Genomic DNA, 72,089 nt, shown 5'->3' on the forward strand with positions numbered 1-72,089 from the left:
TATAATTAACAGTATTTTCGGCTTCTTTTAATTTTTTTAAGGTAAAAATTTTCAGCCTTCAAAATGTTATTTTCAGATTTAAATTCATAACATTGATTAAAAAATTTTCTAATTTTTTTAGTGAGATCATCAATTATTTGGTGGAGTTCATCATTAGTGGGTTCAAAATAGATTACCTCATCATCTTGATTATGATCAGTCATTAGACAAGCTTGAGAGTTGTGATCAGATTCTTCATCTTCTTCAAAGTCATTTTTCAGATAATCCCATGAGGTGATGAGCATCTTTTTCTTGCCCTTCCTAGTCTTGTCTTCCCTCTTGATCTTGGGACAATCATATTTGAAATATCCAGCTTCCTTGCATTTATGGCAGATAACTTTGTTGATGTCTTTCTTTGGTTCCTTTGAGCTGCCTGTTCTGCTCCTTTCTCTTTGTCTTATTAGCCTTCTAAATTTTCTAGCAAAAAATACAATATCGTCATCTGATAAACAGTTGCTGGAATCATCTTCAAATGATTCATCACAATACTTAAGAGCTACTCCTTTCTTTTTTGTATCATTTTTCATATAAGTGATTTCGTTAGCAAGTAACTTTTCTCTAAACTCATCATAGATCATTTTGTTCAGGTTACTGCTTTTGGGGATAAAAGTAGCCTTAGTGTTTCACTCCTTTATTAGGCTTTTCAGAACTTTTCTCACCAGCACTTGTTCGAAGTAAGCAATTCCCAAAGCATCTAAGCTATTTATGATGATAGAGAATCTCTCGAACATTTCATCTATGAATTCTCCTTCTTCCATAGCAAATATTTCATATTTCTTGCTCAGCATGTCAATCATTGTTTCTTTTACTTGCTCAGTGACTTCATGAGTAACTTGGAGCTTATTCCATATTTTCTTTGCTGTTTTGCATCTAGATACCTTTAGGTATTTCTCAAAGCTGATGGCACAGTTTAACATGTTGACAGCTTTGGCATTAAGTTCCAACTTTTTTATGTCGTCATTATTCCATTCTACTTCTTCTGTAGGAGTTACAACTCCATCAGCGCTTGTTTTAGTTGGAATTTAAGGATCATTCATGATTATCTTCCAGATGTTGTAATTTACAGACTGCACAAAGATATTCATTCTTTCTTTCTAGTAGTTGTAATTTTTTCCATTGAAGAATAGATGTCTGTTGTTGAATTGCCCTTTTGTCAGAGTGTAAGCCACTGTATTAAATCCCATGTTGTTGGCCATATGGATCTTTCCTCCAAGTTGTGAAGTTTGATCTCTTTGAGACCAAGATATGATACTAATTGATGAATATCAGTGGCTTAGAGAAAAAGGGTTGAAGCTATGCTTCTTTTAACTTTACTTGCTTTTTTCTTCAAACTGGATGAATCTTGTAGTATCTATTGAGTCACCTCGAGTTGAAAAGAAGGAGATACTTTTAATTTGTCTCTTGTCGATGGAGGAGACAAAATAGAATTGTGTGAAGGAATAGATGTTGTGAAGTTTTTCTGATTATGAAAAGCAAAAGACAATTTCGTTTCTTAGAGAAGAAAATCAGAATTAGAACAAAGTGAAAGAAGTAACAGCGATATGTCCTGATTCAGTTACCTTGTGTAATGTAGCTTATATCTAGTCTCCATCACAACTATGATGAAATTTTACTATTTTTAACCAAAATTACATTCACCAATTTTTCTAACATTCAACCCAATCCTATCTCGAACAAACCCAACTTCTACCTAATCCATATTTGACTAAGAACTCATCCTAGATTTACAACCACTAAGTGCTCATCCAACTTAGTAAGGAAATCCCCTCAAGATCATGATAACAAAACAGAAGTACATACAAAAGATTTTCTAAAATAAATATTTGGCTTTTCTCCAAGTCTAACTCTCTGTGCCTTTTTTCACTCAATGTATTTTTCTTATATTCCTCACTGTAATGCCTTTTTTCATTGAAACAAAGAAAGATTAAACTGAGAAATAGAATATTCAATTGAGAACTATGAAGGAGAAGAAGGTATAGCTCTATAAGTTATGGGAACCCAAACTTTGTGCTCTCACTCCTTGCCCAATACTTGGTCATTTACCCCATTAAGAGAGCAGTAAAGCTTCCAAAGCTTGAAACTTATCGTAAGCAACTTGTTTGACTTCTTCTTTCCCATTATCACCAGCAGCAGCGGCGCAAAAGAGAGATGGAGTAGTAGCGATGATTTAATAGTACATGTATCCATACCTTCCATCTTCTCTTTCATCCTTTTTTATATTGCTTCTTGAATCCGAGCCCTTCATTTATGCTTTGGCTCCAAATTTCTTTTTTGACCATTGATTTCTTGCAAAGCTCCATAACCTCCATTTAAATCAAATTTTTCATTCAGTGTATGCAAAAAGGAGGATTTCTATAAGTTTCTTCGATGAAGCACAAATGAGAACCTTTATCTACTGTAGCCTTAAGATGTGATCTTTTCTTGAAATCCTAGCTTCTTTGACTTTCTTCTTCTTTGTCTGAAAATGGTAACCCAATTTTTTACTCCTAATCGGATTTCTTCTTTCTTGCTTTCTTTCCAAACTTCACGTGGGTGAGAGAAAAAGGAGAAGAGAGAGTTTGGTTCGGTGGTATGGTAATTTGATTCAAATAAAAGTGGGGTTCCTTTCTTTAGTTAGCAACCAACTAGAGTGTATGGATTTGGATCACCAGTTGGGCCATCTACTTGTCCTTGGGCCAAATTTGATTCTTTCCTTTTTCTTTATTTTGGCCTTATGCTTGCTTTTGTTTCTGATGGAAAATTGTTAGTGTAAGTAACAAATATTCCCTTGAGCCATGAGTATATGTGGACTTGAAGTTTGTTGTTGGACCAGTTGGATTTATACTAATTTTCTGCACAATTTGAACAAACTAACCATACAATAACAATAATATTTAGTCATCATCAATTAATTTTTTGTTAGTTCTTTAAACTTAAAAAGATTGTTAGAAAATCTAATTGTTCCTGCTACTGATGCTATGGTGTTTGTGCCATTAGGCATGTTGATTAGTACTGATTTTATGTGGTAAAGTTTGTAAAATGATTTGTGAGAAAATGCAACATGATTAGTTGCACCTGAGTCGATAACCCAAGACTTTGGACTAAATGTTGACAATGACATTATGTAAGATATACCTGAGTTTGATAGGAGAGTGATGGTGCTGAATTGGTTGATGCTATGCCTTGGCTGTGTGTCTTGTTGGCTAAGGAGTGCAAACAATGATTTCTTATGGTTTACAGTGAGATTAAACTCAGACTTACCATCCACTTCCTTCTGGATGTTGTTGTTGTTTTCATATTCATTCTCTTCAGCAACCAGATTGAAAGTTGAGGCTGGTTGGTCTTGAGATGAGGAGGAAATCCATATTTTTTGTAGCAGACATCAACCAAGTGGCCACTCTTGTCACAGTATGTACACTACTTCTGGCTTCTGTTACCCCTTCTAGTGTTGCTATGATTGCCTCTTCCCCTTTTTCCTCTGCATCTGCCTGTTGCATTTCCAGCCTAAATTCTTAGACCTCCATTGTTAGTTCTTCAACTCATCATCATGAGAGCACTATTATCAACTAGCTCATTCACATTTAGCTACCTCTCTTGTTGTAGCAAGGAAGAAAAAACATACTTTATTCTTGGTAAAGGCTTTATCAGCATGATTTGTGATCGCAATGTGCAATATTGATCACTCAATTCTCTCAAGAATATAACCACTCTTGATTCTTTACTATAGTTTCTCATGATGCTCACTTCACACCAACACTCATCAACACATCTTAAACATGTTGGTATTGAATGATAGTTATCCAATTCTTCCCAAATTGTCTTCAATTTGGTGTAGTAGGTTGTCACTATTAAGTCACCTTGTCTGCTTGCAAATGCATTTTCTTCCAATTTAGCTATTCTGTATACATCTCTTTGGCAGTATCTATCTTTTAACTCTTTCCATAGCTTTTCGGCTGAGTTAATCCACATGACACTTTGTGCAATTTCAAACTTAAGGAGTGATTGATCTAAGACACGATATACGTGTTGCACCTTGCCTAAGCTTCCGACATCAAGTCTTCCCTTGGCAGCTTTGGAATTGAACCATCGATGAATCCAATCTTATTCTTGGACTTTAATGCTCTCCATATAGCTCTTTTCCAGCTTTGATAGTTGTTTGGTCCTAACACAATTGAAGTTAACGTCGCTTTTGGATTTTTTCCTAGATGCAAAAAGTATGGATCGTTTTCTAGATCCCAATTCGGATTGGAGTGATTTTGATTTGCTTGCATGAGGTTGAGCTAGTTGATCAAACTCGCCAATTGTTGAATGTCGATTGTAGATGACACTGGTGGAATCTCTGACGCCATTTCTGTCTCTGATTCGAAAAATTATTCTTCAAATTTTTTTGAAACTCTCTTATCAGAACATTGTTACCTGATTCTGATCTTACAAACTAGATAATGCAACTCTCATCGAATTCTATCATGTGAGTCTTGAAGGAAGAGAATAAAAGAATGAAAGAGAGAAGAATGATGAGGATAACGATGATGATTCGGAGAATTTGCGGTCAATAATCCTAGAGAAATCGATCAAGAAAATTGTAAGAAAATGAAAGAAAGATCCAGATCCAGATTATTTTGAAGTTCTTTGATCCTTTACCATTTCTCTTTTTCATGCTCACCGCACCATGTAGAAAGAGGGGACAAAATGCACAATTAAACTAAATGGAGACCCAAATTACACAATTCTACCAAATTGAAAAACATTACGTGAATCTCCCAAAAGCACATTCTTATGTAATTCGAATGAGCCTCATTCAAATTAGACAAACCAACACTAATTCGAATTAGGCCAATTCGAATTATGCATGCATGTAGTCTTAGGGTAGTTCGAATCAGGGTGATTCGAATTATGCATGCAAGGGACGTCCCTAGTAATCCGAATGAGTCTATTTTGATTCACTAACAAATTGAGTTCTATCTATAAATCGAGTTTAGACTATTAAATTTAATGTGAAATCAACCTATATAAATATTAATAAAAAATTTTATTATAAAAAAGAGTACTTAACTTATCAATTTTTATATGTTATTTTTAAGTTAATAAATAAATAAATATTAATTTTTATTATAATAGTAAATAATTATAACATACTAAAATAGGATACTATAAAAAATACCATATAATATAAAAAAATATACTAAAAAGTTATAAAAAGATATTATAACAAATATAAAAAAATAATATTATAATTTAATATCATATTTTTTTAGTAATTATCTATCTAAAAGTGATTTTAACTAATATTATCCAAACAATATTTATTTTATTAAAATTAATTTTAGTCTAAAATTGTCAAATATAAATTAATTTTAACTCTTATTAGTAAATTGAATTAAAAATAACATATAAAAAATACTCATATTTGTTAAATTTTAATAACATATAAAAATTTTCTACCACCGGTCTGGAGAAACTATTAGCCACCACTTCCATGCTATTTTACGGACAATTATTTTACTAGGAGAAGAATTTCTTTGACAACTATCTGCAACCGTTATTTCTCCAATGATCTTTCACAATCATAGATTTTATCCTTGTTTTAAGGTATGGATATGTATAATTATAGGAATAAATAATTTTGTTTGATATAGCAAAAAAGGGTCTTGTGATTCTTGAGCAAAGCAGGCATTGAATTTACTCTTAAAATGATGTGTAGACTGAGTTAGAGAATTTAGGTGTGATGCCAGAATTGCGCATGAGGTGTTACCGTTTTTTATGCAGAAAAGATATAGCTAAGAGAGAATTTTTTGGTGTTCCAGCTAACGTACGTCTTACCACATTATATGGATTGATGAAAGAAGTTGGTACAGTCTAGGAACAATAGTCCTAGTAATGTAGCTAATATTTTGAGATTGGCATAAATATAATTTTAGAATCAAGGAAGGTACTAGTACCTTTATATTTTGTGGGTAACATACATATCTATAACTTAATAAGACTTATAATGATAATACCTCATGTCTTTGTATTTTGTGACTTTCATAACTATAACTATTGCTAACTATGCTAGTAGTAATGACTTAGTCAAAGAAGTCTATGCTATTAGTAATGACTTGATAAAGGAGGTTCCAGTGTTAACTTTGTTAGTTTCATGTGTAAATTTTATTTTTAACTGACCTTAGCTTGTTATTATGTAAGAAATCTTTGATATGTATTTATTAATGCAATATAAGATATAATATATTAATCAGATGATATAATGTTATTTGTTAGTATATTTGGAGCTATAAACATATAACTATTAATTTATGTATGTCTGCTTCTTGAAATTGTCTCCAATTTATGTGTTGGGATGAGTAGTATACAAAAATAAAATTTATATCTAAATAGGTTACCCTAATTTTATGATTTTTATTATTATTGTTATTATATACTTTATTTAAAAATTTTATATTCCTAACTTGTTGTATTAAAAATATAATTAAATTTTGTTATTATTATTTAATAAAATTGTTAAATATATTACATAATCATAAACATAATAACATGCCTATATCATATAAAGGATAAAATTGTTATTATATAATTTTATTCATTTTTTTTCTTCTACTTTTTCTTTCAAACAAACAACATAAATTAATCATCTTTCAATATCTTTTCATCTTATTTTCTTTCCATCCAAAGACACTAAAAGAAATTAAATTTCACCTCAATTTCTTTTCTTCTTATTTCTTTTTACTCAATTTCTTTTCTTTCTATTTCTTTTCTTCTTATTTCTTTTCTTCTTATTTCTTTTTATTCAATTTCTTTTCTTTCTATTTCTTTTCTCCACCAAACAAAGCCTAAGAGGAGTGGGCACAGGACAAGCGATATATTTTGAGCCTCAAGATAAGCCTTAATAAGTGCGTTATTTTCTGAATAGGGTCACAACTGAATATTTTCAACCCAAACACATAGTTTTTTTTTTTTTTAGAAATGTTATATGTGTGTACTTTTTTATACTTTATATATTCTATTTTTGATACTAAAAATAACTGATAAAAAATGAGAGAGAATCTTTTATATCAACGCGCAACAAAGTTTATCAAAATAGTCTTCTGAAGACTGGACAAAAGTCAATACAGATGGAGCAGCAGACTATGAAATAACAAAAGCAGGGTGTGGGGCTTAATTCGTGACCATCTTGGGAGATGGGTGGCAGGATTCAAAGTCAGCGCTGGAGCCAGTAATCCATTTCAAGCAGAATTATGGGACATAACTCATGAATTATAGATGGCATGGGAATTGGGATTAAGAAGAGTTATGGTAGAATCAGATTTTGAAGCAGCAATACAGATTTTACAGGATGCAAAAAAAGTAAAACATCACTCGGAGGCACTGATTAGAAACATTTACAATCTTACAAAGAAAGAATGAAGCTTGAAATTTTCTTACACTTATAGAGAAGGAAATCGAGCCGCAGACTCTTTGGCTAAGGAAGGAAGGGATTGGAAAGCAGGGTTTATATTTTTGGACCAGCCTCCAAGTAGGCTTAAACTTATTTTAGATGAAGATGGTCGTGGGGCATGCTTACCCAGAACAGTGAATGTTAGATAACTTGAGCCGTTAGTGTAAACCCCAGTTAAATCAGTAGATAATTAGTCAATAAATTAGTTTTTAATAAGGAAGATTAGAAATGTGAATATTATATTAAATTAGGATAGAGCTCATCGAAACGAGAATTTTGACACTAATTTCGAAAAAACAGTCCAAAATTGGATTGAACCAAGTCCGAACCGGGCCCGTGGGCCCAAACCACCCCAAAAGAGAATTAAGTGAACCAAACTTTCCCCTTTCTCCCATTAGTTACGTAGCAGCAAGCAGAGGAAGGGGGAAGAACGAAGAAACGCTTCCAACCCTTACGGCAAACTTCAACCCGCCGTAACTTCTCCGTCCGAGCTCCGATTGTCGCACCGTTTGCGGCTACGTGTCCACCGCATTGAGCTCTATGTTTCTACCGAAACAATTTTATAGGTAAGCACCCAGCCACTCCTTTCCCCCAATTTTCGAATTTTGAGTGAGAATGTTGAATTTCTTTGATTTCTAATGTTTTAGGATCCAATTAGCTTGAGGAAAACATTCACTCTTGCTTATGTGAAGCTTGGGTAAGGTGAGGATATGATAATTTTATTTTAATTTCATTGAATTTGAGCTTTGAGTACTAAATTGGATATATATGTGTTATGAATGCGTATTAGGTTGAAAATAAATAATTGGAGCCTGAAATTGTGAATACGGGAACTTGGAGGAAGCGGATTAGTTGAGGTTTTGAGGGTTGTGTTCTTTTAGGAAAATTGTCTTGGAATAATACTTGGGAATCGGATAAGGTATGGTTTAGATTTTTTGCATTTAATATATAATGTTCTGTGAAAACTTAGGCTAGATGACCATAGGATAAGTTGGATTGCATGTGTATATTTAATACTTAGTATCCTGTTGATGAACATGGTTGGTTTTGCGCTTGTTGAGTAACTGGTGCTTTGGTGAATTATTGATTTGAGGTATTTTGTTTTAAAAGCCTAGGATTTGTGAACTATGATTCTTAGTTGAATTTTGGTGGTTGGATTTGAATATTGTATGAGTATAATTGTTGATCTGAGATAGATTTATTGTGGTGATTGTTATTATGATGAGGAAGGGTATGTTGAATTGAAAAGAATGCAGGTTTGGACCCGAAAAGAGTGGCAAAGTCCAAATTTTAGAGGAGATGCTGCCGAAATTTTATAAAAATTAGAGATTTTGTTTAGACGATTATTTGAAAAGATTTATATTCAAAGGTTATAGAGTTTGATTTTGAGTTATTAAGAAAATGAGTATGTTTTAAGTTTGATTTATTTAGAAAGGAATGAATTATGTTTTGAATTGGAACTATTGATGGACGGAATAGGAGGTGTGATAATGAAGGATAAGGATTGAATATGATTGATGTATGATGCTGAATGAGATGCGATTGAGAATGATGTGGATGTTGATGAATTATAATTGAATTATTTATATGGCTTATGAATTTGAATGATCTGAGATACGAGATTCCCTTGATAAAGTGCCGTGGCTTGCCCCCACGTGTACCAGGTTGAAAACTCGATACTCTGTTGACCCTACGACGTAAGTGTGACCGGACACTATATAAATTCCCGGGAATGTTACCCCCATTGAGAAATATTGATTATTTGAGATAAAGCTATGCATAGACTCTTGGAGATGCACGTCGGGGGACAGTCTAAGTTCAATTCAGACTTGTCGGGTTGGCTGGATAACCGACAAATGAGCCTCATCAGTGATAAGACAGGCATGCATCATATGCATATTACTTGAATTACTTGCTTGTGCTTTAATTGGGTGTGCCTACATGTACTTGCCATGTTAAATGTGTATTTGTTACCTGCAGTATTTGTAACCTTCTTGTACTTGCCTTTATTTGTCTATTTGTCTGTGAAAATGCATGATGGAGTTGGAGGTATGGAGGAATGGAAGTATGGGACTTAGATTTAAGGTTAAGTTAAGTTAGGTTTAGATACTCTTAGAAAACCACCTTTTATGGCTTCTGTTTAATACTTTAAACTCTATAATCCGAGTGTCGGCGTTCTAGAATTGCCTCTGGCATTCCCAGGACCTTATATATTATGTGTGTGGCACTTTTACCTTACTGAGAACCTCCGGTTCTCATTCCATACTATGTTGTTGCTTTTTAGATGCAGGTCGAAAGGCGTCTCGTTAGGCGTCTGGGCTCCTGAAGCGAAGTGGTTACTGGGTTATGTTGTTGTACAGTGGTATATATATATGTACTTAGCTTTCTCTCCGCATAACTTATTCTTTTGATCCTCTTAGAGGTTTATGGAGAGGCATGATTTTGTTTATGTGTATTTGGGTTTTGGATATGTATATATATATATATATATATATATATATATATATATATATATATATATATATATATATATATATATATATATATATATTTTCCGGCCAGCCTTGACTTCTGATGAATGGATTTTTGATGGTTTAGAATTTCACAAATGAATTCTCGTTGCAAGTATAGTTTCTAAACCAATCACTAATCCTTTCATACAAAAAGTTGTTTGTCACTAGTACAAACCCTTAAAATTTATAAACCGAAGTATTGGACCTCGGGTCGTTCTCCCTAGGACGTACAATGAAGTGTCTTGTTATCGGTTATGGGTTATTTTGGGGTTTTGGATAAGAAGCATGAAAAGTAAATGGCAATAAAAATAAACTAACAACTATAAAAGGCTCTTGGCAAGGTATGAAAATTAGAAGTCCTATCCTAGTTATCATTTTCAATTGTGATGAGATTTGTTCATTGCTACCACTTAGTTAACCCTTACTAATTAAAGGAAAGTCAAGTGGATGAATCAATTTGATTTCTCAAGTCCTAATCAACTCCTAAAGGAATGACTAGCTTTGGAGGCTTTCAAATCAATTAGCAATCTCTCCAATTATCAATCAACAAAGGAATTAGATAACTCAAGTGTCACTAATTACTCTACCTAGGCCAAGAGGAACAAAATCTACACTAAAATCCAACCAAGCATTTCATCAAACACTTGGAAGGCACAAAAGAAAAGTATAGTCAATCACAACAAGAATGAATTCTAACTACAATTGAATGTAAAGAATTAACAACAACAATCAAGGAAATCACAATTATCATGAATTACCTCAAATTGCATTATTGAAAGAAAACCAAGGAACAACAATATATCCAAAACAAAATGAAGAATTACAATTATTAAAGCACACAACTAGAAAGAGGAAGAGGAGAAGATTAAGAATTGGTAAATGAAAAGTGAATCAAAGCATGAGTTAAACCTAGATCTAAGAAGAGAGATTAACCTAAACCTAATCCTAATCCTAGAGAGAAGGGAGAGCTTCTCTCTCTAGAAACTAACTAAAAAGCTAAACTAAACTAATGGTAACTAACTTCTAAAGTGATCAATGATCCTAAGTCATCCATCTCTCTCCTCCCTTAATCCTTCATCCTTTTATTCCTTTCCTTTAGCAATTTGGCGCCAAAATGGGTTCAGAAAACCTCTCAAAATCGCCAGGCACGTGTTGCATTAATGAGGTCATGTGCCTTCATCGGCGCGTGCGCGCATGGTACGCGTGCGCGTCCCTGGTCGGTTCTGCAATGTGCGCGCGAGCGCCTTCTGCGCGTGCGCGTGCATGACTGACTTTGCTTCTTTGACTTTTTTATGCTTCTCTCCACTTGTATGCTTCCTTCCTTGCTTCCTTTGATCCATGCCTAGTTTCAACCTGAGGTTACTAGCAAACACATCAAGGCATCGTATGGAATCAAGCAGAAACTAGAATTCACCAAGACAAGGCTTAAAAAGCATGTTTTTACACTTAAGCACAATCATGGAAGAGATAACAAAACCATGCTAATTCTTAGGCTAAATGTGACAAAGGTTATCAAAATGTTCTAAATTCAAGGCAAAACAAACCGTCAAATTGGGGTTTGTCAACCTCCCCACACTTAAGCCTTGGCATGTCCTCATGCTAAAGTAAGAAGGAACTAAGGGGTATGGCATTTATTGAATGCAACTAAACTATATGAGTCCTATCTAAATGCAACTATCTAAGGCAATTGGAAATGCTTAGTTCAAACAAATCAATTCCCAAGAGAGCATGTGTAAGTACAAGAGCTAAGTAATAAGGACCAAGTCCAAACCACAATTGTATTGAATTATTAAAAGGAGTTCGAACTTGCAAGAATATAGATAATATAGGTGAAATGCATGTAATTGAACTTTTGAACCCTCACCGGATGTGTATCCGCTCTATTCACTCAAGTGTTTAAGGGTTAATCCACTCAATTCTCTTCTAATCATGTTTTCCAAGATTTGATTTTCTTCTAACAATCAACATTTATTCAATGCGCGCATACATTCATCATGAGGTCTTTCATTTAGGTTGTAATGGGGTTAGGGTCAAGGTAGGATCATTTATGGTCAAGTGGGCTAGGATTTGAGTCTCTGATTAGCATAGACTTTCCCACCTAACCTAATTAATGACCTATACAAATGCGAGCTATTCTAACTACCCATTCTTCACTTTTTCTTACATACTTCATGCATTCTCTTTTCATTTCACACACTTATGCATTGATTCCTTTTTATTGACTTCACTTTGGGGCATTTTGTCCCCTTTATTGCTTTTTTCTTTTTTCTTTTTCTTTTTTTTACATACATTTTTTTCTTTTCTTTTCATCATTCATTTTTTTTTGTTTTTTGTTTTTTTTTTCTTCTTATATATATTTTTTTCTTTTTCTTCTTTCAAACTAAATACAAGAACATCAATGCATAAGGTCTCTATATTTGATTAATACATGAGTATGTGCCCAATTCCTAAACATACAAGTGTATTGCCCCTTTTTATCCCGTCCAATGTTTCCAAGCCTCACCAACTTGAATAATACACACTCTCACTAGCCTAAGCTAATCAAAGATCCAAATAAGGACTTTCATTGGTTTTCCGCCTTGGGCTTGTAATGAGCTAAAATAAGGATGAGTTGGTTAAGCATAGGCTCAAAATTGGCTAACAATGGAGAGTAAAAGGTTGGCTATTTGGGTAAGTGGCAAATGAAATAATGGCCTCAATCATATAAATGCACAAACACAAGAAATAAACGGATATATAGAATCAAGCAAATTAAGGATCACAATCATGGAAAGAGAACAATTTCACACAAGAATGGAGAATAAGTGGTTATAAAATGTAACCACATCAATAAGCTCAAGTCTCACAAGCTTGTGTTCTCAATTCAATACATGCTTCAAAAGGTATGAATTTCAAGCAAGTTTCAAAAATTTTCTTTCAATCAATTGGGTTAATGCCCTATATTTAAACTTTCTTGAAAAACCTCAATGTTTGACTAAGCATTGTTGTGATTGAAAAATTCAAAAATTTTCCTTAGTTCACCCTTTTCTTTTTTTCACTCAAAACCAATTTCTTATGCAAAAAGGGTGACTAAGTTTTACTTAAAACATGATTTCTAATCACAACCACAAACTAAAAGGAGAATATACAAAAGGAGATATGCAAAAATGTATAAGGGAAAATCAAACTAAAATATGGAATCTATCATCCAAAATATCTAAAAGTATCCAAAAGCATCAAAATATCTAAAATCCAAAATAAGCAATAAAAGTATCCAAAGCAAACTAGAAATGCATCAAAATATATACAAAAATGTGCAAAATGAGATAACTAGGCCGAAAAAGAGTTCACCGGTTCCCAAATAATGCTACCGGTGCCCTCCCCACACTTAAAATCAAGCATCGTCCTCGATGCTAAACCGGAGGATCAGTGGGAGGTGCAACGATAGGCTCTGGCTCTGTCTGTGGCTGTGGGACCGGCTGAGGAACAGGCTGAGGAACAGGCTCCTCCTGAGTCTGAGGTGGTGCCTCCATATGTGCCGGCTCTGTAGTGTCCGGGGCATCCTGCTGAGCTGGTGCCTCCGCGTCCTCCTCCTGATGATCCTGCTCATCGGAGGCCGGAGAATCGGGAAGCGGAGGTAGCTCGGCGCCCAGAGAGATAAGGGCCTGGTCCATCCGATCCAAACGGCGTCTGACATGGCGTCGCTCTCGCTCTAGGAACCGGAAGAGACGCTGGACCAGGAGATATGTAGGCTCAGGTGCTGCCGGAGGGTCTGTAGATGGTGGAGGAGCTGCGGCTGTAGAAGATGATGGGCCAGCTGCAGGGGCTGGTGGTGAAGGTGTCCCTATGACAGCCCTAGCCCGAGAGCGGCGGCTAGCAGGTGGCCGCTCGTGCACCCAAACACCCCAGGGGATAGTAACCTCCCTGTCGTCTGCATCAGCGGGTGGTGGTCGCACATCATCATCTGACCATGGGACATCAGCTAAGGCCGCCATACTCGTGACCAATGTAGGAAATGGAAGCAGGCCACGAATATGCGCCCGCCACATGCACTGTCGGATAAGTCTAGGGAAGGAGACATCCTTCCCCTCCATAACACACCCTATCAGCAAAAGCATCTCCATGGGGACCTCAGAAAAGTGGGTGGTAGGCAGGACGTAGTGGGCGAAGATCATCTGCCAAGTCTTGGCCTCCCTGGTCAAATGAGTGAATAACATCCCCTTTGGCTTGGTGTTGCCCGCATCCATAACCCAAGAAGCCTCAGGTATCCCAATCACGCGCCGAAGCGCCTCATAATCAAAAGTCATGGTGTGGATGGCTATCTCAGCCTGATGGTGGGTACACTGGTCAAGCGGAATGTGATGGCAATGTAATGCCTCCCCAATGGCGGCCTCGGTGAGCAGAATCTCTCTACCCCGCACCTGAACCGAATCCAAGGTCGGACGGAAGAAGTTGCAGTAGAATTCCTTCACCCAAGAGATATTGATGTCACCCAAGTCCCGGTCAACAAAATCAATACCTAACTCAAGGATCCGGCCATTAATGCTTCGTCTTACATCATTAGGTAGGAGCAACTTCTTCTCAACATTCAGCTTCGTGGTCCGATATCTAGAGAACCGAAGCTCACAGTAGAGATTGGGGAATTTGCCCGGGTTGGTAGAAGGTAACAGCTGATTCTCCTTATCCTCGTCCTGTAATGGATTCCTAGCATAGTTCTTGTAGATGGAAGGAGTGGAGGGGGTAGAGTGTTTTCTCTTTTTAGAGGTGGTGGCTACGGCTTTGCCTTTATCCGACATCCTGAAAAGAATATGATAGAATATATGAAACATTTAGCATGTAACAAAGAAGACATGTTCAGGATATCATTATCAAAGAGCAATCATGATGTTGCACTGAATATGTAAAATTGAACAAGTAAGCATAAGTGACCGAACCAAAACCATAAGGTAACACCTCATATGCAAAAGGCACTAATATCATCATAGTCATGAAAGAATTGTTAAAGAGGGTTAAAAGTGAGGGTAAGTAAAATGGTGAAAGAAATTAGTGAGTTAGGAAAAGTGGATTAGTGATATGATGATATATAGGCTCAATTGAACTAGAGATTGTGGTTCATGTTCACAATGATTGTGCAAATCCGGGAAGTCAAAAGGAAACGGAAAGTCGCCCAAAACTGAAATAAAGATCAAAATGAACTAATTCCTTGAAAAATCGGGCAGCATTCCGGCTTAGAATTGGACGTTCCCGGATAACAGAATAGCACAAACAGTAAGAAGGCAGCATCAATGAAGCACAGCAACAGTGGTATAGCAATCAGGCAACAAGAAGTGCATAAAAAGCAAGCCAAAACCAGCATACAGCATTCAAATAGATAAACAGCAAGTAAGCACATACGGAGCACTTATCAGGCCTAAAATCCTCTGTCCAGCCCTAGCTACCTAACCGCAATTATTTCTAACTAAACCTAACATGCAAAATTGGAATTTAGCTAATTAACAGGCAACTCTAGGAACTAACATAATTGAATCAAAGAAAAAGGGAAAATAGAAACAGAGATGGCAGAAATGGAGCAGGAACCTGGGAGCCGGGAAAACTGAAAATGGAAATGGGGACCACGATAGAGCCGGGGCAACGGAGACAGACTGGCACCGCCGTGAACGGTGGCGCGGTGGCGCGGTGGCGCGGTGGTTTGGCCGGAGGGAGAAGAGCCGAAAGGGAGGAGGGGGTGATGGCGAGAGGGAAGGAGGATATGAGGGTGTGTAGGGAGAACAGAGAGGGAGGAGCGAGCCGCCGGCAGTAAGGACGGGGTGGCGGCGGAGGGGTTAGTCACGGCGCGGTTGAGAGGAGGGAGAGGGAGAGAAGAGTGAGAGAGCGAGAATGGGTGGGGGTGAGGGGGAAGAGAAGGTGAGGTTGAGCAGGGCGAGTCGCCGGCGATGACGATGGCGCGGCGGCGGAGGCGGCGCTGCTGCTGCGAGCACAGATGGGGCGAGGAGAAGAACCGGAACGTTGGAGGGGGTGGGTTTGCGCGACTGCGCAGTGTGCTTCGTGAGGTAGGGTTATCCCGATTTTTGAATTGGCGCGTGCGCGCACCTTGCGCGTCCGCGCCCATTAAGAAAAATGGGGTCTTACGCGTGCGCGTACAACGCGCTTAGGCGAGGGTGAGCGAAAGAGGGAAGGACGCGTGCGCGTACCGTGCGCGCACGCGTGCATGGAGTTGGGCCAGGGGCTTAGAGTTGGCCCAACCCAGGCCTAACTCTCTGGAGAATAGCCTGGAAGTCGCGCCACGAGATTTGCGCGCACGCGGCCTGTGCGCGTCCGCGCGAGGTGAGTTGAGCTGGGGGCTTAAAGTTGGCCCAAATTTAGCGCAACTCTCTGGATATTGGCCCAGAAGTTGCATTAGCGAATCGACGCGGACGCGGCAAGTGCGCGTACGCGTGTAGTTCCGCATAGCTGTATGTGCGCGTACGCACGTAGCGCGCGTCAGCGTGGAATGAGTTGGGCCGGAGGCACAACGCTGGCCCAGGAGAGGCCCAACTCTCTGGAATGTGGCTTATGGTGCATGCGCGTCAGGACGCGTACGCGCACGTTGCGCGCGCGCGTCCATGCCCATTTCTTCATCTCTATCTCTCTCTCTTTTTTTTTTTTTTTTTTTTTTTGAAAGAAAAACTTGCTGGGTGCTCCCCTTAGTGTTCACAACTCTTATTCACTCAACCATCACACAATTCACAAAAATGCAATTTTTGATATTATTCATCTACTACTAAACACAACATGCATGTGACTAAGCTAACAATTAAATTGTACAAACAAATTTGTATGAAACATCTACCTACAATGGTAACTCAAATCACTTATTAGGCAAATTTAAAAGGGAATGGAAAGAATTTACCATGGTGGGGTGTCTCCCACCTAGCACTTTTAGTTTAAGTCCTTAAGTTGGACATTTTGAGGGGCTCATTGTCATGGTGGCTTATGTTTGTACTCATCCCTGAATCTCCAAGGATCTTTGCTTCTCAATTGGTTGACAGAATTTCCAACCATATTCACCAAACTTGGGCAAAGTTCTACCCAAGACACGAGTCCCCATAGTTGGTCTTCATTTAGCGAACCGGGATCCCATATCTTGTCTTCACACCCATCCGTTAGTTGAGTATCATGGTTTTGTCGGATGAGCGGTTGACATAGAGGGGATTGACTCATAGAATTCTCTTTACTCCACCAATGCTTCCTCCTAGATCCATATAAAGTAATTCTTGTCCCACCATCATCCCTATACCTTGAAGCTTTGACCTCAATGAGCCTAATTCCTAACTTGCAACCACTACACAACTCATTCTTACTTTTAATTCCACAAAGAGCTCTAAGTTGTCCATCCGTTTCAATCAAACCATATTCAAGCGAGAAAGTAAAGCTTATGGATAAGAATGTTACCCACTTGAATGTTGTGTTGGATGGTGACTTGGGAAGAGGGTCTTCCCCATACTTAGACAATGCAAGGTTTACTTCCTTCTGCTCTTCTTTGTGTATTTCCACCTCTTCACAATTCTTCTCACTTTCAGCCGCATCCTCTTTGTTACGTGGCTTGGTGTTATCTTCAAGAACTTCATCTTGTTTAATGAGAGGCGATTCAATTTTGGATAGAAATTCATTGATGAACGAGGTCATCTCTTGATCAACCTCTTCATATTCTTCAATTTCAATATACACCATGCCAACGTTCTCCTCTTGGTAGCTCTCTTTCTCATTGCTCACCAAGGGTATGGGAGGTTGTGCACACTCTTTTATACTTTCAATTCCATGTCCAATGGGAGAGGATTCCATTGTAGAGAGAAATTCTTCCATGATTGAATCCATCTCTTGATAAGCCTCTTCCAAGTCTCCAACGATGATATGCCTTGGAGGTTGCGCACCTTCTTCAACTTTAATATCGAGCTCCTTGGAAGAGTGCTCCATGAGGCTACATTCCCTCGGACTTTCAACATCTCCTAAATCTTCAACCACTTCCTCCTTTTCGTCAATGATTATAGGTTCCTCTAGTTGCTCCAATACAAAATTTGACTCCTCTTTCTCCACCGAATTTTTCAATTTCACCTTCATACTTTGTTCATCTTTTGACTTTGCACATGTGGTCACGGAAGTACCTTGAGTATTCAAGCATTGGTGGGCTAAAGTGTGCACCACCTTGGTCAAATTGGTCACAAACTCAAGTGTATCCCGCTTCATGGCTTCTTGTCCTTTGAGTAACAAAGTGAGAGGATCGTCTACTGGGGCTTGGGGTGAATAGGAAGGTTCATTATTTTGGAGAGAGGGTTCATAGTAGGAAGGTGGTTCTTCTTGGTAAGGGTATGGAAATGATGAGTATTGAGGTGGTTCTTGGGAGTAGTCTTGACATGGTTGTGGTGATTCTAGAGGTTCTTGCTCATTATGGCCATAAAAATATGGTAAGGATGATTGGTTATATGATGGATATGGATCATAGGGTGGTGCTTGGTGATGAAAGGCTTGTGAGAATGGTTGAGGTTCATGTTGAGGATGAGATTCATAGGCATATGGTGGTGGTGCTTGGAAGTCACAAGGTGATTCACCATAGCCATTGAATTGACATGCATTAGGATGAGGGTTATACCTATAAGTGTCCGGAGGTTGATGCCAATAGGAGTGATCAATTCCTTGAGGCTCCTCCCATCTTGGAGTGTTCCATCCTTGGTACATGTTGCCATTAAAGTCCACATTTCCTACAACACACTTAGAGCCAAACTCATAGCCAAAGTGAGAATTCATTATGGGAAAAAACAAAAATAAAGCTAACAAAATCTAGTAAACAAGCAAAAGACAAGCTATTTACACTATTCACATATGTACAATAACCAATAACATAACACCATTGCTCATCCCCGGCAATGGCGCCATTTTTTGATGAATGGATTTTTGATGGTTTAGAATTTCACAAATGAATTCTCGTTGCAAGTATAGTTTCTAAACCAATCACTAATCCTTTCATACAAAAAGTTGTTTGTCACTAGTACAAACCCCTAAAATTTATAAACCGAAGTATTGGACCTCGGGTCGTTCTCCCTAGGACGTACAATGAAGTGTCTTGTTATCGGTTATGGGTTATTTTGGGGTTTTGGATAAGAAGCATGAAAAGTAAATGGCAATGAAAATAAACTAACAACTATAAAAGGCTCTTGGCAAGGTATGAAAATTAGAAGTCCTATCCTAGTTATCCTTTTCAATTGTGATGAGATTTATTCATTGCTACCACTTAGTTAACCCTTACTAATTAAAGGAAAGTCAAGTGGATGAATCAATTTGATTTCTCAAGTCCTAATCAACTCCTAAAGGAATGACTAGCTTTGGAGGCTTTCAAATCAATTAGCAATCTCTCCAATTATCAATCAACAAAGGAATTAGATAACTCAAGTGTCACTAATTACTCTACCTAGGCCAAGAGAAACAAAATCTACACTAAAATCCAACCAAGCATTTCATCAAACACTTGGAAGGCACAAAAGAAAAGTATAGTCAATCACAACAAGAATGAATTCTAACTACAATTGAATGTAAAGAATTAACAACAACAATCAAGGAAATCACAATTATCATGAATTACCTCAAATTGCATTATTGAAAGAAAACCAAGGAACAACAATATATCCAAAACAAAATGAAGAATTACAATTATTAAAGCACACAACTAGAAAGAGGAAGAGGAGAAGATTAAGAATTGGTAAATGAAAAGTGAATCAAAGCATGAGTTAAACCTAGATCTAAGAAGAGAGATTAACCTAAACCTAATCCTAATCCTAGAGAGAAGGGAGAGCTTCTCTCTCTAGAAACTAACTAAAAAGCTAAACTAAACTAATGGTAACTAACTTCTAAAGTGATCAATGATCCTAAGTCATCCATCTCTCTCCTCCCTTAATCCTTCATCCTTTTATTCCTTTCCTTTAGCAATTTGGCGCCAAAATGGGTTCAGAAAACCTCTCAAAATTGCCAGGCACGTGTTGCATTAATGAGGTCATGTGCCTTCATCGGCGCGTGCGCGCATGGTACGCGTGCGCGTCCCTGGTCGGTTCTGCAATGTGCGCGCGAGCGCCTTGTGCGCGTGCACGTGCATGGCTGACTTTGCTTCTTTGACTTTTTTATGCTTCTCTCCACTTGTATGCTTCCTTCCTTGCTTCCTTTGATCCATGCCTAGTTTCAACCTGAGGTTACTAGCAAACACATCAAGGCATCGTATGGAATCAAACAGAAACTAGAATTCACCAAGACAAGGCTTAAAAAGCATGTTTTTACACTTAAGCACAATCATGGAAGAGATAACAAAACCATGCTAATTCTTAGGCTAAATGTGACAAAGGTTATCAAAATGTTCTAAATTCAAGGCAAAACAAACCGTCAAATTGGGGTTTGACAACTTCGCGAGCTGAGTTAGGAGCTTGCTATTTTGTATCTTTGGCACTCTATTCCTATTTTTACAATCTTATGTTTGATGGATATAGCTTTCTTAGCACGCAAGTTAACTCATTTCTTGAGCGTTGCGCTTTTATTCCGCGATTTTTATTCCCTCTATTCTTCAAGGCACCTAGTATATTATAATCTTTCTACTATTATATGTACACATTTTATTTTAGAGGTCGTAATACCACATCACCTCTGCTTTACGATTTAAGCGTAAAGCTCAGAATGGTAGGGTGTTACAGTTAGCCTCCAGCTTACCCAAAAAAAAAAAGCTTATCAAAATAGTAATAGTGTAATACAAACCCGTTGATCTACGCAGAAATTTGGTCCCAACTTGACCCAACAATCATATGCTGAACTTGGTATGGTTGTCACTATGAGAATTTTAATTTTTAGAGTAATTGTCCAAATACTCAAATCAATCTCCAAGAATTTTAGAAGAGGACATTTTAGTTTTTAAAAAAATTAATACATAGATCAATCTCCAGTGTCTTTTTCTATCAAACATAACAGTTTTCAGTCCATTTTTCAGCGTAACTCACTAACGGAGAACAAAACAGTCTCTAGAAAAGAGGAGAAAACAGTCCCTGGTAGCTTTCTTCTTCCTTCTCTTCTCCACCGCCATCACCGTCTCTTCATCTGAAAAATTATTCAAGCCAAAAATACATGGTGGCATCGTCATCTTTGCACACAGTATTATCTCTGTTAACAACTATGATAGAGAAATCCAAAATAGAGGGTGGTTGCAATGGAAAGAGACGGATGTAGGACAATCCAATTTGAGGAGGAAAGTGAAAGCGCAGAAGAAGAGGAAGTGCGAAACGGTGATGTTTTGGCCTGGGTTGAAGCCGTTAGTGGATTGTACCACTAACGGACACGACGTCTTCGGCGAGCTCGCAACTGGTGGCAATGTGGCTGATGGTGTTGTCTGATATGAGGCCGTAGGTGTTGTTGTTGCATCCTAGTCGGGAGGGGCGTTGCAAGTGCCGCAGGAGGTAAAGCCAGCAAGGGAGTACTGGGCGAAATTGCAGCAGGCGACAGTAAGTGGAGGAGACGTAATTTTTGTCGCAGTAGTCACTAGGATGACCAATGCTTTTGGCCTGAATGATTTTCTGAGTTGAAGAGACGATGATGGCAGCGGAGAAGATGAGAAAGAAGAAAGCTACCAAGGACTATTTTGTCTTCTGTTAGTGAGTCACGCCAGAAAATGGACTAGAGACTATTATGTCCAACGAAAAAACACTAGAGATTGATCTGTGTATTAATTTTTTTAGGATTAAAATATCCACTTTTAATATCCTTAGAGACTGATTTGAATAATTAGGCTAATTTTTATTTTGGTAATACTAGAGAGACAATAAAAAATAGTTTAATTTGTCTTATTTATCATTTATTAATTCTAACAACAATTAATAAATGATAAATAAGACAATTTAGACTATTTAAACTAATTTTTTATTGTCTCCTAAATATTATTATTATTATTATTATTATTATTATTATTATTATTATTATTATTATTATTATTATTATTATTATTATTATTATTATTATTATTATTATTATTATTATTCCAAAACTACTATTTATTAAACATAACTTATTAGGTTATAAAATTTGCCTAAAGAATAAAATTGACATTTGATACTACTTTGTTTATTTTAATTTTTCTCAGCCATACAAATTATAAAAACAGAAGTGCAATTATCACCTCGAGGTTGATTTTGGTATCAACGTATAAAAAGATTAGTAGAAATTCACATACTTTGAATAATAATAAAAAAATTTTAAAGTTGGATTTGTACCACTACAAAAAAAAAGGTCTATGATTACGGTGAAAAACCGTGACCATAGCTAATGAAAGAGTGACCATAGGTCTATGGTCACGGTTTTTAACCTATAGTCACGTTTTTTTATCGTGGCTGATTCTGCCGAGACCATAGACTTATGGTCACGATTTTTTTATCTATGGTCACGGTTGTAGTGTTCAAATTCTGACACTTTAGACCACGTATTTTTACTGTGACCATAGGTTAATTTATGGTCACGGTGGTCACCGCACCTTAAAACCGTGACCATAGTCTTATCTATGGTAACAGTTTTTCGCCGTGATCATAGCCTATTTTGTTTTAAGAGATTTGTTTTTTTTTTAAAGCATAATCACATCCCAAAATGATGATAATTACAAAATAAATCTAAAAACGAGAAATTCAAGACATCTATATCATAAAAGTTATATTATAAGCTAGATATGTTTTTTGTCTAAACAACACAAATCAAAATAAAGTGTAATTTATCCATTGCATGTAATACCGACTGTTGATGGTAAAAAGGGGAAGTGTGGCAGTGAGGTAGTGAAATTAGGGTTAGATTAGGGTTAATGGTTTCAATTTTGGGATTTATGGTTAAATTAACGTTTTGATTTAGGAATTAGGATTTAGATAGAATATTAATTTAAAATAAAATTTAATCCAATAATAACATCTATAAAAATACTATTTAATTATCAACTTAAAATGTATTTTTAAATAAATACTCTAATTTAATTATTAGAGATAATAAAAACTATTTTTTTTCTATAATTATAAAATAAAATTAAAAATCTAATTATTCAACTTAAAGCATATAAAATCGTTATTATTATTCAATTACTAAAACTTTAAATCATAAATAAAAAAATACTTAATTTATATATAAAATCTCTTAAAAATATAATCTTAATTAAATATAATAAATTATAAATAATTTATTATTTAATTTTCAAAAATTCGGGGTAACGACGAACGACGGGAGACGAGTATGACGACCCACGATGTGTGACGAACGACGCAGAGAAGCTTGTGATTCGAGAGTGTACAGAGGAGCTGGAGGCGACCAATTGGACAGTACAGAGACAACCAAACCATAGGGACGGCAGCAGTGAGAAGAATGACAGTGACAATAGAGGCTAGGGTTGAGCGCGACGGATGCGGCGGTGGTAAAGGCTAGGGCCTCCTTTTTCTTTGGGGACTGGGGAGAAGGAAGGAGAAGAGAGAAAGGAGGCTCTGGGGCTGGGGTGCACTCGCATGCTTTCTGAATGTTCTCTAAGCGATACGGCGTCGTGACCATAGATACCTTTATGTCACTCTCTAAAGCCGTGACCGTAGACTCTTTTAGGTCACCTTTTTTTGAAAAATCGTGACCATAGACCATTTAAGGTCACCCCCAAAACCGTGACCATAGACCCCTTTAGTCACTCCAAAAAATCGTGACCATAGACCCCTTTGGGTCACCCTTTCGTAAAACCGTAACCATAGATTCTTTTAGGTCACTCCTAAAACCCTGACCATAGAACCCTTTAGGTCACCCCCTAAAACCGTAACCATAAACCATGTTACCCCCCAAAACCGTGACTATAGACCCCTTTAGGCCACCCTTTCGTAAAATCGTGACCATAGACTTTTTTAGGCACCCCTTAAAACCGTGACCATAGATCCCTTTAGGTCACCCCCTAAAACTGTGACCATAGACCCTTTTAGGTCACCCTTTTTTGAAAAACCGTGACCATAGACTACATTTAAGGTCACTCCTCAAAATCGTGGCCATAGACCACTTTAGATCACCCCAAAAAATCGTGACCATAGACCCCTTTAGATCACCCTTTTTGGTCACTCTAAAAAACTGTGATTATAGACTCCTTTAGGTCACCCCCGTAAACCGTGATCATAGACCCTTTTAGGCCACTCTTTTATTAAAAACCGTGATCATAGGTACTCTATGATCACCTTTTTTAAAAAAATTATGACCATAACTTTTTTTTGTCATTGTAAAAAATCGTAACCATAGACTTTCTATAGTTACAGTTTTTTACCGTGGCCAAAAAAATCGTACTCACAAACCTAAAATGTTGTAGTGTACATTTTCAAAATTTCAAATTAAAATATATAGTCAATCACTCTAATTGTTCGGCAAGTTTTTTGTAATAAAAAATAAAATATAATTATCTTTTAAATGTTCAAGTATGAGAAATTAAAAGACTAAACTATTAAAATTGAGCCTAAAAGATTTAAATATTGATAAATCTGACTATGAAAGAAAGAAAACTAATGTATAATCTTGAATGATTTATTCTATTCGTCAAAAGTCAAAATTAACCAAACATCAAATGAAAATAGCTAACATGGCACTGGATTCGATGGTCCCAGAACGTTTGGACCATTAAATGGTCCCAGAACAAAACATGTTTTTTAAGTTTTTTTAATAACTGCTAAATAGTCTTTTTTTAATTTTAATTACAAATTAACCCTGTATATTTTATTTAATCATAAAAACTATTTTTATTTTATAAATAATTATTTTATCATAAATCTATCATGTTTATTAACAATCAAGAATAAAAATAATAACGAATTAAATCTTCCATTGATCCTAATAAACTTTTTGGTTATTCTAATCGATTAAAAGATTATATTTGATCCGTGACGTTCGTGATGAACCATAAAATCGTGTTTCCCTGAAAATCAATCGATTGGATTATCAAAACAATCGATTGAATTTCAGGTTTCCATAACTCAATCGATTGGACTACAGGTTGTTATCACAAAACAATCAATTGAAAATTTCAAGGCAGCATGGTTTTCGCAAAAATCAATCGATTGGTCATATTACCCAATCGATTGAACGATGACTAAAATGTGAGTTTTTTATAATTCAATCAGTTGTTTATACTACCCAATCGATTGAATGCTTCAAAACAACCTGAGGTCTCACAATTCAATCGATTGGTTGTGATACCCAATCGATTGAATTCATCAAAACAATATGGATATGCCAAATTCAATCGATTGGAGTGTGTTACTCAATCGATTGAAGTGAGTATTAGCAACTTGAGGTCTCACAATTCAATCGATTGGTTATGTTACCCAATCGATTGAATTTTGTACGTGACTTCCAATTAAATTGATTGGTATGAAAATTCAATCGATTGGGAAGTGATGTACATGTGTTTTTTTCGGCATTCAATCGATTGGTAATGTAATCCAATCGATTGAAAATTGAAATTTGCTATCTATTAAACCCAAACCATGTGTATTCACTCTTCTATAATGTTTTAAAACACCATAACACCATTTTTGCACCTCTCTCCTCTCTCATCGAATCCAGAAAGCTTCTTCTTCTTCTCTCTTCTTCTTCTCTAATCTCACTAACATCCACGCCGTCCTACATACATACTATTAATCCTCATTCAAATCCTTACAAAACCCACCAAATCAATATCCCCAAAATGGCCAGAACTAAGAACGTCAAAAGAGCTAGGGTTGAGGGAGAAAGCTCTGCTTCCGCCAGACTAGTTGCTTCATCACATTACATGGCAAGGTGGCTGCCGTCTCCAAGGGTACTGAACAACTATGTGGAGAAGTTTGAGTCAAGGGCAATTGTTCCTCCCAGGTACATAACAGCCGAGTTCATTCATGATAGACATTATAACTTAGTCTGGAATGCTTTGCAAACACAACACTTGACTGATTTTGTACAAACTAAGGATGATTATTACCCGCACTTGGTTAGGGCTGTTTATAGTACTTTAAATTATGTTGTTCCTGAACCTGATGAAACTGGTGAGGAGGCAATGCCGCTAATTGAGTTTGATTTAGGGTCACGGCATTATAGAGTTACTTTGGAACAATTAGCTGAACAATGGAATTTAGTTTATCATGGGACAAAATTTACTGGAGGTATTGCGGCAGATAAGGAATGGGGTGAATATAATATAATGGTGGGTTTGCAGAGTCTACAGTATGAGAATCCACATATGGATGCTAGAGGTAATATAAGTTGCAGTAGTTTGGGTAATGAACAGCGTATACTAATGAATTTGTTTTCGTACATGTTGATTACAAGAAAACATAACAATGGAATTTTGTTTAACGAAGATATTCTAGTGCTTTGGGATATGGTGACTGGAAAGGAGATAAACTGGTCTTATTTTATGGTTCATCATATGCTTGAAATGCAGAAAGGAAAATCAAGTGTTGGTTTAGGATATGCTTGCCATTGGACCAAGATTTTCACCTGGCTTGGAATTGACTTGGGTGAAGAGAAAAGTGTCTCCTTGAGTAATGTAGCCAAGATTGATGACAGCATTCTAAGACAGATGGGAAGAGATCCGGATGCCCAAGAACCTCAGATCCAAGGACAACCACAAGACCCTGAGGTGCAAGCACAATCACAGAAACACCCATCACCACCCCCTCCTTCGCCAACAATGCGAGATTTGATGGATGAATTGCAAAGCATGAGAGTATATGTGGAAGAGCATTTTGCTGATATAAGGCAGCGTCAAGACAAGCAAACTGAAGCTATCAATCGTCAAGGAGAAGCAATTGATCTTCTATACACTAATCTAGGCATCACAAACCCAAGGGGCATCATCCCAAGGCCTGGACCATGAAGAAATTGTTATCTAGAACTCCCCATGATCCTATGATCCCCATTGATGCTTGGATGAGAGTTAATGTTATTGAGTTACAAAAAAATCTAGGACAAAATCTAGGTGTTATTTTCACTGTAACATGAAATGTGTCATTTCACTTTTGAGAGTCCTAGGTATTATTGTTCACTGAGTATTTTGCCAAGTTTAAATGATTTCATCCCTGTAAATCATATTATGAATTTTACTTTGGAATTGATTGTAACTTTCTCACTGGTTCATGAAATGTAACAGAAGCATAAGTTTTTGCAAGTTATTTCCATGGTGAAAGTTTATTGATGCCTGCTACTATTGCAACAGTGGTGCCAACATGATGATTAGTGAATACTAATGTTGCAATCTAACTTTCTTATTATACAAAGAAGCTAAAGTAGCAAAAATATCTCATCTATGCATGTAAATCTGGGAACTTAATTCACATGTAGAGTTCTTGAATATTCAGTGGAACTTTTGTACATTTTTATGATTCATATGGAGAGTTCATAAAGGTACTAGGTATGTTTGAATTGTTGGAACTAAATTTAGCTAAATCTTTTTTAAACGTTTAACTATATCCTTGAGATTAAGATGCAATCAGTTCTTGACACTAATCGATTGAAGAATGCTTGCAATCAGGTGTTTGTTTGGATTCAATCGATTGTTTTGGTAGTGAAATCGATTGATGTACCCTCAATTGCTGATTCAATTGATTGTTTTTTAGTGCAATCGATTGAAGTACACTTAAAGACTGTTCCAATCGATTGTTTTGTTATTGTAATCGATTGGAGTACAGTTAATTACTGTTTCAATCGATTGAATTTTAATGCAATCGATTGAATTATTCTAAATTTCACTTTCAATCGATTGTATTGTTATTGTAATCGATTGAAGTACACTTAATTACTATTTCAATCGATTGTTTTCTAAGTGCAATCGATTGACGTATCCATAATTATTATTTCAATCGATTGGTGGGGGCTTGATTACGTATAATGCTTATCAAGCAGTATTGAAACTATTTTTATTTAATTATTAATCTGATGCTCTAATCTTATTATTATCATTATCTGAGTATTTATCTACTTAAAAATAATGTTAGATAAGATAAAATCATATGAATAAATTAAATTTACTTTGTTAAATTGTAAATAAAAATCAAGATAAAATTTTATTTGTATTTGATTTTAACCAAAAGATAAGATATCTTAAACAGTTTTAAGATTATTCACTTAATTTAAAAATTTTATAAAAGATAGAATTAAAATTTGGTTATCTTTTTTGGGTTTATATATATGTGCTCAATTCAACTAATTTTATTATACGTTGACAAATTATTTTAAGTATTTGCCTTACAATCAAATCTACTCATACAATATTCTTCGGTTGATAATAATCATGGATATTTCTCCTAACGAAGATTTAGTCCTCAATGATGCATGTAATACACAGATTACGTCATTGGCTACAGACTATGATTTTATCACAGTTGATCTTGGTGATCAAATTGGAACTACAATTTCTAGTGCTAAGGTAAGACGTAATCAGTTTTTAAATTTTAGTAGAATGTATTATGAGTAATTTAATCTTTTATGTTTTCTTTCTACAGGATGACCTAGTTATCAATGACGGTGCTATTCAAAGTAAGGATTTGAATAAAAGTGAAGAATTGTCTCGTAAAGTGGAAGAGGTCCTCCGTAGCATGGAGGTAATTTAATTTGACAACCAATAATACAATTTATATTATATCATACAATCTATATAGTATAAACATTTTTCCTCCCTCTTTTTGTATTTTTACATTTATATGACATTATTTTACCTAAAATATTTGCAGTCAATGAGTTGTAAACATGGCTCGGGACGAACAGATTGATAAAATCCTTGAATCTGTAAGCCACATTGAGACAATGATTTCACAACTCAGTCTGAACAATGATTTCAAGACTCCGACCAAGCGTTCTGTACAAAAGACACGTCCATTCTCAAATAGATTGAAGGCTAAGAGTTCTGATATTGATATTCATACTGCTATATCAGACGATACGATGAGGATGATCTTATCGAACTGGACAAGAGGTCGTTCATTCACGATGATGCGTTCAAAATTGAGATCAATATGGACAAACTAGTATCCCCAACTATAAGAGCCGCAACAAAAAAGAAAAATATATCAAAGGTAATGCATGTGCAGTAATGGACAACAACTCGTATTTTTTACTCTTATATTCTTAATATGATAATAAGAACTTATTGAATCTATTTTTTTTAGGGTAAGACCACTATGGGGACACAGAAAAAATTACCGTTCAATACCCCAGGCGGAATTAGAAAGCCAAAGATTGAGTCCAAATTATCCAATAAATCCAAGGCGTCTTATGCACTGAGCCAATCCACAAATGGCTATAGAAGACCTGTTTATTTCTTTTCCATTACGGACGTAATTACCATTTAGACACCAATCTTTAATTATATAGTCTCTTATGAGTACTGCTAATTAATCATATAGTTGTGTATTGCTAATACTTTTGTGTCAAACATTCGTAGTCAATGCATTGTGAATTTATGCTAACTCCAACCATGCGTCTTTTGGAAGATCAGATAAAGGCATGTGCATATGCATTTTCAGCCTCGCTAGATCCATCATAAGTTAATTTGATATTATCTGTGTTGTCGATGAATGAGGACCAATCTAATGTGTTTTTGGTTTTTAACTGATACAGGAAAGAACTTGTGGTAACAGATACAATCAGAGCAACTAGATCAGATTTTGAACATTTCATACCTGACAGACCCATTACTGATAAGGTACATAAATAATCTATTAATTAATTTACATTTGATTTTTCGCATAAACGAGTACTATATTTGGACTATGGATCAGATTCTTGAATTTGCGGCATTGAGATGCACTGATGAATAATCTAATATAAGTTTCAAGACAACGTGGCAACTTCCACCGAGATTTGTGGTATGTTATATAACCCCTAACAAGATAATTTTACTGATTATAAGTTATAAATGTAATGCTGATATAGAACCATGTTTTATCATGTACTAACAGTTATATTGGTTTGCATTAATGAATTAGGTGGATGTCTTCAGCAAGATAAATTTAAAGAAGATGGAACACTATATTTATAAATTTATGCAACCTACTCCTGACATAAAATTTGTAAGATTTTATTTTTTGGATATTCATGGTTGGATGTAATTTTTCATCATTAACAAACATAACTCACGGGCAAATTTTATGGTCTAGATATATGTTCCTATTCAAGAGGGTGACCACTGGTATCTAATGGTAATCTCGATTTGCGATCGCACAATCTATCACTTGGACACCCATTTTAATGATGACAGAATTCACTATCGTAAACGTGTTATCAAGACACTAGTAAGGATTTGAAAAATTTTTATTGGGCTTATTTGCTGATATTTTGTTTTTATTATCTAACTAGTTAAATGAAATTAGGCAGACGTACTGGAGCAAGTCATCAAGTCAAACTTTTACAAAGATGATGGCATTCAAGAGTATAATAAACAATTTCATGACTACAAAATTAAAAGACCAGAAGATATACCTCAATGTAGTTCAAGCTTGAACTCTGCAACTTGGGTGATGAAGTGGATGGATATGACTTTTGAGTTTAAACCAAATGGTAACAATAAGGTGAGCATTTATAAAACAACTCTCTAATATTTACTTCCAAATTTTTTATACTAATTTATAATGAATAAATTGCAACTTGAGGATCACAATATTCGCATGATAACCGCTGTGCATTTACTCCAGAGTTGGATCAACCATAAGAAGTCACAAAATATAGCGTCGGCCAATGAGTTTTGGAATATGCACACAAACCATGAGATGTAAATATTATAGTAGTAATCTAGATAAAACTTAATACTTTGGTTATTGCCTATTTATTTGTTATGTTTGGTGGATGTACTTCTTTAGTTATGTTTTAATGACTTCTTAAATAGATATTTATCGCCTTGTGGATTTTACAATTTTTCTCTATTTCTATGCACTATATAGATATTTTAATTTAAAAACATCATATTTTATTGATGAAGTAATATTATTTTCATTTATTATTTCAGCAACAATGACATACAAATATTATGTCTTGTGAATTATAGTTTATTTTATATAATTAATTTATGTAAAAAAAATTCCAGATCTTTTTATTTGTTTGCCATTTATTTTGTTGTTTTTATTTGATCAAGATTTGACATATCTATTAAATGTTGACTAGAAGAAAAAAACCCCATGCAATATATATCAATTTATTTTACAGATCTGTTCTTATATTGCTAAGACATATGAAGTATATGTGTAAAAAATTTTTAATCAATTCTTCCTGGATTATCAATGGAAGCCCCCTTTCCAATCCTCCATAAGAGCGAAAGAACTTTTAGACTTATCATCTACAAATTTTACAGTCTCCTCAAGAGCAACACGATCTGTTATTTTCTCATTGTAAAGCTCTAGGAACGTTACTTTCATGTTGTGCTCTGCATTCTGAGCCTCCAATATATCGAACATCTGTTTTACAGCTCCGTGGAGGACAAAAGCAGGACATCAACTCTGGAGAAGTGGCCATCTTTTTCTTACAAACAAGAAAGCTTTTATTGTCACCCTGCAAATTAAAGGGAAAGATAAATAGATTATATATTATATAAAACTTCTAAACAGGAAACAAGAAATAAAGATAGATTGAAAAAATGCACCTGATAACCCTGCCATGGTATCTCCCTTTTATGAGAAATATTAACGTGTATGCAAGGGACTCAAGATCATCCCTTTGGCTTCCAATCCTACCTAAATGTGCATGTACACTTGCATACCTAATTGTTCCCCTGAAGGAATAGGATATTATCAACACTGAGAAGAATAATATAATCATGCGAAATTCACAACATTCAAACATTGACGAACCTAAATATATCAGGTCTCTGATCATAATCAACATGTAGACCAATTTATCATGCCAATGTATCATCCCATGTAGGATTTATTAGTATTTCAGTAAATCCTTAAAAAGAGATTGAATTTTTAACATCACCTCAATTACATCAGGACCAGTTCGATCAGAACCACCACTCATCCTTCTGCCAACATAAACTTGGCCAAATCCACCTTTACCCAATTTTCTTTCTATCTTGTAAACATGAGAGTTACCAACTTGTACCTGTACCACCAAAAGAATAACCAACTCATGAGAGGTAACAAAAAATTAAGAACAAACCTTCACTGCATGCTTGAATAAGCATGACAAGAACCAATATAAAAATATATAATAAATTTTGTTCTAAAAATATCAAAATTCTACAACTATCTCATATTTTCGAAACAAAATAATAAACACCAGTTTAAGACATTAACAAAACAGAAAAGCCTGTAATAAATGCATTAAATAAATAATTATTATATTCAGCAAATTTAATAAGTTAACAAAATAGTTGTAGCATTATCCCCTCTTCCTCTTCCACCTCCAACTCTCCTCCTAGACCTGTTCTGAGCAGGTTGTACCCAATTTTCTCCTTCATCAACGGGTAGTGGACCAGGCTGAAGATCACCAAGCCATTTCGACCTTCTAGCTCCACTTCCCAACTCTGGCATCGTCTCCCCATTCAAATCATAGAACACTTCATTCGCCCAAATTACGCAAAAGTCCTCTGCAATTAAAAAATAAATAAATAAATAAAATCAATAGAGAAATGAGTTCGAAGCATCCACTCAGTAACCTTTTCAGTAGCAAGAAAAGAGCATGGAAGATGAACTGAAAATATCTATCTATATCTACAGTATAATTTGAAAAAGTAGGGTGAAAAATATCTGTGGAACTTGCCACACCTTGCCCGCAGATAACAGCATAAAGAAAGTAGCATACTGAAAAGGCAGTAGATACCAACAAAAAGGTTCTACTTTCAACAAAATATACTCCACAATCCAACAAGAAAAGGAATGTCTCTAAAAGCATAAAATGCAACCAGTCGCTTTCAGCATTCCAAATTTAACACACAGTACTTCTTATATCACCATTTGTCGGTCAATAATTTAAACTATATTACACAAAACCAGAATAAAATACATACATAAACAGAAGCCAAACAAGTTATTAGCTTCAAGTTTCACCATCTAAACAGATTACACACAACTCCAAACCTGCAAATTTTCGCCGATTGCTTCGACTAAACCAAACAACACAAAAATGAACCTAAAACAAATAAAAATAAAAAGACGGCTTGACCGAGAGGAGGAGGAAACAACGGCGCTTGCGATGATTCTTCCTCTATTTGAGCGCGACGGCGAGCGGCGAGACGACGGCGACACGACAGAGGGAAGGAAGAAGCCGCAGAGGTGCCGACAACAACGAACGGCGCCGGTAGAACCCTAATTTATAGACTTTGAAGATTTGCTTTTGATTCTGATTCTGAATGAGGAACAAAGGGGGGAGGGAGTTAGGGGAAGGGGGTTGATGCGTTACGCGTTTGGTGTTGTTTTTAATCAAATCGGCGTCGTGTATAAGAACCGGTCGGATATTACGGTCTGGTCAAACCGACCGGTTCAACGATTTTCAAACGGTTATCAATATGACGATTTTAAGTACTAGACCAGACCATTTACATTGCCGCGTTGACCGGTTTTTTTACCTTTTTTCACAAACCTATATTTATTTGACAATTATTTCATCTAAAAAGCATACGCACGACTATTGGAAGAATATATAAAATTTCATTAATATAGTGCAAAAAAATAAATAAATACAAATATGAAACTGATTCTCTACGCTAAAATATTAAATTTATGGAGGTTGCTAATTATCACTATCTAACTTAGCTGTCGGTTCTGGATATACGTCGCCATCATCCGAACCATTAGCTTCATCTTCAATAACGTTGTTGTCAATGTCCTTTTGCCAAGGACATGTTGTCTTCTTATGTCCTTCCATTTGACAAATACTACAATGTTGCCGCTTCTTCCTAGATGGTTGTCCTGAGCCTACACCGCTTTGTTGCACATACGGATTGCTACTTTTAGCTGCACCTGACTGAGGTTGATTAGTTCCTTCGTCTGTAGCCTTGTAAGATGAGCACAATCCCATAATTAGGTCACGTGTCTCTTCATATCTCTCTGGTACTTTAGCATCAACAACAACCAATTGTTTAGAAAATTCCATCAAGGCACTTTGACGACTAATAACATCAGCATCCCTGGTGAACCCACTTGGATCATTGAATGCTGATTTAACATTTTTTGTCCATCTATCCAATACCAATGACTGGAAAATCTCACAAATGTCTCTGTCAACCAGAACTTTCACAATATGTTCGCAGGGAATTCCAAATGACTCCATTCTTAAACAGGTACACATGAAGATCATTTCTTCTTGACGAAAATCAACGATTGATAAATCACTATTTTATGATTCATCTTGTGCTCAATTGAGTGTTTTTATCAATTCTTCACCCACTTATTCATATAATTTGCATGGTTTTACAATTCCTTCCTTATTATGTGATATATGTGAAAACATGTTTCCTAAGCCTCAAAAATGTTAATTTTAATATATCCTTTATTACCATTCGATGCCGTGATCTGTGTGTTAAGTATTTTCAGGCTTTATAGGGCAGGAATGGCTTAGAGGACAGAAAGAAAACGTGCAAAAGTGGAAGGAACGCACAAAATGGAGTTTTGAAGAAAATGGCAGCGACACACACGCATGTACGACGCGCATGCATGGACGATGCGGACGCGTGCCTGGCACAGAGCACAAACGACGCGTACGCATGACAAGGAAAACTTCCAAATGACGCGTACGCATGACCTACGCGTACGTGTGACAGATGCCACGTGCAGAAAGTTGCAGAATTCGCCCCCAGCGATTTCTCGACCCTTTTTCGGCCCAAATCCAAGCCCAGAAACACAGAATAGAGGCTGGAGAATGGGGGAATCAAATAATTTCATTCAACATTCATCAATCATACAGAGAATTTTAGGTTTTAGATGTAGTCTCTAGAGAGAGGGGCTCTCTCCTCTCTCTTAGGTTTTAGGATTTAGGATTCTCTTAGTTTATGGTTCATTCCTTCTCAATTCCGGGTTCAATGTTCTTTAATTTAGTTTCTTTTCTACTTTTAATTGTCTTAGTATTCTACTTTATCTATTTTTCCTTATTGATTACTTATGTTGCCAAATTGGTTTATGGATTCCTATGTTTAATTTGATTTTCTATTTAATTCAATTCCAGTTATTTCAGATTTATGGTTGCTTTCTTCTATTTATAATATAAATAATTTATATTTTTCCCCTTTTGGCTTTGGTTGAGTAATTGGTGACACTTGAGTTGTCAAACTCAACTGTTGATTGAAAATTGGAAATTGCTGATTGATTTAGATCCCTCTAAAGCTAGTCTTTCCATAGGAGTTGACTAGGACTTGAGGAATCAAATTGATTAGTCCACTTAACTTTCCTTTATTTAGTAAGGGTTAACTAAGTGGGAGCAATAACAATTCTCATCACACCTAATAAGGATAACTAGGATGGTATTTCCAGTTCTCATACCTTGCCAAGAGTTTTTCTAGTTATTAATTTACTTTCTTGCCAATTTATTCCCTTGTTCCCTATTTCAAAAACTCCAAAAATATACCTTTTTCCATAACCAATAATAATTCATACTTTCCTGCAATTCCTTGAGAGACGACCCAAGGTTTCAATACTTCGGTTATCAATTTTATTAGGGGTTTGTTACTTGTGACAACCAAAACTTTTGTATGAAAGGATTTTAGTTGGTTTAGAAACTATACCTACAACGTGATTATTTTTACAAAATTCTAGACCACACAAAAGTTTTCTCCTAAAAAATGGCGCCGTTGCCGGAGAATTGCAAACGTGTGCCTTATTATTGGTTATTGTAAATATTTAGTTGTCTGCTTGTTTATTTGTTTTTATTTTTGTTTTTCTTTAATTTTTATTAGCTACTATGAGTTCTCACCCCCGTCGCTTTGAGTTTGGTTCTAATGTTGTTGAAAGGAATGGAAGCTATAACAGGAACATGCATCAAGGTCAAAACAATCAAAGATGGAAGGAGCCACGAGGATCTGATCAACCCTTTCGGCAACAACACCTTCCAAGATACCATGGACAACGACCGTTCTACAATGCATGCCAAGACAATAGTTATGGTGGACCCTTACATGACAACCAACCTCCACCAATTTACTATGGTCAAGAGCCATTCCGAGGTGCGTACTAAGATGATAGACATGGTGGACCCCCTTGTAGTTACCAGCAAGCTCCATTATATGCCAATAAACCACCTTTTCAACATAGCTTCGAACCACCATACTCACAAGCCACCTACAACCATTCACCTCCATATGACCCTAACCTTTATCCACCCTAGTTCCAATCCAATTACTCCCAAGAACCACCACTTCCATATGCACCATGTCCATATCCATCGACCCAAGAATCACAGGCTCGCCTGAAGGAAACAGTAGATCAATTTCATGTAACCCTTCATCAACTGGAGCAAGCGATAAATCAATTAGCTTCCCGATGTTCGGGCACTCAAGGAACTCCCATGGCTTCATGTGGAGAATCTAATGAAGAACGTAGCATGAAGGAGACACTAGAAACTCTGGTTGACAGTACGGAGCATGACTTTATACTAGAACAAGTAGAGGAAGCTGAAATTATCAAGGAAGAAGAATTCGTTGAAGACTTAGAAGACGCTAAACCTCCATGGGAATCAAGAATTGTAGAGAATTTCGCCCAGAAATTTGCAATTGATGCTAAGGAGGATAGTGCACAATCCCCAAGTGATGCATGAGCATCTTGTCTATCTTTTCCTAGTGAATTTGCATCTAATTTGTTGAGTTTAATTAAGAATTAATTATATTTTAGCCACTATGGATGCTATTTTGAGTTTTGTGCAATTTTAATTATTTTAGGTAGCATTCGGATGGATTTGATGAAGTTTCTGCAGAGAAAGAAAAGAAGCCAAGGAGATGACCAGCGAATACCGACGCGGACGCATGGCTCACGCGACCGCGCAGAATAGAGGAAATCGTAATGACGCGATCGCGTGCCTGACGCGAACGCGTGGACTGGAATATGCACAAATGACGCGAACGCATGGACGACGCGGACGCGTCACATGAGCGATCTGCAGAATTGGCAGAAAATGCTGGGGGCGATTTCTGGGCTATTTTGATCCAGTTTCCAGCCCAGAAAACACAGATTAGAAGCTGCAGCATAGACAATTCAAGTGGTCCCCATCCATCCATTGAAGATTTGATTATTTAAATTAATTCAAATTTAAATTCAAATTTTAATTCTAGAAAAAGATATTATTTTAATTTTTAGTTTTAGATATTAGATTCCAAATTAATGAGGATTAGTTATAAAAAGGGGAGACTTCTCTCCTAGTAGAATATACCATTAAGGGGATTCCATTAGGGAATTCTGTACAAATTTACATTCTATATTCCATGAGCAACTAATCCTCCATTGTTAAGGTTAGGAGCTCTGTCTATTTTTATAGATTAATTTTATTGCTTTTTCTATTTTAATTCGTGTATGGATTTATAATTTAAGAATTGTTTTCGCTCTTTATCTTATGAATTTGGGTGGAACGGAAGTATGACCCTCTTTCTATTTGAGTTCTTGTAAAACTTGGAAAAGCTCTTTACTTGAACAACAGCTTGAAAATAATTTCTCCTAAATTTTAATTATCTAAATTTAACAGGATACGTGACATATAATCCTTTTACTTCTTGGATAATTAGAGTTTTTGTGGCATATAAACTAGAAATTGATTATCACCCTCTAATTGGAATTAATTGACCAAGAAATTGGCAGTTAATGAATTTTAGAGGAGACTAGGAAGGTCTAAGGAATTAGGGTCTAGTCACATATAGTTTGCCATAAATTAAATCCTGCATTATTAAATTAGTTAGTAAGAAAAGTTAATCCAGAAAAATAGATAACTCTGAAACCTTAACTATTTTCTCTATATTTTCTTCCCAATTTATTTACTTTACTATTTTAATTTCTACACGATTGAATATTCAAATACTCTTTTCTGTTTGTCTAACTAATCTTATCAAACACTATTGTTGCTTAATCCATCAATCCTCGTGGGATCGACCCTTACTCACGTAAGGTATTACTTGGTACGACTCGGTGCACTTGGCGGTAAGTTTGTGGGTTATAAATTCCGCACCACCAAGGCATGTATCTTATGAATAACTGGACGGAACAGATCAAGAAGCAAGTTTCCTTGGTAATGATGATCATGAACTAAGCTCTCCTAAGAATGAACTTGCATCCGCAATTGAATTCTTTGAGATTGAAGAATCTTCCCCAAGCGAATATGAAGATGATGTGGAGGTAGACTTTTCTCAACCTCCAACTTATGACTTGAGTGATGAGGAAGAAATTGAAGACTTTGATCAAGACGTGGTTGCAGTTGAAGAGGTTTGTAAGGAAGTGGAATTATTCACAGAAGAGTACAAGGAAGTAGAGCTTGAAAGACCACTGGAAACACCTCTCCCAAGGCCATTACCACCCAATAAAAACTTCAAGTGGGTAAAATCCTTGGCCTTCATCTTCACCTTTCCACTTGAATATGGTTTGCTTGAAACCGATGGCCAGCTTAGAGCTCTCTACGGCTTTAAGAGTAAGAGGGAGATGGTTAATAATAGAAGTGGGCATCCAAGGCTCAATCCAATCCCACGCTCCAAATGGAACTGCACGGATTGGTGTAGAGTTCAATTGTATGTGTCTAGAAAGCTGTTTGGATGCTTCAGTGAGAATTCAAGTTGTGTACTGCCCGGTTGGAATAATGTAGATAAAAGCGAAGACGGTTACAAAAGCAAGGTTTGGGATCTTGGAATTTATTCTGACAATCAACATCCCTGGAGCCGGAGCACCTGCTTTAACTTGCTCGAAGGCTTTCTGTGCCTAGTTTGGGACCCTGGAGGCTATTGGAATTGCAAACGTTGGTGGAGATTTCTGGATGAGTTCAAGCACAAGCCACCATAACAAGGAGCTCATCAAATGTCCAACTTAAGGACTTTAACTAAAAGTGCTAGGTGGGAGACAACCCACCATGGTATGATCGTTCCTTTTCAATTTTGATTTTATTTTGTTTTGTTTGTTTTTTTTAGTTTTATTTTATTTTATTTTATTTCCCTAGTATCATTCATAACATCCGCATCAGCATCTGCATCTTGCATTCTGCATATTCTATATAAAAAAAAATTTACACCACGCGTGGGCGTCGATTCCAAATCGGCGTCGCCATCAAACGCCCAGAAAGTTGGGCTGGAATTGTGCGGCTGGTATGCGTTAGGCACAATTTGGGCCACGCATGCGCGTCAATGACGCGTACGTGTCATTTTCACTTACACACACCACGCGTGGGCATGGGAGACGCGTACGTGTCACGTGAAAAAATTTTCCCCCTTAATTGAAACAGAGAGTTGCGCCAAAACGACGCTAGAATCGTGCATTTAGCACGATTCTGGTCGACGCGTACGCGTGCTTCATGCGTACGCGTCATCTTCACCTACCCCTCTTCATGCGTTCGCGTCAATGACGCTTTCACGCCATTCCAATTTTCCCTCATCCACGCGCACGCGTGACCCGCGCGTACGCGTGGATTTGAATTCACTAACCACCCTGACGCAGAAACCCTAGCCCTCGCGTGCCCACTTTTCCCCTCCTCTCTCACAGTCTTCTCCTCTCCTCCCTCCAACCTTCCATCTCCACCCAAAACCACCATCAGCCCCTAAAACTGCCACCGTCGCCGATCCCCAAACCCGCCGCCGTTCACCCCCTCTCCCTTTTTCCTTCTTCTCTTCTTCTCCTTCTCCTTCCACCGTCACTGACCCCCACTGTTCCCTGTCTCCGCCGTGACCAAACCATCCCCCGCCGCCACCATCGACGACCCCGCCGCCACCATCACCCCCTCCCCCTACTTCCTTTTCTTCTCTCCCTTCTCTTCCTCTTCTCACCCCTGCCCCATTGCCAACCCCAAGTCCGCCATCACCGCACCTCCTTGCGCCGCCGTAGAGCTGCCGCGCCGTCACCACTTTCGGCGACACCAACCCTCTTTCTTCTTTCCCCAATTCTAGTGTCACAACACCCCCCAGGTTTCACTGCCTCTATCTCTGCAAACTCAAATTTGAATTCTGTTAAATTAGATTAATTAGCTTAGTTACATTTTGTTCGAATTAGGATAGTTAGAGATGCATGTTCGTAGTGAATTTTAGGTGGTTAGGTAGCTAGGATGTGGTTAGTGGATTTAGGTCTAATAATTGCGCCATTCTTGCTGCTTGCTTTATCTATTTACAATTTTGAAACTGCTGTGCTGTTGATGCTGCGAATATGCTGTTCATTCCTGTTTAATGTTGTTTTGACATTATTCCACCTAAATTGCATTTCTTGCTGCAGACTGAATTTGTTTTTCTGAATTCATGTGACTTGATATTTTTTACTATTTTATGTACTACTTTAACGTCATATGAACTGAATTTCTGCTGCTGTTTATTACCCGGGAACGTCCAATTTATAGCCGGCATGCTGCCAAAATTTTTGAAAAATTTCTTGAAAAAAATTGGTTCTGTTTAGGGATTAACCAGCTACCTTGTTCTGTTTAATGTTGCATGCGTCATGTGAATCACCTTGTTCTTCATGATAATTGACAAATGTTGCGCTTTGTATGAGCTTGCCTTGATTTGTTCATGCTGTTGAGATCTTATCTGTGCTAACTTGGTTCCTTAATTTTGGATTCTTAATATCTAATTTTAATGAAATTCAAATCTGAATTGCAATTGACCTTTCATTTCCATTTTCTCAGTGACCATAAATTCTTTGAATGCATATTCTTTGCTCATTATCAATTGCTGGATTTACCATAAGAGAAAGCTGGCTGCATTTACGAATCATTGCTTCTTGCTATTTTATTGACTCACTCGCTTGATTCCTATGAATTTACACATGGTTATAGTGTTTCTAATTGATAAAGAATTCGTAGGATCTCCTTAATGCTTGATTGAGTTTCAAATTAGCCAACTGCTTCACCTTGCTTTATGCTTCCTGATTCATTGATTTCTTGTTCTTCATGCTATCTGCCACTCACAACATTTATCTGGCTGTTGATTCCGCTATTTGTTTTCCCAGAAATATTCCTTTAACTGCCGGAATGCTACCCAATTTTTTTGCAAATTGTTTCACTCAACTCCCATTTATGAATTGGCTTTGGTACTTTTGAATTCTGCACTAACTGGTTTCAACCCAACCAATTCATGGACGGATGGGCTAGCATTCCTACTCCTTCTGGTTCCCTTCTTAGTTAAATCGCATTATTGATGATTCTTAATACTTTTCATGCTTCTTTTATCTTCATGTTTATCATCAATAATATGCAATATCTGCTTGAATGTGAGTTGCTTGTTCTTCAAGTTTGTGCAATTCTTGTTAATTAGGAACTACAATACCATGCCACTAACTTTAACTTCACTTTTTAACTCTTAACTCCATTAACTTTCTAACTTCTCTCTTAGTTTTCAACTAACTACTTTCAACCCATTTCAAGGCATGATTATTGTTATTCCTAACAAACAAGTATTCTGCATCTCATAGTTCTTGGATTGTGATTCTTAATTAAATTTCTTGACTTTTCTCTTGTATACAGTCCAAAATTCTACATCTATCTGACTTACTTCATGCTTTGATATTCATTCCTCTTTTACTCATCTATGCTTATATTACTTGAATACTATTTGCCTTCCTTTTTTTTTGCTTTAGTTTAATAAATTATATTCTAGAAACTCTATTTTTTAGGATGTCTGACCCTAAAAAGAAAGGAAAAGCTAAAGCAGGCACGGATAAAAGGAAAAGAGGAGAGTCCTCTATGGCTCTGCTAGATATACTGCATGATGATTCCTGGCATGAGAAGAACTTTACTCCGCAGGAAAAAGCTGATCAGTTAGTGCCTGCAACTGATCCAGTCAAGTTTGCAAATCGATACTGTGAATTGAAGTATCCGGTCTTTGCAACTGCAAGGAACCTATATCTAGAAAAGACCCTCAAAATTCCAGCTGAATTACAACAGTACACCACAAAACAAATCAAACAGAGATGCTGGTTCTTTCTGGAGAGGAACTTGACTAAGGTTAATGCATCCTGCGTCAGGAAATTTTACTGCAACTATTTTAAAATGACCCTGGATGCAGTACAGCTCAGAGGGAAGCAGATTCTAGTTACTAAGGAGGCAATTGAAGATATCCTCCATTTCCTGCATAAATCCGATCAACCAGATGGTTATCAGCAGGCTGAGAAAGATATGAGATTTATGAGATTTGATTGGGAAGCAGTGAAGCGCACTATAGCTATTGACCCTGCTGTCCCATGGGTTATGGGTAAGTCAACAGTAACCCCAAAAGACATAAAAATTATTTATCTGAATGATGAGGCTCGGCTATGGCAACAAATCCTAAGCAATTATGTGATGCCGAGCACTCACGAGACTGAGGTGCCAGCTGCAATGATTACTCTTATCTGGTGCGTGATGGAGGGCAAGGACATGTACCTTCCCCGATTTATCCGATACTATATGGCCAGAGTCTATGTCCGAGGCACTCTCCCCTTCCCCTATTTGATTACTCAGATGGGCCGCCGAGCTTAGGTACCCTGGGAGCTTGCGGATGAGAAGCCACCAGCCGCCAACTGCAAGAAGATCATCCCACATGGCAGGAAGTTCATGGCTCTGGGCTACAGACCGCCCTCTCTCATTGCCTCCGCTGATGCAGCCACATCTTCTGATGCCCCTTCAGCACCTGCCCACCACCCACACCCACAGCACCCTCATCTGCCTCCCAGCCCATTTACCACTTAGTGCACCGCCTCTTTGAGCGGCTAGACCAGATGGAGCGCCGCGACCAGCGGCGATATGAGCGGTCTGAGCGTCGCAGCAAGCGACGCTACGAGCATTTGAAGCTAATGATCAGGACAGGACACACTGACATCCCCTCCGAGCCTGACACACCATCAGAGCCATCTGAGGAGGAGGCGGATGAGCATGAGGAGGATGCACGAGCAGAGGCTGAGCAGGCAGGACCCGAGCAGGCAGCACCCCAGCATGAGGAGCCCCAGTAAATACAGCCAGCAGACCCACAGGTCCCTATCCAGGCAGAGCCTTAGGCACCTTCATTGCCTGAGCCTATAGAGACAGCATCAGCACACCCTTCCGGAGATGACATCCCTTCACACCCAGCCTGATTGAGCATCGAGGATGATGCTATTATATAAGTGTGGGGAGGTCGCCATCTCTGGCGAGTTTATTTTGGTGAACTACTTTCAGACCCTTTTTATCCTATTTTTGCTTTATTTTGTATTTTTGCTTTATTTTATTTGATTTTATCTTATTTTTCCTTTTAGTACTTGCACATTTTCTTTTACTGTACTTTTTGTTTATTTCGACTTTATTACATTTTGCACTTTGGGCTATATATATATCTTAGATAATTAGCTTAATTCGCACTCTTAGCTTATTAGTTGTGATATAGAAAATATGAATTATTTAGTTTAGTTTACCCTTTAAGCATATGATAATTTGGTTTAATTGAAAATAAAGAGTAAACTAGAAAATTTTAGTTTTTCATAATCACAACAATCCACTTAGTATATATATATATATATATATATATATATATATATATATATATATATATATATATATATATATATATATATATATATAGCAATAAATGTCGGTATATTGACAACATTTTTCAAAGAATATACTTATTTTTATAAGAGTCATTTAAAGATTCACATTGAGTTGAATGGAAACTCTTTATTTCTACTTGCATGATGTACATAACTGATATATGATTTTTGAGCCAAAGAACACACAACCCGTGAGTTTTTTAGCTTACTTACATGGTTACATTATTTAACCATAAATATTTTCTTTCTTGTGTGTTTCTTTCTCTATGCTTGCAATCTTTACTTTGTTCTATTATATATGTCCAATATAGAATGTAGTTACATGCTAGCATATGATTGAGGCCATGTTTATTTAAAAGCTCACTTATCCCAAATAAGCCTACCCTTTTATGTCACCCTTGTTAGCCACCTTGAGCCTTTTAATCCCCTTCTGTTCTATAGCCACATCACTAGCCTTAAGCAGAAAAACAAATAGAATAACACCCAAATTGAATATTTGGTTAGCTTAAGATAGAGATTGTGTATCCACTAAGTGTGGAGAAACCGTGGAAACATGGGTTGATAGGAAAAAGGTATTAAATTGATAAATTATTTAGAAATTGGGTACATACTCATGTAAGACCAAAATAATTAAAATACTATGTGCATTGATATATGTTATGTTTCTCTAAAAAAACTAAATAAAAAAATAAAATAAAATAAAATAAAATTTTTCTATAAGTAAATAAATAAATAAGGGGACAAAATTACCCCAATAATGAGTTTAGTAAAAAGATCAATGCACATAGGATAAAATTAAAAATAATTTTATGCATGAGTATATGATACAAAAGTGGGAAAATTAGGTAGTTAGGCATAATTTTATAATTGTAAAGAGTATGTATATGTTAGGTGAGATCTTAGATTAATCAAGGATTCAATTTATAGTTCACTTGGCCATATATATATCCTCACCCTTGCCTTAACCCCATTACAACCTTGAAAAGACCTCATGATATTTTGCATGTGTACATTATATATTTGTTGATTGGTTAGATGAAGAACAAAGTTTTAGAAAGCATGACTAGAGAAGAGTAGAGTGATTAACCCCAAACACTGAGTGATTAGAGTGTATATACAAATCCAGTGAGGGTTCAATAGCTCATTTCCATATATCCATGTTTAATTATTGATTGTCTTGCAAGTTTGTGAACTCTTTTGACTAACTCAACTCAATTGTGAATGTGTTTTAACATGATTTAGCCTTTGGCTGTGCATATATGATTCCTTGAAAATTGGACTCAATTTAACCACATGTAAGCTTTATATATCTAGGTGGATAGTAATTAGAATTGCATGATTCATTTAGATAGCTTGTATTTAGAATAGATTGCATTGCATAAGATTCCACCATTCTATCTTCACTCTTTTTCCGTTTCTCTTGAATTTAGCATGAGGACATGCTAATGTTTAAGTGTGGGGAGGTTGATAAACCACTATTTTATGATTCATCTTGTGCTCAATTGAGTGTTTTTATCAATTCTTCACCCACTTATTCATATAATTTGCATGGTTTTACAATTCCTTCCTTATTATGTGATATATGTGAAAACATGTTTCCTAAGCCTCAAAAATGTTAATTTTAATATATCCTTTATTACCATTCGATGTCGTGATCTGTGTATTAAGTATTTTCAGGCTTTATAGGGCAGGAATGACTTAGAGGACAGAAAGAAAACGTGCAAAAGTGGAAGGAATGTACAAAATGGAGTTTTGAAGAAAATGGCAGCGACGCGCACGCATGGACGACGCGGACACATGCCTGGCACAGAGCACAAACGACGCGTACGCATGACTGACGCGTTCGCGTGACAAGGAAAACTTCCAAATGACGCGCACGCGTGACCTACGCATACGCGTGACAGACGCAACGTGCAGAAAGTTGCAGAATTCGCCTCCAGCGATTTCTGGACCCTTTTTCGGCCCAAATCCAAGCCCAGAAACACAAAATAGAGGTTGGAAATATGAGGGAATCAAAGAATTTCATTCAACATTCATCAATCATACAGAGAATTTTAGGTTTTAGATGTAGTCTCTAGAGAGAGAGAGGCTCTCTCCTCTCTCTTAGGTTTTAGGATTTAGGATTCTCTTAGTTTATGGTTCATTCCTTCTCAATTCCAGGTTCAATGTTCTTTAATTTAGTTTCTTTTCTACTTTTAATTGCCTTAGTATTCTACTTTATCTATTTTCCTTTATTGATTACTTATGTTGCCAAATTGGTTTATGGATTCCTATGTTTAATTTGATTTTCTATTTAATACAATTCGAGATATTTCAGATTTATGGTTGCTTTCTTCTATTTATGATATAAATAATTTGGATTTTCCCCTTTTGGCTTTGGTTGAGTAATTGGTGACACTTGAGTTGTCAAACTCAGCTGTTAATTGAAAATTGGAAATTGCTTATTGATTTGGATCCCTCTAAAGCTAGTCTTTCCATAAGAATTGACTAGGACTTGAGGAATCAAATTGATTAGTCCACATGACTTTCCTTTATTTAATAAGGGTTAACTAAGTGGGAGTAATAACAATTCTTATCACACCTGATAAGGATAACTAAGATGGGATTTCCAGTTCTCGTACTTTGCCAAGAGTTTTTCTAGTTATTAATTTACTTCCTTGCCAATTTATTCCCTTGTTTCCTATTTCAAAAACCCCAAAAAATATACCTTTTTCCATAACCAATAATAATTCATACTTCCCTGCAATTCCTTGAGAGACAACCCGAGGTTTCAATACTTCGGTTATCAATTTTATTAGGGGTTTGTTACTTGTGACAACCAAAACTTTTGTACGAAAGGATTTTAGTTAGTTTAGAAACTATACCTACAACGTGATTATTTTTATAAAATTCTAGACCACACAAAAGTTCTCTCATCAACGATCCATATAAAATCGGGCCTCCCATGATTACACACAATGTACTTTATGCAATCATCGCTATTCTCTATGTTTAGCACCCGCATTGATCCAGCTCTAGAGAGAAATGGCCGAAACAAAAGAAATATCTCATGAGTATATAACTCAGCAGCATATCTCTCTAGCAGCTCTATACAAGTCTGCATGACGGGCACCCCACGTGTAGATTCATAATCAGCATTAAATTCTTTAAAGCGCAAGTGTGCAACACACCTTTGAAAATTCTCTACAAAACTTGTCAAATCATACCGCGACCCCACATACCTTGCCACAACTGAGTGTAAACCTTCACATCTTGAGGTAGTCCTAAAGCCAGCAAAGAATTTTCCTCTTATATATGCAGTAGCCCACATATGCTTCTCTTCGTACATGTTGATCACCCACGGCTTATCCTCAAGGCGAAATTCTTCAATAAGCTGAACCCACTTACGCTTAAACACGGGAATCTCGTAGTCTCCCAACATGATTTTTCTGAATTTAGATGTAAACGATGAATTTCCAACATTGCTAGTTACATTTCGAATAAGGTGCCAAGAGCATAATCTATGTCTAACTTCGGAAAATACTTCTCTTACTGCATTCCTAATCGCCATGGCCCCATCAGTTATTATTGAGGTCGGGGTCTTGCCCTTCATTGCAAACATGAGCTGACGCAGGAGCAAAATATATGTATCAGTAGTTTTGTCTACAATTAACGCAGCAGCAAAAATAATTGTTTGGTTGTGGTGGTTAATCCCGCTGAATATGACTAATGGACAACTATACTTGTTCTTCTTGTACGTAGCATCAAAAGCAATAACATTCCCGAAGAGTTGGTAGTCTAGTTGGCTAATCCCATCAGACCAGAACAAGTTACGTAACAAACCTCTTGAATCATGACATGCCTTGAAATATAATTGTGGAACCTTCAATCGCATATCCTCCAACTTCTTCAACACTCATGCTGCATCACCAGGAATTTGACGCCTTTGCCGAGCAATCTCATTGTACATATCTCTGGGACCAAAGCCAACAAATTCATACCCGCCTGCTTGACTAGCTAGAAGACCAAATATCTGTGAAGTGCTAATCCCTGACTTTAGCATGTTCATCATTTGCATAATATCTGCCTCTGACATTTTTCTGTGGGCAGGCAACATAGCACTGAATTGGGCATCCAATAGATCATGGTTGTGTTCGTCAGAGAAATAAAAGATATGCCACCTTCCAGTTTCTGGTACAAATTTAACATCCATTCGAGCTTCACATCCAGTTCTTGTTTCCAATCTAGGCTCCTTCTTCTTTTTTTCTATCGTGTAATGTTTCTCCTCCCTGAATCCTTGCCTATGACATACAAACTTTTTTTTTAAATCTCGCCAATACTATTCTTGAAGGTCTTGCTCTTCCTTGCACTAAAGCCCTTCGACTTTGAGTACTTCAGATAAAAATCAAATGCAAGCTGCAAAGTAGAAAAGTGATCTTTTCCAATTTCCTCCGCAAAATTTTCACTAAATTTCAAAGTTGTAATATCTTGCACGGAGTCAACTGCATAAGCAGCTTCAAGGATATCTTCTGACTGATCAGATTCAGAAAAATACGCTCCCTCAGTAAATTCATCTCCGAAATCTTGTTCGAATTCATTCTGTTCATCCATCATATCTTGGTCACTTACTAGCTCTTCTTGTTGGTTAAAGTCATCGTCCTCCTGGTATTGCTCATTCATCTCAGTGTCCGTAAATATACCTGACATCTTAAAAATGTTCAATGAAAAAACAAAATTCAGTACACTCCGTCTTATAACATTACATAAAATAGATAGATTCTAATATTGCTAGCAGGGACGGATCCAGAGATTTTAATATGGAGGTACCAATTTTTATATAATTTTTTTTAATCTCTGAAAATAATTAACATGTAGTTATTGGAGTTAGTTTTTTAACAGATTTATTAAGATACATATAATTATAATTTTTTTTTCACAATTTTATTTTTAATATGATAATTACATAAATAAAATATAACAATATCAATTGTACATTATAAATTTATAAAATACCAATAATTTATAACGAGTTTTGCTAAAAATTATTCCATATCTTATTAATTAAAATTCATTCTTTCAAAAATTTTAAAAAATTTGAAAATAAATTATAAATTATTAATTATTTGAAAGACACAATACCCTTATAGAATACAAGATATACGATATCTTTATAAAATTTTTCTTTTACCAACATAAATTTAGAAGAAGAATTAATATTTTTACAAGAAAATAATATCTACAGTACATAATGTGATTACCAAAACATAACTACTTAAGTTATTATTAATATAAAAATATGAATATTAAATATATTAATATAAAAAAATGATTTTTTTAAAAAATAAATATATAAATTATTATATAAAAACTAATTTGAAAGGTACAAAGACTCGAGGGTATGATATTAAATTAGTTAGGTAAAAAATATTAGTGAATTAAACAATTAAGACATAGATCTATTACATAGTAAAAAATAATGCATATAAAACTATTAAATTACATAATATGTTTTTATTTTTTAAACAGAAATCTTATATATAAGTATAGTTTCTTAAAATTTTGGGGGGTCCAGGCCACTACTCGCCCCCTCTAGGTCCGTTCCTGATTGCTAGCTAATTAATAATAACAAATAATAACATCTATTTAATTTTTAGTATTTCTCAATGTCTGTGAATTAATAAAAGATAAAAAATATTTTTTCATTACACAATCAATTTCACGAATAAAGTATCAAAACGAATAATTGCAAAATTAGAGATTCTATTCACTGACCTCGATTTTGTAATCAAAACGATGGATTATTTTCTGAACACTATAATAAAAAAATTGAATGGACCTTTGCTGATTGCTGCAACGGTGATTGTCAATTAACGATTAACAAATAGTGGATATTAAATAGACGGATAAAAATTGAAAAAAATTTGGATATTGAGTAAATGGATGTTCGAAAGAAAAATAATTAATTTTTTTATAATCAAAGAGAATGATACACGCTTTCAATGGTGGGATTGAATAATTGGTGATAGATTATTCACCAATTTATAATGTTAATATTAAGGAAAAATAAGATTAGAGTATCTAAATCAAAATAAAACCTTAAAAATTGAAGATAGAATTTTAAAGATAAGATAGATGAATAACAAGATAATTTCTAAAAACGATAACAAGATTGAAATAGGCGTAGTACACACTTTAATCGATTGGGTTGCACAACCAATCGATTGAATTTGGCAAATCCATATTATTTTGATGAATTCAATCGATTGAGTAACAAAAGCAATCAATTGAATTGTGAGATCTCGGGTTGTTTTGAAGTATTCAATCGATTGGAAAGTATAAACAATCGATTGAATTTAAAAAAATCCACATTTATTTCATCGTTCAATCGATTGGGTAATATGACCAATCCATTGATTTATGCGAAAACTATGCTGCCTTGCAATTTTCAATCGATTGTTTTGTGATAAACTGTAATCCAATCGATTGGTTTTCAAGAAAACACGATTTTATGGTTCATCACAAACGTCACGGATCAAATATAATCTTTTAATCGATTGGAATAGCCAAAAAATTTATTAGGATCAATAGAAGATCTAATTCGTTATTATTTTTGTTCTTAATTGTTAATAAATATGATAGATTTATGATAAAATAATTATTTATAAAATAAAAAATAATTTTTATGATTAAATAAAATATACGGGTTAATTTCTAATTAAAATTAAAAAAAAATTATTTAGCAGTTATTAAAAAATTTAAAAAATATATTTTGTTCTGGAACTATTTAATAGTCCAAACATTCTGCGACCATCGAATCCTTAACCAGCTAACATTAGTAATTTAGCCTACTCGTCATGTTACTGAATACGTGTCATCTATGACGTGGATAATTGAATTTAAAATTAAAACAGAATTATTAGAAACGGTATTTAAGTCCGTGTGACTCTGTTAGGATAAAAGTTTTATGAAATAAAGAGTACGAAATGAAGTGTCACACCGAGAGTCTTTGTTTAAATCACTATTTTCATTAATTTTATTTTAATTTTAAATTCGAATATCCATGTCTAGGGTGTTATGTATTTACTTATTTAGTAATGCAATACGTAGGCTAAATCACTAGTTAATGCCATTCATCTCCATTTGACATTTAATTAGTTTTGACGAACGAAATAAATCAATCAGAATTATAAGTTAGTTTTTTTTTTATAATCAGATTTATCAATATTTAAATTTTTTAAGATTAATTTTGGTAGTTTATTCGAAATTTAATTAATAAAAAAGTTTCCACTTATGAATTGCCAATTAACAATTAGATTTTAATTGACTTCCTTACACATAACTAAAACAAAAAAAAAAAAACAAAAAGAAAAAGACACTGATAAAAAAATTCAATTAGTGAATCTTGTACGTGTCTTATTCCTACAGCCGAGACATCTCAGTGAATAAAACAAAGAAATCATATAATTTATATCGTTAAAGAGATGGGGAAATGGGCAAAAAAAGTGTTGAGATTCCGTGATTCTGTGATTCTGTCTCTCAGCCAAATTTCTTATTTTACTTTGTTGTGATTTGCCCTTTTTCTAAGCCATTCATTATTGTCTTGAATGCAGCGATTCAGTGCTATATCAAACCCACTACAATTATTAAGAGATGAATTGTACTTCTTTATTGCATTGTATTGATATCGACTTATCACTATTTTCACTGTCCAACGTAACAACTTCAATTATTTAATCAAAGCCAATCAACTTCTTAATTGACTAGCTACCAAAACAATTAAAAAAATTCAATAATACCGTTATTAGTAACTGTTCATATACACAGGGTGAATTTTATACTATAATTTAATATCTAATTTTTTCTAACTTAATTATTTTGTGTAAAAAACTTTAAATATTTAAAATTATTTATTTTTATACTTTTAAAATAAAATATTAACTTTTAGTTTTTTTAATAAATTAGACAATATTTAGAGACAAATTTAACGAGTTAATTACATGTTACAAAGGCCATTTTAATAATATTATTTTAACATATACTATACAATTTTGTTATTAAAAATATAATTCTTTATATATTTCTTTCTGTCAGTTTAAATATTAAATGGAGTAGTATAATATAATAAACCATGTGAAAACAAGATAACTAGGATTCGGAATTTGGAATACATGAGTTGAAATTAAAGGCTATATCATTAAGGAAGCATTAATTGAAAGGAGGGTTTCAGTGATACAGAACCAATATTTGGTTTCATCCCATACAACAAAAACTAGTCTTTTGCTACTCTGCACCCTACAAAAAAAGCCTAGTTTTTCCTCTTTCTTTTAGCTTACTATTATTTGCATGCAAATATTAATTAAAAGATAAGCTTATTTTCTAGTTGGAAATTTTCTTAAATATGAACACCACCGAAATGGCACTTTTTAATTTTATTATGGAGGTGAAGATGGGTAGGACTTCGTTACGGAGTTCAAGTGTACTTTACATGCATGTGGTGTCAGCAGAAGAGAAATTAGACGGAACGAGTGGGAGGGGTCTTGTCGGACGGTCCGATTTGCTCCAACAACACGAATTTCTAAAATAAATTAACTATACATAGAATACGGACAGTCCGATTTGTTTTGTCGAAGATTCAAAATTTCTCTACTTACAACTCGGACCCTCCGATTTGATCATTACCTTTTCCATACACACAACTCGCATGGTCCGAGTTCTTCACACTGCAGCTCAAAAAAAACTGCGCCAATGGTCTAACACCCCAAAAATCCATAACGAAGCACAACACATTCGTAGTTTCCATAACTGAAAAAATGAGTCCCGAAGTGGGTTAAGTGTTAGTGTCCAAATATAGGTCTCTGTTGGATACAAATAAATAGACTTTTTTTTTTTATAAAATTTAATGAACTATATAAAAAATGGTTTGTTTAGTTTTATTATCCTTGTGTATTTCTGCTAGATAAAATAAAAGTGGGTAACAAGGTGAAAAGATAATTTAATGAAATAAAAGTATAAAACTATTTTTGTTTTGTATGATAATGACATGTGATGACTTTTTGTGATTCTTCACATGTATTTTTATCGGAGAGAATCTATATGGATGCAGTTACGCACTTAATGCATGTTGACATCGTTTCTATGCTGGATTGCTATAATTCTTTATGGTACGTTTTCCTTGCTAGGACTTCACTTGTGGTTTGCCACATGCAGAAATAAATAAATAAAGGGTTTGTTAAGGACAAGAGTTAGGATTATTATTAATAAAATTTGTTAATTATTTATTTTAATAAATATATAATAAGATATATTACCAAGAATACTGGCGTAAAACATTTTGATATTAGTATGCGTACCTTTCTCTTCTTAACTTATTTTAGAAAAATATATTATTTATAATTATATAAAAAAATTAATATTTATTAATGAATATTATACTAATTATCAATTACTTTAATTATAAATCATTCTAATTCTAATTATATTAATTATATATATAATTATCAATCATATATAAATAACATTTATATAATATTTGTGTTTATAACTTTGTTATGCATGTGTGTTAATAACACATAGTGATTGAACATTCCCATAATTACTAAAGGTTTAGGGTTTAGGTTTGGATTTTTTATTATTTATGAATCTAAATTTTAGAGTTAAAGTATTTTATTTAATTTTTTAATTTGTTATTCTTCCTATTATTTTATAGAATAAGAATGTATCATTTATTTTTTATTGAAATTGATCTTTTTAAAGTGCAAATTATAATTTTTTATAATTTTTTATTGATGTAGTTATTCTCTTATTCTTTTGATAATTTGATAATTATTCCTACTAATAAAACTTATTTTTTCATCTAACTTTATAGTGCGATTGTTTGCAATGCACCACATCCATTAAATACCACATCGGATTATATTTACTGATCCGAATTCTAATTACATGGATGTAAGAGTTTAAGAAAAGGGTAATGAACTCTATTTTACTAAAAGATGGTTGAATTTATTCATATATCTAATGGAATGTGGGTAAAATTAATTTTCTTGAAAAGAGCTCAATTTTTTATTGAGCCAAAGTATTTAGTTTTTGGTTTTTAATTTTTTTTCTTTTTTAACTATTTCATATAATGATAATATATTTTTTTAATTAAAATTGATCATTTTTAAGGTATAAATTATAATTTTGTCATTTTTTTATAAATTCAACCTTACTTTTATTTTTTTTAATTATATAATGAGTATTCTTATTTAATTTTTTGTATTGTTGCAACAGGATCATCTTTTACACCATTATTTACAATGCATTACATCCATTATGTTTTATTTTGAGTTGTTTTCGTCGATCTACATGCTAATATATTTGAATTTGATAAGTTATGTCTATTTATTTTAAAGATATAATATTTAATTTTTGAATTTTTTTTTTACCATTTATGATTTTTTATTAGATTTAAATATATCTAAGTAATTGAATTAAAAATACTACTAATATAATAGTATGTCATATAATTTTAATATATTTTTAAGCTATCAATACATTAAAAATGTATCTTTTAAAATAATAATAATTTTTTTTGTCAATAATACTAAAGGTGTATAAAAAAAGAATGCATTAAATACGTTTTTTATATAATATTTTACATATATTAATATATTATATAATATTAGCAACAAATATTATCAAAGAAACGTGAATATTAATACATGATTATGAAAGAGATAATATTTATATATTATTAAAGTTAGAACGTGTGTATTAATATTTTAAATCACTTATTCTTATATAATTATCATTGTATATATATTTTACCATACTTACATTATGGTGCCAAGCATGCTAACATGGCATGTTTTGGCGTGAGTATGCTTGCTTCTCTTTTTTTTGTTTTTGTTTTTTCTTTGGAAAGTATCAATTTTAAATGATTATATTTATTAATATTTAATAATTAATTATGATAATATTGTCAATATTTAAAATATTTTATATTATATCTTTTTAATAATTATAATTTTTTATATATCTTTATGAATATTATACCTAGAGTATTTTTTACCGCGTGCATGAGTGTAGAGTCAAATTATTTTGTTTTTATTTTTAAATTTTTTTCTTAATTATTTTATATAATGATATTGTATTTTTTTTATCGAAATTGATCATTTTTATTAATGAAGTATTATCTAAAATTTTACATACATTTTTTATTATTTTTTATTCTTTTGTAGGTATAAGCTCATTATGAATGTTAGGATAACGTTCGAATATAAAGTTTAGAAACTTAGAATTAGAGTATATCCTTTATGAAGTGTAAAACAATTTAAAACGCGAACACAGAAGACTCTAATTGAAATGGTTTTAATTAATGAATATGTAATTATAATTTGTATATCAATAATAAATCAATTATATATTTTGTAAAATTCTTAATTAATTCTTTTTTTGATATTATTTTATAAAGATGTCTTATATAGTGCACAATTTAAAATTTTAAATATATCTCTATTTGAAAAATATATATCTTAAAGAAAATTTTATAATATGATTAATTTTGATGTTGGTCAAAATAAAATTAGGTTCAAACCAACTAGCCATGAACATAGAATTTAATTAAGGAAGAATACTATTTTATACTCACTTAAAGATTCTCTAACAATTCTAGCAAATTCTTTTTTACTTTGAACCAAACGAAAAAATACTTTAAGAAAAAAAGAGATGACTCATATTTGATAAGTAAAGGTCATATTTGATGACTCAAATTCTTTTTTTTTGTGATTTTTTAGAAATAAAATTTTATGAGTTTAATTTACAAATATAATAGAATTTTTAACTGAAAAAAAATAAAAATTTATAATAAATTTAGCAATAGAGCATTTTTATTATGCCAAAACTAGCTAGAAGAATTGTAGTAAATTGAAATAGTTGTGAAAATATTTTTAAATTTGAGATAAGAAGTTGTTTCTAAATTTATCTTAAGGATTTATCTATTTTATGTCTTAAAAATGCATGTTAAATTTATAAATTAAAAAATTTTTATTAAAAATATAAAAAATTAAATTTTCAATACGTTTATTATTTTATATTCATTAAATAAAAATATTTAAAATTTTCGACTAATAATAAACTTATTATGTGCCCTAAGAACATATATTAACTAAACCTTTATTTTTACATATTATAGAAGTGAACTTAAGTTAAAATTTACATTCTGTACAAATTTTGCAAAATAATTTGTCAAATATATATATAATTACATAAATAAAAAATATATTAAATAAGTTAAATATATTTATAAAAAAATTGTACAGATACATACAGTAATATATCTTTTAAAGTATGTGTTAATTAAATTCATGATAAGAATTAAACAAAAGTCGAGAAATGACACGTTTCATTAAAAATTAAATGAAGTCCTAACAATACGGCATATTAATAAATGACCACAAAAGTCAAGAAATTTAATGTTAATTAAAGTTTCTTGACACATACTCCTAGCTAGTCATATATGATATAACTACCATGCACCTTGAATTAAGGAAGGTTTTGTGTATCATTGTCTAGATATCTTAAATAACCTCACAATTAAACAAAAAAATGTATTAATAAGAGAATGAAATGTGTTGTCCAATAATAAAATTTATATATGCTAGTAAAAATAAAAAAGAAAAACGGTTTAACTAAAGAACATTTTAATAGCAATTGTTAATTAAGATAGTAATATATATTTCAACTTTAATTTTCGTTCAATACGTTAAAAGCTTTAGAAGTTTATCATTTACCGAAAAATTGTTTTATTGCTTCTTATTAGCAATGCCTAAACAAAAACGTGCATATGAAGTACACAACAAGAAATTAATTAATTAAAGAATAATGTGAGGGAATAAGTTTTTTCGAGTAATATCAACTAACTTTTTTAAAATTATTCTATTTATTTTAAATTTATATTCTAAATTATAATTTTTTAATATATACCGTAAATTATAAATTTTAAAATTAATTAATATTGACTAATTAAAAATTAGTTTCTTATATTTGTTTAATTAAATTATCAAGAAAGATTAATTTACACTACCAAAAAGGTTCTTATTTGTCCCAAATAAAAACAAAACAATTATTTATTTATTTATTTTAAAAAGAGAAAATTGGAAATGATCGACAAGATGGAGTAGAAGACAATGACTATGATAGGGGACCAATTTTTCTAAGTATAATAGAGGTTCCCCACCCTCGAAAAGAAAGAATACCAATTTAAAGATAATGTGCCACTATGCACTATACTCACTAGTTACTACTAAGAAAATCAAGAAACAACCAATGTGAATTGAAATAATTATTAAGGCCTTGTATTAATTTAATGAGACAATCATTATCTGTCACCCACGTTACATTGTTTTATATTTCAATTTATACACACACATCAAGAATTCAAGATCCCAAATTTCAATCAATAAACTATAAGTTAAGTGGTAACTTACTTGGAACCTTCCAAATAATAATAACATGAGTATTTTCAATAAAATTGACTCTTGTGTAGATATGTTCCATAAAATTTTATATTTTTACAATTAAACAGCATATATAATAACAATAATAACTTTTGATCTAACAAAAACAAAATAAATCAAAATTTATCAAATGGTACCGGAGATTTGGTGGCGGCCGACGGTGGTGGACGGCGGCGATAATAGAAGAGCTAGAATGGCATGAGGCTAACAAGGAGGTCAGCAAAAGCACCAATAATGAACTTGTGTGTGCTTTTAGGGTTCAGGGCAAGGTAACAAAGAAGAAGCTCATGTAATACATTCCAATTTGATTTTACATCCATAAGCTCCGGCCGTGCCTCCACCATTTCTTGCATGGATCGCCGGAAATCTAGGTAGGGATCTGGCGAGTATGTTGGCACGGCCACGCTTCCATTGAAAATCACGTCCTTCTTTTTCTTCTTACTACTATTATTATTGTTATTTTTGTCGTTGTTAGCACTGTCAAATTGACTGGTGTTAACAACGAAGGGTAACGAAGACGAGGAAGAGTTAGAATTAGGATTTTTATTATTGTATTTAACAAGGGAGTTGGATTGTCCGGGGGACGAAAAGAAAAAACGTTGGGAGGAGAAGGCGGCGGCGAAATCCGCCGGTTCAGGTTCTATTTCGGGTTCGGAATCAAAGGAAGAGGTTATAGTAGTGGTTATGGTGGAGAGAGAAGAGAAGCGTAGGGAATGATCATGATTAAAAGATAAGGAAGGGTCATAGAGAGAATTAAAGTTCTTGATCATGTTAAGTGATGAGGGTGATGGACTTGGAGGATCGTGATTATTAATATTATGGTTTTGATGATGGATATGATTTGGAGAAGTGGAAGGAGCAACCGGGCTTATAGGAGGAGATGGTGATGATTCTTGTTTGGAAGTGGAGTTTGGGAAACAAAAGTTGAGATGCCTAAGATTTTTTGTGCTTGGCATGTTTTTTTTTTTTTTTTTTTATCTTTCACAAAATGATTGAAGCCAATTAGAAGTGATGATATATAATATATATAGGAAATGAAGATGCCAAGTTCTTTGCTTTATATATGTGTGTATACTGATGTATTGTTGTGTAGTGGTAGTTTGTGAAGTGATTGGCAAGTTGAGGAAGATGGAAAAGAAAAAAAATATATATATATTATTTCTGTATTTGGAATTACTTGTTAAATAACAGAAATTATAGAGAATTAATTTTTATTTAGTCAATATATATTATATATCCATTTTTTTTAATTCTAAAAACGTTTATTTTTTAGAGTTTAAAATTTATAATTTAAAATTTTAAATTAATAATAATTTAAAATAAATAAAATAATTTTTAATTGATTATCTAATGTTATTCGTGTAACAATGAACACATGTATTATGCATGGTCATAAACATACATAGTGTATGATATATGATTTTATAATTTTTTAAAAAATGTTTATACATTTAATAATGTATTTATTTAACATTTTTTTAAAATAATTATTATATATAAGGTGGTACTCAATACTCACTATTCACATACATATATTATATTGTGAATTAGTGAAAGAATAATATAACAAATGGTTACAAAAATAATAAATTAAGTACCTGGAGATCCCATGTGCCATGAAACTGGATGCTGATTCTTCAACCAACTTCTCCACAAATTGATTGTTGATAACTTCTATGAGAAATAGTGTATCTTAATCCAAATAAATTAGAAGACTATAGTATAGAATAGATGAACTCTTTTGGTAATTCTTTGATTGGGATGAAAGCAAGAAGCACATGTTATCAAGCAAAGAAAAAACATCAACCAACAATAAGCCTTCAAGTGGCATATATATATATATATATATATTGAATGTCATGGAAATCATTCAATTATTCTCCTTTTTCCATACAATATCTCAAATTTCTTTTTATTTATCTTCTTTTATTTTTACTTCTAATAATGATTTTTAATTAAAAAATAAATAAATATCATGTTAATATATAGATCATTTATGCAAACTATATTATTATTATTTTTGTATGCTATAGTACCTACACTATGTGGCTATGATACCTTGAAAAATATTACTAAAATTAAAATAATATTTTTTATTATTTAACAATACAATTTAAATTTAAAAATAATAAAAATATTATGAAAATATAAAAAAAAATATGATTTTAATTTTAAAAATACTTGTATAGTCACCTGGTCTTAACTACCATAATCATAGACATCATAAATTCCACCTTATTTTTTTTATCTTAACAAATAGGCCAATATGAAATATTTAAGTAAAAAGCATACATTATTTTTAAACTACTCAAGTGACTTATATATATCATTGTATAAAAATAGCTAATATATACATACTCAGTCTCCTTTGATCTATTGAGTCGATTTATTTTTAGACACATGAGACAATTAAATAAATTAGATCTAACAACTACTCTTTAAGAGTGAAGACTGAAGAGCAACAAATTGGTGTACATATCAAATACAATACTTGAGGGGGGAAAAACATTTATCTAAAAGGAGAAGAAGGACTCCAAATAGCATGAGACAACTTTAATTTATAGTGAAATTTAATATAGTGAAGGTTGGTCCACTCCATGCACAGATCTACGCACACTTTTATAAGTCTAAAATCTAAAGTTATAACACAGAAAGTGATGTATCAAACGGCTATGGTTTCATTACTTCATGCAAGATATTTGTCACAATAAGGACTTGTCCTAAAAATGGGTCCCACTATACCACCATATTTCAATGTTTTCATAGACCAAAGTCTTGCATTTGCATATCAAATAATTAAAGGAATTAGTTTCATATGACTTGAGCAAGTTGGACTTCTAAGAATGTTATTAAAGGTGTTCCAATACTTGTAAGAATGTATAATAATTGGAAGGAGCAACTTTAATTAATTTACCCCTTTTAATTAATTACTTAATTTTTTTGGATCAATAATAATTAGTAAGCAAACAGTCCAAATATTTTTTTTTCGTGAATTACAACAAAGAATATTCAGCAATTTCGTAAAAGATATATTTTGTTAGAGATATAATTATTCATATTGCCTTCTTCTATCAAACTTAAACTTTTGAAATGAATGGTATCATGACATTGTTGGAATAAATTGTTTTATAATTCAGATCATCCATATTGAGTTACCAAAAATTATATATATTATAGTGCGAAAGCGTACCTTTACTCATAGAAATTAGAAATTAATGGAAGAGTTGTCTTAGTCTTCCTCAACCAAAACCTTTTGTATTCCTAATAGGATGGCTGAATTGCAACTCCTCTGATGGAAAAAGAATTGTTGAGACAGTTTTGGAAGTCACAATTTATATTTGAATATGATACCCATTCAACCCTAAATCCCATAAAATAGTATCTAAAACCTAAAAGATAATATCTAGTTTTATTCTCATTTAATTTCAAATTAAAAAGTAATTATGACTTATTCAATTTAGCATTTATAATAATAAATAAGATCACCATTATATAAATTATTTAATTTAAAATAATATAATTTATGATTATAATTAATATATGTATTATTTACAAATAAATTAAAAAATTAAATAATTTTTTGACAGGTATAGTATGAGAATTCTATGTTCAAAATGTTTAGAGTTTGATCTAATAAATTCTAACTCTATAATATCTAAAAGAAATTTTTGTTTGAGGGAGAATATTAAAAATATAATTATTCATGTTACCTTCTCGTAACATCATCATATATATAATTAATTCAGAGTTGTTACAAAAAAATATGATTTTACAATCAACATGAATATTAATAATAATAAAAAGAAGAAGAAGAAGAAAATTTTGCATGGTTGCAAAAACGTTGCTATTTAAATGTGTCCATGTTCCTATGATAATCATTATGAAGACCTTGCTATTTAAATGTGTCCATGTTCCTATGATAAATCATTATGGTATTTTTGGCATAGCCAGGTCTACATTGTATTTATAAATCTGGTAATGGCCCCCTATATACATACACTTTCGATCTTTCATTATTATTACTCATAGTGTGCACTGTATTGCAAGATGCAAATTAATTCACTGAAGAAAATCCACTTTAATCACAAGGAAAAGAAAAATGCCAATTATGGTGCTCTCATTATCTATAACACTATTATTGTCTTATTCTTTTTGGATGTTTATATATGGGGTACTTAAAACAATTAGAAGGAAAACATAATAAGGAGAAAACAATAGAATTGTAAATTATCATTCTAATGTTTTCTATCTCAACAATAACATACCTTATACACATCCAAATTGATATATAAACTTCAACTAAATAATTGGAATTTCAATTATATAAGTGTTGAATAATCTACATAATACACATTATATTAATGTTATTAAGAACAATATGTCACATTTTGCCATACTGAGGTATTATATATGTAGTAAATCAGATCATGATCTCTGAAATTAAATTATCTATAAGTTCGTTTAATTTATTAAGTAATAATTAAAAAAATATAAAAAAATATTTTGTCTAAAATTATAACTTTGGGCAAAAATTTAATAAAATACGAATTTTATCTAAATTGAAGGAATTATATATATAGTTTTGGGATATAAAAGGACAATACAAATTTGAATGCTAATTTAATTTCTCTCATTTAATGCATTAGCATTGGAGAAAGCATTCTTCTATGGTGTGATGGACGGTGCTAGATATAAGGATGGTCCAATTCCAACCATGCATATCTAACTACATATCACACAGTAAGCACATGGTGTGGGGTATTTTGCTTAGAACCAACTAAATTATTGGCCAAACAATTTTGCTTCAATCATTACGTTCTATATCTAGGATCTAATTTCGATGGTAACGTGCGTTAGCAAGATAATAACTCAAAATTATTTATTTAATTCGGTATTTGTAATTTTATATATGTAATGTATTTATAATTGTATATTTATTATAGTTAATATTATTTAATTATATTAATAATAATTAATAAATATTAAATAAGATAATTTGAATTATTATTAGCTAATTTTTCATTATTTGAAAAATATTTTGATCTAATTATATTTAATAAATAGTCATTTTAAACTTCAAAAAATCATAATTTTGAGAAAATAAACTTAAAAAGATATGTTTTTGAATTTTGACAAAATAATCTTCCAAAAAATGTGTTCTTTTTGAAAAAATAAACCAAACGTTAGTCAATAATTAATTGATATAGTCAATAGTTTTTTTTATCAATAATTTGTATCTTGTATTTTAATGTATATTTTATATAATTGACTGATTTTTATTTAATGTACATATAATATAGTTGATGATATAAATAATGTCATTTTAGTGTAACTATTAAACCAATATGTATAAATATTAGTAAAGCTAATTTTAGAAAATAAATAAATAAATAATAACTAAATAAAATGAAAGGTAATAAACAATCTTAGTTTATAATCTTAGGATTTTAATGGTTGAAAAAGAGAAGAATTATATAACTCTAATTGACGGATGGTTCATATTGAAGAGACTCACCTATAAATTGAGTTTTTCTTTAATTCATTAAGTCATTCAAATAGAATAACATAATATTTCTTTGAGTAGTTTTTTCTTATATATAGAGAGAGAAGTGTGTTCTCCTTTTGTCAAGGGAGAGTGTTATTGTAATCTCCTTGTGATAGAGAGAAGTTGTAATTCTCAAAGAAAGTTATTCAATTGTTTCCATATTTTATACAAATTTCTAATTTTTCATCTCTATATTTTGCTGTATCATTTGTCTGGTACCTAACAGTGGTATCAGAGTCAAAGGTTGCTGATTAATATATTTTTTTTCTGCTGCGAGTTACCGTCTAAAAAAATGGCAGCAAAGTATGAAATTCCAAAATTCAGTGGGAGTAATTTTTCCATATGGAAATTGAAGATAAAAGCCATTATGAGAAAAGACAATTGCGTGACAGCAATTGAAGGTAGACCCACTGGAATTACAGATGAAAAATGGAAGGGGATGGACAATAATGCTGTTGCAAACTTATACTTGGCATTAGCTGACTCAGTTTTATCAAAGGTAGCAGAGAAAAAGACAGCAAAGAAAATTTGGGATGCTCTCACCAAATTATATGAAGTCAAGTCACTACACAACAAGATATTCTTGAAGAGAAGACTTTATACTCTTCAAATGAGTGAATCCACATCGGAAACGTATCACATCAACAATATAAATACGCTATTTTCCCAACTCTCATCGTTGGAATATACCATAGCGAAAAATGAACGTGCAGAGCTTCAAAGTCTACCAGATTCATATGATCAACTTATCATTAACTTAACTAATAATGTTTTGACTGATTATCTTTCTTTTGATGACATGGCTGCTGCGGTTCTTGAAGAAGAATCTAGGCGTAAGAATAAGGAAGATAGATTAGAGAGCTCAAAACAAGCAGAGGCTTTGTTGATGACAAGAGGAAGATCAATGGAGCGTGGTTCCAGTAGGAGTCAAAGTAGACCAAAGTCACAAAGTAAGAAGCAGGTCAAATGCTACAATTGTGGTAAGAAAGGGCACTTCAAGAAAGATTGTTGGAATAAGAAGAGTATAGAGAAGGTTCCAGAAGGATCAAGTTCTCAAGGATGTGTTGTGAGCACCTCTGATGATGGAGAAATCCTGTATGGTGAAGCAACAATTGGTTCTAAAGGCAGCAAACAACTTACTGATGTTTGGATTGTTGATTCAGGAGCAACATGGCACATGACTCCTCATCGTGATTGGTTTTGTACATATGAACCTGTCTTGGAAGGATCGGTATTTATGGAAAACGATCATGCCTTAGATATTGTTGAAATGGGTACTGTCAAAATAAGAATGTTTGATGGTTCTATTCGTTCACTTCAAGGGATAAGACATGTGAAAGGCTTGAAGAAGAATTTGTTGTCGATTGGGCAATTGGATGAACTTGGTTGTAAGACCCATATTGAAGGTGAGATCTTGAAAGTTGTTAAAGGAGCTCTTGTAGTAATAAAAACAGAAAAGATTGCAGCAAATCTATACATGCTTGTGGGAGAAACTTTGCAAGAGGCAGAGGCATCAGTTGCTTCAACAAGCCAAGAAGAAATGACGATGATATGGCATTGCAAACTAGGCCACATGTCAGAACGAGGCTTGAAGATTCTTGTAAAACGTAATCTCATTCACGGGCTCAAATCGGTAAACTTACCGTTTTTTAAGTACTGCGTTACAAGAAAACAACATAGATTGACGTTTGGTAGATCAACTGCTCGGAGCAAGCACATATTAGAGTTGATTCATTCTGATGTGTGGGAATCGCCGGAGATGTCCCTAGGAGGAGCAAAATATCTTGTATCATTTATTGATGATTACCCTAGGAGGCTATGGGTGTACCCGATCAAGAAGAAGTCAGACGTGTTTGCGATGTTCAAAGAGTTCAAAGCAAAGTTAGAACTTGAATCTGGAAAGAAGATCAAGTGTTTAAGGACAGATAATGGAGGAGAATATGTTGATGGTGATTTTCTAACATTTTGCAAGCAAGCAGGTATTCAACGACAATTCACAGTTGCATATACACCTCAGCAAAATGGTGTAGCAGAGCGAATAAGTAGGACTCTCCTAGAAAGAGCACGAGCTATGTTGCAAACTGCAGGTTTAGCCAAGTCTTTTTGGGCAGAAGCTGTTAAAACCGCCTGTTATGTGATAAATCGGTCACCATCAACTGCAATTGGGTTAAAGACACCAATGGAGATGTGGCAAGGTAAGCCACCTAATTATTCTTCTTTACATATATTTGGTTTTCCTATGTACGTGATGTACAATTCCTAAGAAAGAACAATGCTAGACTCAAAGTCTAGAAAATGTATATTCTTGGGTTATGCTGATGGAGTTAAGGGGTATCACCTGTGGGATCTCATTGCCCATAAGGTAGTTGTCAATAGAGATGTGATATTTGCAGAAGATGAATTGCAAAAAGAATAAGAAAATGACAGCACTATTAAAGAGATAACCACTGTTCAAATAGATAAAAAATGCAGAGAAGGTGATCTTTCTGAAGCAGAACCACAGCAAGAAGAACAAGAAGCAGAGACTAATGACATAGAAGTTCGTCAATCCACTCAACAAAGAAGAACACCATCATAGCACTCAAATTATATTTTGACAAACCATGATGCATATTGTCTTTTGACAGAAGATGGAGAGCCAACAACTTTTATGGAGGCTATGCGCAATCCAGATGCTTCTATGTGGATGACAGCAATGCAATAAGAAATTGAGGCATTGCATAGGAACCATACCTGGAAACTTGTTGAACTTCCAGCAGGTCAGAAAGCCATTGGTAACAAATGGGTTTACAAGATCAAACGAGATAGTAATGATCAGGTGGAACGATATCGTGCAAGATTGGTTGTCAAGGGATATGCTCAGAAAGAAGGTGTTGACTTCAATGAAATATTTTCTCCAGTAGTGAGACTAACTACTATTAGAGTAGTTTTGGCTATGTGTGCTGCATTTAATTTACATTTAGAGTAATTAGATGTAAAGACTGTTTTTCTTCATGGAGAACTTGAAGAAGAGATATATATGCTCCAACCAGAAGGTTTTGAAGAAAAAGAAAAAGAAAAATTGGTTTGCAGGTTAACTAAATCTCTGTACGATCTAAAGCAGGCGCCAAGGTGTTGATACAAGAGATTTAATTCTTTCATTATTAGTCTTGGATACAACAGACTTAGTTCAGATTATTGTATTTATTACAAGAGGTCTGGTGATAATGATTTCATCATTCTGCTGTTGTATGTGGATGACATGTTGGTGGTAGGTCCCAACAAAGTTCAAATCCAAGAATTGAAGGCACAGTTGGCTAGGGAGTTTGATATGAAAGATTTGGGACCAGCAAACAAGATTTTAGGGATGTAAATTCACCGAGACAAAAAAGATAGGAAGATTTGGCTATCGCAAAAGAATTATTTGAAGAAGATCTTGCAACGCTTCAACATGTAAGAATGTAATCCAATTTCAACCTCACTTCCTATGAATTTTAAATTATCCTCAAGTATGTGCCCTAGTAGTGAAGCAGAGAGGATGGAAATGTCTCGAGTGCCATATGCATCAGCAGTGGGAAGCCTTATGTATGCCATGATCTGTACAAGGCTAGATATTGCTCAAGCAGTTGCAGTAGTAAGTCGATTTATGGCAGATCCAGGTAAAGAGCATTGGAATGTTGTTAAGAGGATATTGAGATACATCAAAAGGACCTCGAATGTTGCATTATGTTTTGGAGGATCAGAATTCATTGTCAATGGATATGTCGACTCAGACTTTGTAGGTGATCTTGATAAACGAAAATCTACTACAGGCTATGTGTTTACACTTGCAGGAGGTGCTGTGAGCTAGCTATCTAAATTACAGACTGTTGTAGCTTTATCTACTACAGAAGCTGAATATATGGCAACTACACAAGCATGCAAGGAAGTTATTTGGATCCAAAGGTTGATGGAAGAACTCGGGCACAAACAACAGAATATTTCTGTGTATTGTGACAGTCAGAGTGCCTTGCACATTGCAAAGAATCATGTCTTTCATTCAAGAACAAAACACATTGGAGTACAATATCACTTTGTTCGGGAGGTAGTAGAAGAAGGAAGTGTGGATATGCAGAAGATTCACACTAAAGATAACCTAGCAGATGCCATGACAAAACCAATCAACACAGAAAAGTTTGAATGGTGTAGATCCTCATACGGCGTATGGAATACATGAGCAACATGAATTTTGAAAATTTATCAAAATTAGCTTTAAGTGGGAGATTGTAAAAATTAGTAAAGCTAATTTTAGAAAATAAATAAATAAATAATAACTAAATAAAATGAAAGGTAATAAACAATCTTAATTTATAACCTTAGGATTTTAATGGTTGAAAAAGAGAAGAATTATATACCTCTAATTGATGGATGGTTCATATTGAAGAGACTCACCTATAAATTGAGTTTTTCTTTAATTCATTTCAATCAGTCATTCAGATAGAATAACATAATATTTCTTTGAGTAGTTTTCTCCTATATATATAGAGAGAGAAGTGTGTTCTCCTTTTGTTAAGAGAGAGTTATTGTAATCTCCTTATGATAGAGAGAAGTTGTAATTCTCAAGGAAAGTTATTCAATTGTTTCTATATTTTATACAAATTTCTAATTTTTCATCTCTATATTTTGCTGTGTCATTTAGCTGATACCTAACAATATGTTCCATCCATAATCTATTTACTTATTATTAAGTTATAATTAATTTATTAAAATTTTCAAGAATTTGTGGTATATTATCAAAATTTTTATCATAAAAAAGAGTTTAAAATTTGATCTTTAATATTTTATTTCTCCAAATAAAAATAGAAATTGAACATCAGACAAAAAGGACATATATATGTGATCATCTGTGTGCGCATCTACCATAATTTATTATAATGTTTGTATTTATTTTAGAATAAAAAATTATTTTTGTCTCTAATATTTGAAATAAATTTTAAAATTGTCTCCAATATTTAAATAGTCATATCTAAGTTTCTAACGTTTTAAAATCGTTTTAATGTTATCATGTCATTAGTGATTTATTAACAAAATTGATAGTGTGACAAAATTGAGACGATTTTAAACCGATCGAATTAACAAAAACAAAAACACGATACATTATTCTTAAAAAATATTACCAAATCAAATAAAATGATAATAAATTTTAACAGAATAAATTACATCATTTTATAATTATTTTCAATGATTAATATATGTAACACAATTTAGTGGTACGGTTATACTTCTTGTATCTCATTTGATTTGGAGACTATGGATGTAACTCTAATAAACTATTGGTATTGTGGTGTTGTGTACGTTTTTCCTTCCTACTTGAGTATCAAGTTATGTCTTCAATTCTCCTTTTTATTTTTTCTAATTTTCAATATATATATATATATATATATATATATATATATATATATATATATATATATATATATTTGTTTAGAAGCATTTTACATGTGCTGTGTGTCAGATATTTAAATATTTATAATTATTAATTTTAATTATGAAATTAATTTGAATTATTAATCTCAATCACAATAAATATATATATATATATATAAATAAGATTAATAACTAAAAATACTCAAACATCTAATTAATATCATAATTTATGTAACAGATTTTTAAATATATTTAAAATATTGATATTTCAATAATTTTAACGATTAATCTTAATTATAAAAAATATATATAATATATATTAATTAAAATCAACATCTAAAGTTATTAAAACATCGGTATTTTAGATATATTTAAAAATTTTCTAATGTTTTATAAATGGTTACTCTTAGTTTTGAATTTGTGAACATTTATTTTAATTGATGATGGAGACAAGTCTTTACATGTGATGTATGGGGTTTCTACCATTAATTGCTTCTTTTGTCTCATAATGCATGGAGTACTATACTACTATATATAATATGCAATAGATCAACTGCTTTCAACTTTCAAGTACTCAGTTTATTATTTATTCCTTTCCAATAAATGTAAAAAATTTAAATTTAATTTATTTATACAATAATTATTAATTAGTAATAAATTTTTAAATAAAATATAAATATATAATAAATTAATTCTTAACTATCCAAAATGGACATTATATATATATATATATATATATATGAAATATACATGCCTCTTAGTTTGTTCTCCCAGTAAAAGTCAACTATTTAGTCTCTTGTCTTTCTATATAAAATAACTCAGGGACATTATGAGAGTTTTAGTGGACACATGATATACAGATATAGTACAACTAAACTAGCTACTAGTCTATTATATCTATTATTTATTATATATTATTAATTTTATAATTAAAATATATTAATATTATCTTTTATTATAATTAAAATTAATTTTTGTTTAAAATTAAAAAGTTTATTTTTTATTTCTCTCGTTTCATCATTCACTCTATCTTTTTTTATATATCATTATCAATAATTAATTATAAATTTGACAATCAAAATATATAACATGACATTTATTTTTCTAATTATATTCAAATTAAACTAAAATTAAAATTGAAATATTAAAATTAAAATATAGTTATATTATATATTATATTTATATATTACTAACTAATTTAATAACTAAAATATGTCACGCGACACACTCTTATTAAAATTAAAAAAAATATTTTTTTCCAAAATTAATAAATTTTCTTTTTACATTTTTTTATCTACCTCTTTTTTTTTTCTATTTGTCTCTATCATTCTCACTCTATATATAATTTATAGTTTATATTAATAATTTGACAAATTAAAATATATCATCAGATATTTTTTTATTATAATTAAAATAACTTTTTTTTTCTTAATTTCCAAAATTAACAAACTGCCTCTCTTATTTTTCTTTCTTTATTTTTTTTTCTTATTCTCTATTTTTTTCTACCTTTCTATATTCTACAAAAAATAAAACTAATAACATAATCTAATTTAAATAAAAAATATTATTATATACATATTTTTTATTTAGTTTTAAATTTTTACTGTTTATCTTTCTAATTTATATTTTTACTTTTTTTTTCAAATATTTATTACACATAATTTAGAAAAAATATTAATGTTGTGATTAAAAGTTAGAATCAAGATTCAATTGTTTAAAGAAAATAAATTTGAGTTAATTTTCTAACTATCAATATAATTTTTTTTATGTTAATATCTAATTATATTTTTATATATAGAAGAAAAAAAATATTATTTTTAAATAGCAAGCATAAAAATTAATTATTTTTATTTGTGTAATAGACTTAATACCTAATCAAATATAAAAGTATACACATTAAATTCTTTTAAATTTTAGATAACAAATTTAAAATTAATTATTAATAAAAAATTAAACTCTTTTATATGAAAATAATAAATAAAAAATTTATTATTTAATTTTTTTTATCTACAGGGACTCTATTTTTTTAGCCGACAAAAATTTTCGTTTCTTACGACTTTTTATTGTAAAATTAGTTTAATATTTTAAATATTTGTGTCATAATCTATAACATTAAAATCGAGATAATTTTAAAAAATTTTTATTTTTATAATATTATTACGAATAAAAATACTAATTTAAGATAATTAAGTGTATCAATTAATTAATTAATAATTATATTTTGGTTGAATTAAGAATTTGACACTCCGCTGCCCAACTCATCTACAATTGCAATCAGTACTCTCTGTTGGGTCACATATGTTATATTGAAAATGTGTATTGTGTGTATCACAATTCACAGGTGTTAGAACTAGATTAGTGATTGAATTAGTCAAATTATTAATTTATTAATTTATCTATTTAATATATTAAAATTGGGTTTTTTCCCAACTAATGAAGGTGAGGTGTTGATCTCTCGTGACTCCGTTTTTCCTCTAAAATAAACTTTTTTATTTTCTATTCTAAATTATTTTATAAAAAATATCTTAGTTATAATTATATTATAACTTATATTTGATAAATAATACATAATTATACTAATTTAGAAATCTATCTTTATTATAATTATATCAAATCAATATTTAATGTATTATTAAATTATTTATCAATTATCAATTAAAAATATTTTTAATTATTTTAATAATAATAATAATAGTAATAATAATAATAATAATATATGATCATGATAATTACCCGTGATATCATTTATTGAAAAAAATATAACATAAAAAAATATCATTTATTTAAAATATCATATATTGTATATAATTCATAAAAAAATATATTTCACTTTTATTATTGATTAGAAGATAACATATTTATATTTTGATTAATTTCATTTATTATTATTATTATTATTGTATTTAATTTACAGAAAGATAAATTAATAACCATATTATTATTTATCAATATATTAATATTGATAATGATTAAATAAAAATTATTTAATATTTAATATTTTTATATTATTTATTTTTTATATATTTTGATATATTTATAAATATTTTTTATTATTTTTATATGCTATATGTTTACCTCCATTATTTAAAATTTCTAGATCCGTCACTACTTTTGAGCGTGTTTTTTAATTTATTTTTTTATAATTCATTGAATACAATTTATTACAGTAAATTAATTATATCAACTAATTGATTTGATTAGATATTTAAATATCACATGATTTATTATAATTCATATCAATCAAATAATTATAATTTATTCTATCAATTATTTTAATTCATTAATTTATAAGGTACATAATAGTATAGATGATTTGTTACTTATAATGATTAAATACAATAAATACAGATTAATTTAGTTAAAAAAATTATTGTCTCATATGTTTTCCTATTTATTTTTTTTTAATTTATTAAATCCAATCAATTATAATAAATTAATTATATCAACTAATTAATTTAATCAATTATTTCCTAATTTATTTTTTTGAATTCAATAAATTAAATAAAATCAATTATATTAATTATTTGTATCAACTAACTAATTTGATTAATTCTTAAAAATATTTTTATTTTATTTATTTAAATACATGAATTATAACTGATTAGTTATTTAATTTTATTACGATAAATATCAAATTTTATTCCGAATATAAAAATATAAAATTTTATTCCTACCATTTTTATTTTACCACTATAAAAGACCATATATGCTAGAAGAAAATATCATTCATTTACCAATTACTCTTTCATTAGGTAGCTTTTACAACAATTCTATTTTTTCCTATGAGGCGTCGTCGGAAGAAGTCAACTATCGTGGACACAAACCACCACATACTCTTCAACCCCGTGCTCATCATTCAGAGCAATATATGATATGTTATCCATGAAATATTTATAGACTATGGTGTTCTCATGTATGCATAAATAAAAAAAAATTCCGTAATTAAGCTTAAGTCATTTACCTGTTTGTGTGGTATATTATAATGTGAAATTACTTTCAATTTGTGTTGTGCAATGATATTATGGTTTAATTTAAGCTTTGTTTTAGAACTGTGTTATGATTTTATCTCATCATTTTCTCTTA

The 72,089-nt window shown here is 32.9% G+C and overlaps 1 protein-coding gene, 1 long non-coding RNA gene and 1 pseudogene across 3 annotated transcripts; 1 reads left to right on the forward strand and 2 right to left on the reverse strand.

Annotated features, from left to right (window-relative positions):
* Window positions 1–28,301: 28,301 nt before the first annotated feature.
* LOC148573058 (uncharacterized) lies at window positions 28,302–28,820 on the forward strand. Its single transcript, XR_015905111.1, has 3 exons — window positions 28,302–28,384; window positions 28,461–28,559; window positions 28,689–28,820. It is a non-coding gene; the product is annotated as an uncharacterized LOC148573058 (long non-coding RNA).
* A 15,230-nt stretch (window positions 28,821–44,050) lies between these two features.
* On the reverse strand, window positions 44,051–48,191 carry LOC148573059 (protein FAR1-RELATED SEQUENCE 5-like; annotated as a pseudogene).
* A 3,547-nt stretch (window positions 48,192–51,738) lies between these two features.
* On the reverse strand, window positions 51,739–58,090 carry LOC107628184 (transcription repressor OFP16-like). 2 transcript variants are annotated; one of them, XR_015905160.1, is made up of 2 exons: window positions 57,214–58,090; window positions 51,739–52,382 (listed from the first exon to the last, which is right to left on the reverse strand). XR_015905160.1 is itself a non-coding variant. In XM_021115476.2 (1 exon), exon 1 carries the CDS (start codon window positions 58,030–58,032, stop codon window positions 57,265–57,267), a length of 768 nt encoding a protein of 255 aa, XP_020971135.2. In that variant the 5' UTR covers window positions 58,033–58,090; the 3' UTR covers window positions 57,062–57,264. The 2 variants fall into 2 exon arrangements, 1 of the variants encoding a protein (XP_020971135.2); XM_021115476.2 differs by lacking the exon at window positions 51,739–52,382 and having other exon boundaries at window positions 57,062–58,090.
* Between the last annotated feature and the right edge of the window lie 13,999 nt (window positions 58,091–72,089).

The sequence above is a fragment of the Arachis ipaensis genome, chromosome B2, assembly GCF_059453495.1.
Source record: "Arachis ipaensis isolate K30076 ecotype BB chromosome B2, ASM5945349v1, whole genome shotgun sequence".
Lineage (NCBI taxonomy): Eukaryota > Viridiplantae > Streptophyta > Magnoliopsida > Fabales > Fabaceae > Arachis > Arachis ipaensis.

Coding starts and splice junctions, on each gene's coding strand:
- LOC107628184 (XM_021115476.2), bottom strand. CDS start 58,032: ATGCCAAGCACAAAAAATCTTAGGCATCTCAACTTTTGTTTCCCAAAC.